Below are 72,089 nucleotides of genomic sequence, written 5' to 3'. Positions count from 1 at the left end.
TCTTTGGTGATTAATCTTCAATTCCTGGAGGACCCGGGGAGAGGAGGTTAGTAACTCTGCACCCTCAAACCCCCAACTTCCTGACCTTCGTCTCTCCTTTCGCCATGATGGACCAGATTTTTACCCACTCTGCCAGGGCTGTAATCCATTTGTGGAAATACTCGCCCATTGCAAGACCTGCCCGATCTCCATCCCACTGATTTCAACCAGCTCCAATGATCATGTTTGCATCATTTCAGATAGCCTATTCTTTGATCGTTCTTATGCAAACTCTGCGGATTTAACGCAATTGATTGAGAGTGTATCAGATTTCAGTTAAAAACAAATTCTTGTTGATTTGATATGTGAACACCATGGCCTGGAAATAAATGCTATCGTATGATCACTTAGCGAACTTGGATCCAATTTCATTCTTCTCTACTCCCGGAGATCTGTTAACCCATTTACTTTAAATGGGTCAATGTGTCCATTGAAATAATAGGGAGGAATTTAAGGTGTGTGTAATGAGCAGTTGCACAATAACATCAATCACTGTTATCTCTGAATTAACATGGTTTTTTCCAGTTGGCTATAAGATTTCCATCACGCCAGGATGCCCCTAGTTATAGAATCATAGAATTATAGAATCAGAAGGAGGACATTTTGCCCATTGAATCTGCATTAAGAATAATCCCACCCAGGCCTTATCCCCATAACCGCATGCATTTACCCTAGCTAGTCCCCCTGGCACTGTGGTCAATTTGTCATGGCCAATCCACCTAACCCACACATCTTTGGATTGTGGGAGGAAACCGGAGCACCCTGAGGAAACACACGCAGATACGAGGAGAACACGCAGACTCTGCACTGACAGTGATCTAAGCTGGGAATTGAACCCAGGTCCCTGGCACTGTGAAGCAGCAGTGCTAACCACTCTAGTCTCTAGGAATGAGTGTTTAATCTCTGGAACACTGCCGCAAACAGTGCCCAGAGAAATTTCATCAGGTCATTAAAGATGGTTGGGTTTGTATAGATCTCTTTGAACACTTTTGTTTATTGGCTCCATTGGAATTGGGGACAAAATACCAACTGACTGTCCCGAATTATTCAATCGGATAACGTCTGAGGAATATTGTATGTCCTGGAGATATCTGTAATCCTGGGTGGATCTGAAACACGAGGGATGGAATTAATTTGGAATGCACATGGGGAAGAAACGACTCGCTATCCAATTGGCTGAGGAAGGTAGTAGACCACGTGATTGGCTGTGTTGGCTGACCAATGGCAGGACTATGGGGTGGGATGATTGGAGACAGGAGATCATGTGATGAGACGACCAGGAATGTGACCAAACGCAGTTGGCAATCTGAATAGAATACCACTCCAACAGTCAATGTCATAACCTTTTCACAGAACATAACTTCTGATCACTTGATACTTTATGATTTTGGCGTTGGCTTTAACCTTACCCAATCTGCAAAGCTTGGCAGCGGGTAGCAGTGCAAGGCGATCAAGTTTATCTAGACACAGAAATCCTGAGCCTTTCACAGCATCTTAACCTACAGGATGTGGTGTTGACCCAAACTAGGCCGAACTTCAGAGACCCTTACAGAATCACAATTAGATTTTAGCTGGGAACTTGAATGGGGGCAGCCATCAGGTTAGGGCAGGACTGCAGCTGCTCTGGAAGTGGAAGTGGTCCATCCACCTTAAGTGTAAAACTTCCCACGTGGGCCAGGAGAAGAAGTAGCCAACCTTGCCTCAGTGCTGTCCTCCAGCCACCGAAACATTCCTGTCCTGTAACAGCTGACCAGCTGCCACTTGCCCTCATCTTTTGGGGGGAGTTGTCCAGCAACAGATACAGGAGGCCCAGGAATTCAAAGGCCTCGGGTCTCAGCCAGCCAGTGAGTTTTGTTTTTAATTAATCTTGCTGCCCACCCTGCCTGAAAGCTGTTCAGGGGTTTGAGAAAAATTAAATCTTAGATTAATATAGTGCCTGCTACGACAGCCACAGGGGATCATCAGTAGATCTCCCTGTCAACCTCGTGGAGCGTGAGTTCCCCTACTGAGTGAACAGAGGCTGGTCTTATTGGAAAAGAGTAGCAGGAATTTAACATTAGCTGTCTCTGCTTGGCCCGGCAGCTAAAGGATTTCTGAGTTTGACTTGTGCGCTGCAGCCACAGAAGTGGTGCTTTATTCACTATGGAAATAAAAGGTGGTGGTGATGGAAGAAAGGGTAGCAGAACTAGAGGGCACAGCCTCAAAATAAGGGGGGGTGCTGTTTAGAATGGAGTTGAAGAGGAACTTCTTCTCTCAGAGGGTGGTGAGTCTCTGGAATTCTCTGCCCATTGTAGTGGTGGAGGCTACCTCATTGAATATATTTAGATAGATTTCTGATAGACAAGGGAATTAAGGGTTATGGGGAGAAGGCGGGAAAGTGGAACTGATCCACTTCAGATCAGCCATGATCTTACTGAATGGCAGGGAAGACTCGAAAGGCTAGATGGCCTGCTCCTGCCCCTATTTCTTATGTTCTTATGTCCTTAAGACTGCCTCTGGCAGGATTATTACAAGCATGGCGGCACAGTGGCATGGTGGGACAGTGGTTAGCACTGCTGCCTCACAGCGCCAGGAACGCAGGTTCGATTCCTGGCTCGGGTCACAGTCTGTGTGGAGTATGCACATTCTCCCTGTGTCTGAGTGAGTTTCTTCCCAGAGTCTGAAAGATGAGCAGGTTAGGTTGATTGGCCATGCTAAATTGCCCCTTAGTGTCAGGGGGATTAGCTAGGGTAAATACATAGGGTTATGGGGATTGTTGGCGGCTCAGGCCTCCTCCTGTGCTGTAGGGATTCTATGATACATCTTTCACCACCACTGAATATCTTAAAGTGTATCAATGGTGTATGATTGAAGCAAGAGCCAATTTGTGCACAGCAAGGTCCCACAAACAGCGATGTGATAATGACCATAAAATCTGCTTTTCAGTCACCTTGGTTGTAGGGTTAATATTGCCTGAGATGCCAAGGGATCTTTCTGGAAAATAGTATAATAAGATCTTTCACATCCACCTGAGAGAATAGGCAGAACTCATCTTAATATCCTATTCATAAGGCAGAAGCTTTGATGGTGCACCACTCCCTCAGCACTGCACTGGAACATCACCTTAGATCTTTTGTGTTCAAATCCTGAGACTTAAAGCCACAGCCATCTGACTCAGAGGGGAAAGTGCTATCAGCTGAGAGGCAGCTTTTGTTCAGGTGGGTGATGTGGCCAAAACTCTGGCCCAGATTTTCATGGAGTTGGAAGGACTCCAAAACCATTTATAAATAAGCCAATTACAGGATTCCTGCCCCTGTTCCCGGCCAGTGTGGGATAAGGGCTTGAAAAATGAGGCTTGGCTGATTGCCCAGACTCATAACAAGATTGACTCTGTGGGTGTTCTGTTCGCACGGCCAAAGGGAACAGTTGATTTTGCTTTAACTTACATCTTTATGTGGTAACAAATTATATTTCCTGTGATCTCTTTTGTCAATGTCTCAATGCTTATTTGCACAAGATTAAAAGATGCAAAGTACTTAAAGATTCTGTTATTGATACTTTAGTGTTTGTTTGATGCATTTGTACATTTGTTTTTTCCAAGAATTATGATGGGTGCCTTTTTTTCTAAGTAGTTCCACGCGTCATTTTTACTGTAGGATTCCTTGGTTCTATACAGAGTTTATACTGGGTGATGTGTTTTCTTTATTCCTACATGGGCTGTGAGTGTCACTGGCAAGAACAGCATTTGTTATCCATCCCTAACCACCCTTGAAATGAATGGCTTGCTTGACCATTTCAAAGAGCTGTGGGTCTGGAGTCACATATAAACCAGAGCAGATAAGAACGGCAAATTTCCATCCCTAAAGGACATGAGTGAACCAGATGGGGTTTTGTGACAATCAATGATAGTATCATAGAAAAGTAGAAACATAGAATGATAAGTCGATAAATTGCCTTATGAGGATTAAACTTCCTGATGGGTCTTGATGGGGTAGATGTAGAGAGAATGATTCCTCTGGTTGGAGAATATAGAACTGGGGGTCACTGTTTAAAAATAAGGGTCATGATGTGGAGATGCCGGCGTTGGACTGGGGTAAACACAGGAAGAAGTCTCACAACAGCAGGTTAAAGCTCACAGCAGGTTAAAGCTCACTTTAACCTGGTGTTGTGAGACTTCTTACTAAAAATAAGGGGTCATTCATTTAAGACAAAGGTGAGGGGAAAATTTTCTCTTGTGTGTCGTGAGTCTCAGGAACTCTGTTCCTCAAAATGCAGTGGGTGAAAAGTCTTTGAATATTTTTAAGGTCAACCTCCTTGATTAACAAGGGGAGGGGGGGGTGAAAGGTTATTGGGAGTTGGCAGGAATGTGGGGTTGAGGTTACCATTAGATCAGCCAGGACCTTATCGAATGGCGAAGCAAGCTCGAGGGGCTGAGTGGCCTACTCCTGCTCCTAATTCATAAGTTCGTATGATGATTGTGATTTTCCTCCAGACGGCTGAGACCTGAGGAGCACCAGCCTGCTTTTGGGATCCTGATATGTGGCAGCAGCAGGTGGAGCTGTAGGTGTCACAGGAAAAGGGAATTCGGGTGGGCCAGACATCGCTGGAATCACCCGGGTGGACGCAGCTGCAGATCTGGCTCACTATGGGTGTTCTGGGGCTCTCGGCTGCATCCTAGAGAGGGAGGGGAAACTGGGAGTGAGCTTGCCTAGCCATGCCCCCCTCCCCCGCCACTCCCCCCACACCCCCTTTTGGCATTGGCACTAATGGAAGCTTACAAAGCTTGCAACGGTCTGAGCCATGGAATGCAGTTCCCACGGCCTTGCAGGACCAGAGTCCTGGGCCAGAGTCTCCATGGTGGTCACCAGTGTTGACCTCGGTGCATTGGTATGTTGGTGCTATCACTTCAGCCTGAAGGCAGATGGACTCCTCCATCGTGCCTTGCTATCTGAGGACTGCTGCAGACATCCCCTCCTGACATCCCCTCCCTCACCTTTGGAGCTCCAGCAACTGAGGCAGGGCTGAGTCCAGACGATCCTCATCTAACTCGGACTTGGCGATGCTCTGAGTGCCGGCACTCTGGGGCATCCCTGCCTCCACCGGCTTTGGATCAGATAGTGTGATGTACTCACCAGATTGTCACCCCCGAGGCTACTCCAGAACTCAGTCCCGCCGGGACGTGTGTCTCCGCGCTGATGGACGGTGGGGGCTCTGATCAGTCTTCAATGTCTGTGGATTCTGTTTCTTGGGGCTGGAGTTGAGGGCCTGGCTCTCGGCTGCTTCCCTGGTGTGCCGACAGAAGGAAAGAGAGATGATTAGTGCGGCTGGGGCCTGGGAAACAGGAGTCACTCACAGCTGGGTGGCATGATGGATGTTGTGGTGCTTACTTTTTTTTCATTCATGGGACATGGGCATCGCTGGCTGGCCATCCATTTATTTATTGCCCACCCCTAGTTGCCCTGAGGGTAGTTGAGAGTCAACCACGTTGCTTTGGCTTTGGAGTCACATGTAGGGCAGACCAGATAAGGACGGCAGATTTCTTTCCGTAAAAGACATTAATGAAACATATTTTCCAACAATCGACAATGGTTTCACGGTCATCAGTATATTCTCAATTCCAGATTTTGTTTTACTGAATTCAGACTCCACTACCTGCCGTGCTGGGATTCGAACCCAGGTCGCCAGAACAATAGCTGAGTTTCTGGATTGATAATCGAGCAATAATATCACGAGATCGTAACCTCCCCAATTTGGTTGAGCGCCGACCTCACTGAACACACACAAGCAGTCCCCGTACTTCCCAACCAGTTGAAAGCTCTACCATTAATGTCTGTGAGGACCTTGATGCTGGGCATCCCTCCACCAGCCTGGGATCTCTCCCGCACGCTGTGTGCCAACTTGTCCTGCATGAAGACAGATGGCGAGAGTATAAGCAGGACCCTGCCAGTCCAGATGATAAGCATGCCCAGGTGGTGAGTGAAGGCATGGACAGGATGGGGAGACGGCCCACAGGGGTGCTGAAGGTTTGTGTGGGAGAGTGAGTGGTGATGTCCTTTGAGTTGTCAGTGAGTGAGATCCCTGTGGGTGCATGTGCTGTGTGTGTGAGTGGAGAGTGATTAAAACAGTAACATACCCTGGTGGACTGGAGGAGATCTTTCATCCTCTCTCTGCACTGGATGACTGACCTCTTTTGAAGGGTGTTGGATCTGACCTCCGCTGGCACCGCTGGATTAGGGTCCTTGCTTGGTAGTATTTGCCAGAGTGAGAGAGACAGGGACATTGAGGTAGGCCTCCATTGTGGCTAGTACACACTCAGGGAGGTGCATTGACTTTAATCATGAGGTGGGCCTGTTAGAATATGAACTCCCTGAATAAGGGCCAAATTGATGGGCCAGTCAGGGAACCTCTTGTTTTGTACTTAACTAGGCATGTCAGTTCCTCTGGGACTCCTAGTGTCGGCTGTTAACTGAAAGCCCTCTGTATGCTGCTGTCAGATTTGCAAATAAAGGGATTTTGGTGAAGGGACTTCTGCCTCTGAGGACTTATAACAGGAGGGGTTGCTAAATTTGGGGTCAAAACGTTTCCTAGCTTTGGCAGCCATCAGCCTTCTTTTCCTTGGGGATTGCTCGCTCTGTACAGGAACATCCTATAAATATGGTGCCCAGATTAATGAATTTCTTAAGGTCACGGCGGGTGAATCAGAGGCCTCCCTGCCAGTGTTAGGACACGAAACCTGTGCCTGTTCATTTGTGTCACACAATGCGGCGGAAAAATCCGTCATTGGTGCCGACAGATCCAACATCACTTTCTCCGCCCGGCATCGGGTGTTGCCCATTGCTGGGACAACTCTGTCCGATACCTTCTGGAAAATAATGGAGCCGGATTCTCCGAGGGCTGGGATTTTCCAGTCCCGCTGCAGGGAATGGGGATTAGGCCAAATTCTTCACTCTTGTAGGCAACAGCGGCGGGATGTGAACGGCTGGAGAATTCCAGCCAGTGTTTGGGAGTGTGGCTCAGACTATCTCAGCCACTCGGACTTTGCTGCCGCTGTTTGTGCTTTAATGCAAACCCTCCCCCACACTGCATTACTCCACAATCACTCATCTTGCAAGCGTGCGACACAGTAGTAACACTTCAAAAGGATCGGATGATAGAATAAAGTGCAGAGTGGAAGCTCCACTGGCTTCTTAGGCGAGCGAAGGCTCCTCTCTGTGTGTGTGTGCCTGCTTCAAAACATTCGCTTTTATTCAGAGTTTCCCCGCCTCCCCCACCCCCTCAACCCCAGCTCCTCTCCTGAGATCAGTGACGCCTGCCGTGAGACACTACCACAAGTTCCAGCTGGCCCCTCTACCCTTGCCCAACTGGTGAGTCTAGACAACTGTTGGCAGGCTGACATGTGTTACAAAACAGGAATGAGAGAGCTTACTGTTCGGCACTCTGCCTGCAGACTTAAAAATTTCAGGCAGACGACGGGCTTGAGGAGCTGCGTCTACCAAGACCAACTCCACAGGGACCTTGCAGCAGTTAAGCAACACCAGCAGAGCAAGTGTCGAGCTGCAGATGTTGTAGGGTGAACATTCCCCCCCAAACTGACGCCGTGTAGCTTTCAGCGGATTGGAATGGTACTCAGCTCAGGAATTCACTCAGAGCTGCTCACACCACAGTTTTGCTGGAGATTTTCTGGGACATGCTGTGGACATTCCATCTGACACGTGGCAGCCAGTGGAGTGGAGGAGGGAATGGGTGTTCCTTAACTTGGATCTTCCTGTTCCTAAGCCTGGGATAGCAGCCCAGTGCATCAAAGAAGCTGCGGTGACTGTCCCTTTAAGGATCAAGCACACCCGGCCCAGGGTTAGGAGACATACTTCCCTTCCCTTCTGGCACAGTGGTTAACACTACTGCTTCACAGCGCCAGGGTTCGATTCCCGACTCGGGTCACTGTCTGTGTGGAATCTGCACATTCTTCCCGTGTCTGTGTGGGTTTCCTTCGGGTGCTCCGATTTCCTCCCACAGTCCAAAGACGTGCGGGTTAGGTTCAATGGCCATGCTAAATTGACCCTAGTTTCAGGGGGACTAGCAAGGTAACTATGTAGGTTAATGGGGCTAGGGTGGGATTGTTGTCGGTGCAGACTCGATGGGCTCAATGGCCTCCTTCTGTACTGTAGGGATTCTATGATTCAGAAGGGTCTTCACTGGATGGCTGGCGATGGGTCCACACCAGGACTGAGGCCTGTGAGCATGAAGAGTTTAAGTATGAAAAAAAAATTGTTTCCCATATGAGGCCGCCTGCTGAGGCTGAGGAGAGCACAGACGGGGTCGAGGGGTTGACTGGACACTGAATACTTGGCAGCCTTGAGCAGAAGCTGCCCAAAGTGGCACTTGTGCTGGACCATCCCATCCCATGGGGTGCCCACAAACTCTGACTCATTACAACCCAAGGATTCGTCAAGTCTTACTGGCTGGGTGTTTGGGTGGGATACCAACAGAACCAGAAATACGTTGCCAGTTGGGTGGATCTTGAATAACAGACTTTCCTTCTATCCCCAATATTTTTATTACTAATGAACAGAAGCATTCAAAGAAATGAAAAGGAACACACCCTTATTGATGGTGTGATGAATGTTTTTCTGGGTTGTTTGCCCAAACGATGGTTCTTTAACTCCTGGAGAAGGTAGGCTGGCCCGGGATGGTTAGCAATCATCGGTGATCCCAGCAGGGAACGGGATTGGGATGGTCAGGTTTACCTTTTTAATATTCATTCATGGGACGTGGGCAGCACTTGGCTGGACTGGCATTTATTGCCCATCCCTAACTGCCCTCCATTTCAGAGAGCATTGGAGAGTCAACCACATTGCTGTGGCTCTGGAGTCACATGTAGGCCAGACTGGGTAAGGACAGCAGATTTCCTTCCCTTTAGGTTATTAGTGAACCAGATGGGTTTTTCCGACAATCGACAATTGTCATCAGTAGATTTTTAATTCCAGATTTTTAATAATTTAATTCAAATTTCATAGAATCATAGGAGCAGAAGGAGGCCATTTGGCCCTTCGAGCCTGCTCCACCGTTCATCACAATCATGGTTTATCGTCCAACTCAATAGAGACATGTTTGGCACCACTTTGTGGGTCGAAGGGCCTATATTGTGCTGTAGTTTTTCTATGTTAATAGCCTAATCCTGCTTTCTCCCCATAATCCTAATCCCATTTGCCCCAAGTGCTACATCAAGCCATGACTTGAATATATTCAATGTTTTGGCGTCAACCACCTCCTGTGGTAATGAATTCCACAGGTTCACCACTCTTTGGGTGATGAAATTTCATCATCTGCCATGGTGGGATTTGGATCTGAATCCCCAGAACATTACCCTGGTCTCTGGATTACTAGTCTAGTGACAACACCACTCAGCCACTGCTCCCCCTCCTGATGTTGTCTCCCTCACAGCTAATTTAGTTTGCAATGAGAGTCCAGACATATGAATTAAATTTGTTCATTCTCCTTGGCAAGTTTTAGTTTTTGTTGCAGCATCCATTTAAGGGGCTGTAAAATTGTTCATTTGTTTAATTGTTTACTTGGTTCACTCAAAAGGGGGCAAGGCTGGGGTGGAGCGGGGTGGGGTGGGGTGAGATGGACTTTGGGGCAGGGAGTGGGTCTGGGGCAGATGTGGGGATGCACAGAGTGGGCAGCTGGGGTGGAATGGGGGAAACGGAGTGGGAGGATGGGGCAGTGTGGGGGCCACGGAGTGGGGAGGGTGTATTGGGGGATGGGGAGGAGTCGGTGGAGGGGGTGGCACATGCCAATTTTTTTTTATCAGATTGTGAGCTTGCAGGCCACTAGAATGGAAGTAGTCAAACTTCCCAAGGTCAGTTTTGGCCCAGCTCAAAGCAATCCCAGAGTTTCCTGTCCTCTCCCTGTTCTCCGCCGAGCTGCGGAACAGACAGGGGAAGGTTTTTTTATTGCGAAACAGAGAGTAGATTTAATGAAATGCAGACTAAATGGCAGGGAGAGATATTTGAGTGGGGTTGAAATTGTAGCGTTTTAAAAAGGTCTCTTCTAGTTAATATTTTAACAGATTCTTACACTTAGTTGGAAATACCCGGAACAAATACCAAGCTGTATAAAGGTCTGTGTGCTCCCTGGGGAAAACCACAGGTAATGGAGCTGATTACATTAGATTAGAAACTCCATCCACACTTCTGCAGAATGACAAACACAGTCTAGCCCAGTGTGCTGTTAGGCAGAGGCAATCAGCCTGATCACATTAGATCTCCAAAAGAACAGTGTGGCCCCGATAGATTTCCAACCCACTGTCTCACATCAGCAACACAGCCACTTATAACTGTTATTAAACCTGCTTTATGGCAATAAGCAGTTTGCCTTTTTAAACTGAAGCACAAATTACCTTATGCTAATTGCCAGTGGATGAATTATTAACGATTTGTGTGAATGAGGTAGAGGTTGAGCTTTTTTTTAACTGAGAGTATATTCTGCCAGGGAAACAAAACAAAATCAATGAGACTTTTTAATGAACATTTTTCCATCTGGATAGACTCAAAATAAATTGATCAGCAGATTGTTGGCGCAAACCAGTTTCTGGAACTTTCTCCCCTGTGTCCTGACGTTGCTTAAAACCTTTGGCCAAACTGCAGTCCGAAGCTCATAGCATCATAGAATCCCTACAGTACAGAAGGAGGCCACGTGGCCCATCAAGCCTGTACCAACAACAATCCCACCCAGACCCCATCCTCGTAGCCCCATGTATCTACCCTGCTAATCCCCTGTCACTAAGGGGCAACTGAGCATGGCCAATCAACTTAACCTGATTTTGATTTATTATTGTCACATGTATTAGTATACATTGTTTCCTGCGTGCTATGCAGACAAAACATACCATTTATAGAGAAGGAAAGGAGAGGGCACAGAATGTAGTGTTACAGTCATAGCTAGGGTGTAGAGAAAGATCAGCTTAATGCAAGGTTAGTCCATTCAAAAGTCTGACAGCAGCAGGGAAGAAGCTGCTCTTGAGTCAGTTGGTACGTGACCTCAGACTTTTGTATTTCTTTCCCGAGAAAGAGATACAATGGTATAGAAGAAGGTGGAAGAGAGAATGTCCAGGTGTGTGGGGTCCTTAACTATGCTGGCTGCTTTACTGAGGGAAGTGTAGACAGAGTCAATGGATGGGAGGCTGGTTTGCGTGATGGATTGGGCTACATTCACGGCCTTTTGTATTTTCCTATGGTCTTGAGCAGAACAGGAGCCCATACCAAGCTGTGATACAACCAGAAAGAATGCTTGTAGGGATTATATGATTCCATGATCTTTGGACTACAGTCTGCACGTTCTCCCCATGTCTGAGTGGGTTTCTTTCGGGTGCTCCGGTTTCCTCCCACAGTCTAAACATGTGCAGGTTAGGTGGATTGGCCATGCTAAATTGCCCCTTAATGTCAGGGAGACTAGCTAGTTAAACGCATGGGGTTATGGGGATAGGGCCTGGGTGGGATTGTGGTCAGTGCAGACTCGATGGGCCGAATGGCCTCTTTCTGCATTGTAGGATTCTATGAAAATTGCTGGAAAATATGAATTAAATTGTGGTTGTGTTTCCTGCAGTTTGCTTCTACCTCAGGATTGTGGTACATCACGGGTGAAACCTTTCGAAGTGTGCTCTCTGTACAGAATGTATTGGATTTGTATCTATGTCTGGATTGTACAGCTTGTGAATCCAGTCTCCAAATTGGCCAGAACCCACACCAGTCTGACATCTGGGCCAGTTGTGAAGCATGCAGAGTCACCGGCCAGAACACCACCCCTCAACGCCCACTCCTTTTTAGACACCCCTCTCCTAATCTCCCCTTGCTGCCTGCCCTGTCGCACAGTGCATTCGCCTCACTCAACCCATCTGCTGGCATCGCTCTCACGGAGAGAAGCGGCTCGCAAAATCATTAAAGAGAAGCACAATAAAATCTGAAGAGGTTGTGAATGTGGTGTGGCTGTACCTGGGGGGCTCTTATCCTGCCTGTTTTTTTTCCTTTGCTGAATGTTATTTCGGTTACTCCGGTTGTCTGAGTGCTTTCTCTCCTTGCCCCTCCTCACCCACTCTGGCAATTCAAGTTGGCGGGGCAGGCCGCTGTGAGCCCGTCCCTGCCTCACCCAAGTGGCCGCTGGTTTGGAATCAGATTCCACAGATAAGCCGTCAGCAGTTGAAAGGCTGGAGGAAGTCATTTTCCATTCACTAGAAGAGGAAGCGCCTTAGATGGAAGCTGCGGACATCAACATGTTTGCTCAGTGATTACTTCAGCTAGAGTTCAAACACACTGACTGTTGACTTTGCTATTAGCAGAGAATACAGTGATGTACGGGCTGCTGACGTTTTGTTAAAGTCTCACAGAGCTGCAGTCAGTATTAACACAGGGACATCACTGGCTGTGGAAAGCATTCCAAGCACTCAAAGACAGAACTTGCATTTGTGTAGCACCTTCACGGCCTCAGAATATCCCAACGTGCTCGGCGGCCAATTGAGTGCTGGTGGGATGGAGTCCCCTGTTGTAATATCAGAGGAATGGCAGCTAATTTATGCACAGCAAGATCCCGACGGTACAGTGGGTAGTACTGCTGCTTCACAGCACCAGGGACCTGTGTTCGATTCCCGGCTTGTTGTGTGGAATCATGGAACCCTACAGTGCAGAAAGAGGCCCTTCGGCCCATCGAGTCTGCACCGAACACAATCCCACCCAGGCCTATCCCCGTATCCCTACATATTTTGCCCACTAATCCCTCTAACCTACGCATCCCTGGACACTAAGGGGCAATTTCTTAGCACGGCCAATCAACCTAACCCGCACATCTTTGGACTGTGGGAGGAAATCGGAGCACCCGGAGGAAACCCACACAGACACGAGGAGATCATGCAAACTCCACACAGGCAGTGACCTGAGCCGGGAATCAAACCCAGGACCCTGGAGCTGTGAAACAGCAGTACTAACCACTGTGCTACCGTGCCACCCACGATGGAGTTTGCACTTTCTCCCTATGTCTGCGTGGGTTTCCTTCAGATGCTCTGGTTTCCTCCCACACTCCAGAGACGTGTGGGTGAGGTGGATTGGCCATGCTAAATTGCTCCTTAGTGTCAGGGCGACTAGCTAGGGCAAATGTATGGAGTTATGGGGATAGGGCTTGGGTGGGATTGTGGTTGGTGCAGACTCGATGGGCTGAATGGCCTCCTTTTGCACTGTAGGTATTCTATGATCTCAATAATAGCATTGTTACTTAGCCAGATAATGCTGGTATTTGATACCCTTCTCCATGATGAGTTTGGTGGCGGAGTAGGCAATTAATTGGACAAGATTGGGGCAGGTGGGGATCCCACCAGCATCCTGCATTCACTACGATGTTTATGATGGGAAAGTACATGGATGGGCAACCTGCCCCACTGCCAACTGAGCTCAGGGGTGACGTGTTTACTGGACTTGCTGAGAGTTAGAGCGTTTTGTGACTTCAAGTTTCCAGAGGGTAGGATATGGGAGACCAGCTAGGGTGCATTGGGACAAATCTAAATGTAACAAAGACATGGATGAGTGTTTCAGCAGATCTGCTGACGTAAAAACGCGGTTGCCTGATGTTCCAGAGGTGGACGTGGGCGGGCTTACCGATGGTGCGGCCAGACGCTCTCTTCAGAGTCAAATATGGCGCCAGGATTGCAAAGAGATCGGTCCAGCCCAAGCCAGTTGCCAGGCAGAGGGATGGCACTGGTGGCTAATGAATTACGGCCAAAGGTGGTTTTTGGTCTTCCTGATATTTAGTTGGAGGAAATTTCTGTTTGTTTCGTAGAGGAGATCAAAGAATTTAGAGGAGTGGTGAAAGGTGTTCATGAGACAGATCCAAGTCTCAGCGATGCCCAGAATTATGTTTGCAGCTGAAATCTGCGAGGGAGGAAGGAACCCCGTACATACTAAACATCGCATGGAGGATTACCTCAGCTTCAATAGGACTGCCAATGTGGTGCTAATAATTGTGAAAATAATAATGTAATAAAGATATAGAAATAATGTGCAGCTTGTTTAAATGTCAAAAAATAGCCGGTGGAATGGTAGTCCTTCCAGGAGTGAATTAGTGCAGTGAGCTCACATCTCATGGATCCAACTTGGTGTTCCTGGGATGTAATAAAGCCACTACTCTACCTCTTGTTGCAGACCCTGGGGAGAGCAGATACTATCCCAATTCTCTTTCAGGTTTCACTGTAAGCCTTACTGTAAATAAACATATATAACTAAAATGCTAATCATAATAAGTTGGGTTTGATGGAATAGACTGAGAGAAAATGAACATGTTCACAAACTAGAAACCAAAGGATGATCACTAATAAATCCAATAGGGAAATCAGAAGAAATGTGTTTACCCAGAGTATGGAGTACTTCACTCCCACAAGGTGGAGTTAAGGCGACTAGCACAGGTACGTTTAAGGAGAGGCTAGATAAACTCAGTGGGGAGAAAGGAACGAAAGGGTGTGCCATTAGAGTTAGTTGTAAAGGTCTGGGAGGAGGCTGCAATGATTCTCAAACACCAGCCGGATGGTTTGTCCAAATGGCCCATTCCTCAGTGCAGTGGATTCAATGTAATTTGATGTGAGTCAATGAGTCACAGCTCATTGTTTAGTACAGGACCCAGATTCAATTCTGACCTCAGGTCACTGCCTGTGAGGAGTTTGCATGTTCTCTCCATGTCAGCCTGGGTTTCCTCCAGGTACTCCGGTTTCCTCCCACTGTTCAAAGATGTGCGGGTTGGGTTGTTTGGCCATGCTAAATTGCTTCTTAGTGTCAGGGCGACTAGCAGGATAAATACATGGGGTTACGGAGATAAGACTAGATGAGACTCTTGTCGGAGCAGTCTTGATGGGCCAAATGGCCTCCTTTTGCACTGTAGATATTCTATGATTCTATGATTCTATTCTAGTGAACCTCGAGTTCACCAATCTGCAGATAACCTGTGAACCCAAACACCCTTGTTGTTCAGGCAGCTCCTATACCATTCTTTACCTCAATGGTACAGGTTTAATTTGAGGAGAATGGGAACAGGAGACAGGCAATCAGCAGCTGGAGTTTGTTCCACCACTCAAAGCTGATGGCTAATCTCTAGCTCACCTGTATCTCTTCTTACATCTGGTTGACAAAATCTAACAATCTGGATTTTGACAATTGCAATTGTTGCTGAAAGGGCAGCCTTTTGTTCGAGGGAATTCTAAATTTCCATTACCCGCAACCTCTTAAAAGATCTCACTTTAATTTCAAGATAGTGTAACATTGTTCTGAAATCACCAACAAGGAAACCATTTTTTTTTGTAACCTTTATAATCCTTTCATTTTAAATTACTCATTTAAGACCAGCACTCAACTTTCAAAACTCAAGGAGACATAAACCTAGTTTAAGCTATTTAAGCCAGTATCATTCTACTAAATCCCTCCTCCAACTGCCCCCCCAACTCTACCCCCTCCAACTGTCCCCCCTCCAACTGTTCCCCCTCCAACTGTACCCCCTCTACCTGTACCCCACTCCAACTGTATCCCACTCCAACTGTACCCCCTCCAACTGTATCACACTCCATCTGTCCCCCCTCCAACTGCCCCCTTCTAAATGACCCCCTCCAACTTATCCCTTTCAGCTGCTCCCCCTCCTACTGTCCCAACTTACCCCTTCCAATTATTTCCCTCCATCTGTCCCCCCTCCATTTGTCTTCCCTCCAATTGTCCCCACTCCAGCAGTCCCCCTTTCCAATGTTTTTCCCTCCAACTGTTCCTCCCTCCACCTGTTTCCCCTCCAGCGGTCGCCCCTCCAACTGTCCCTCCTCCAACTTTCCCCCCTCCAACTTTCCCCCTCCAACTCTTCCCCTCTCCAAAACAAATGAATCCTTCCTGGAGTGCGGTGCCCAAAGCTACACATCAGATAGAGTCTAACTCAGGCTTTTTGAGAAAAGGCAAAAGCTCTATTGCTTTTTTATTTACTTTTTGTATCTGTGTGCTAGACTTCAGTGATATGTCACATTACCACTAAATCTCTTTGTTCTTGCACAGTTCCTTATTTCTCACTATTAAACAACATTCCCATTTGTCTTGGATCCAAACTACATAGAATCAGAGAGTCATAAAGGTTTACAGCATGAAAATAGGCCTTTCAGCCCAACTTGTCTATGCCGCCCCTTTTTTTAACCCTAAGCTAGTCCCAGTTGCCTGCATTTAGCCCATGTTCCTCTATATCCATCTTACAATGTAACTGTCCAAACACTTTTTAAAAGACAAAATTGTACCCGCCTCTAATACTACCTCTGGCAGCTTGTTCCAGACACTTATCACCCTCTGTGTGAAAAAATTGTCCCTCTGAATCCTTTTGTATCTCTCCCCTCTCACCTTAAATCTATGCCCCCTAGCTTTACACTCTCCAACTTTTGGGAAAAGATATTGACTACCTAGCTGATCTATGCCCCTCATTATTTTATATACCTCAAGAAGATCACCCTGGAGCCTACTACACTCCAGAGAAAAAAGTCCCAGTCTATCCAGCCTCTCCTTATAACTCAAACTATCATGTCCCAGTAGCATCTTTTCTGCACTCTTTCTAGTTTAATAATATCCTTTGTATAATAGGGTGACCAGAACTGTACACAGTATTCCAAGTGTGGCCTTACCAATGTCTTGTACAACTTCAACAAGACGCCCCAACTCCTGTATTCAATGTTCTGACCGATGAAACCAAGAATGCCTTCTTCACCATTTTGTCCACCCGTGACTCCACTTTCAAGGAACTATGAACCTGCGTCCTTAGGTCTCTTTGTTCTGTAACTCTCCCCAATGCCCTACCATTAATTGAATAAGTCCTGCCCTAGTTCGATTGACCAAAATGCATCACCTCGCATTTATCTAAATTAAACTCCATCTGCCATTCATCAGCCCACTGGCCCCATTGATCAGGACCCCATTGCAATCCGAGATAACCTTCTTCACTGTCCACTGTGCCACCAGTCTTGGTGTCACCTATAAAATTACTAAACTACATGATCTCAAACTCTCCCGCTTTTCCACAGTTTATCCCACTTTTGGCTTTGTAATTTTTTTGCTTCCATCTACAACAGCTGTAAATGTATAGCAACCTAAGTTAGTTTGTGTAAGGGCTTTTGTTATTCATTCATGGTATGTTAGCATTGTTGGTTGGCCAGTATTTATTACCCATCCCTAATTGCCTTTGAGAAGGTGGTGGTGAGCTGCCTTCTTGAATGGCTGCAGTCCATGTGGTGTAGGTACACTCACAGTGCTGCCAGAGACAGGGCTACAGTATTTAGACCCAGTAACAGTGAAGGAACTCCGATATATTCCCAAATGCTGCACCCAGTCCCAGGCGAGGTTCCCCAAAATTTGCTGATCCAGGCGATTCCCCTGGATTACTCCCATCCAGCTGGGATGCTCCCTCCCATGTGTCACAGACTTGGGTGAGTAGTGATGACATGGTCCATTGCCACAATTCTACAACCTCGCCCACCACAGGAATCGGAGTGAGTGAGGGTAAGACAATGGGAAGGTCCGTAGACCTCAGGCAGGATTTCCCAATTTCGGTTCGAGCGAGGCTGTAAAATCCCACCCTTTTATTAAACTCACCTTCTGCTGGTAGTGACAAAGGGTTTAATCTAACAAGGTTCCCTTTCCCTTGGATACTTTTTCCAACCACAATGGTAATGTTTAATAAGTAGCCAACTTAACCAGGCTTTTTGAGTTAAGGTGGGGTTAGTTTATTAACTGGTCAAAAGCTAAGGAGAAATTGTTAAATATATGCATCTACATTCACACCGATCAGAGACAAGAATTGAGTTCAACGGTAAATAAGTATAAGGAACAGTCCTTCAGTTGTGAGGGGTAGATGATGAGTATTGTGGTCATTATGGATTGATTCCAATGTAGTTAGAATTCTCACAACACCAGGTTAAAGTCCAACAGGTTTATTTGGTATCTTACCTGTTGAAGGAGCAGTGCTCTGAAAGTTCGTGATACCAAATAAACCTGTTGGACTTTAATCTGATGTTCAATGCCAGCATCTCCACATGTCCAATATAATTGACTTCTGCAGGCTAGTAGTTGATTCTTCGATTCAGGTGTTGTGTGGTTTGGTGAGACATTTCAGTTCATTTTCCAGCTGCGGACCCTTTTTGCCGGCTGATTGACTTCCACAGTCAGAGAGAGAGAGTTTTTGATATTCCTACAAAAGATGGTTACTGGCACTGCTGCCAGTATTGTATCACACACCTTGAGCGCGGGAAACCTCTAGTTACTTTTCCTCATAGCAAACACACACAAACAGAGCAGCGGGACAGGCAGACAAGCCCTGAGCTTTTTTAGCTAGCTTTTAACATCCTTCATTATGTATTCCAAGAGGAAACCAGTCAGTCTGGGCAATTACACCCGGGTTCTTCGAGATGGGACGATAGTGATGTTCCTTTGTCTATACTGGAGATGGTGATCAGTCTATGGATACTTTTAGAATTACCTTTGCCTGGAAACACAGGGAGAGGTTCCATTGTCCCTTGGTGAAATCCCTTGCAGCCATTCCTGTTAATGGCTCACATTCTCGACCATCCTCAGAACTTATGTCCGCTTTAAAATATAAAACTCAGGTCTTTTTAAAAGTCCAATATTTCTGTGTATAATTCCATAGCTCATTTCCCCATCATCACGACTCAAAATAGCATGGTGTGACTTGGAGGGAACCTCCAGGTGGTGGTGTTTCCATGTATCTGCTACCCTTGTGCTTCTAGGTGATAGAGGTCATGGGTTTGGAAGATGTTGACAAAGGAGACTTGATGAGTGCATCTTGTAGTTGGTAGACACTGCTGCCACCGTGCTTCAGCGGTGGAAGGAGTTTTAAGTTTAATTTTTATTTATTTTGTTTATTATTGTCACAAGTAGGCTTACATTAACACTGCAATGAAGTGACAGTGAAAATCACCTAGTCGCCATACTCCACCACTCGTGCAGATACACTAAGGAGAATTTAGCTTGGCCAATGTACCTAACCTGCACTTCCTTTGGAGTGTGAGAAGAAACCAAAGCACCTGGAGGAAACCCACATAGATATAGGGAGAACGTGCAGACTCCGCACATAGAGTGACCCAAGTGGGGAATTGAACCCACTCCCCTGGAGCTGTGATGTAGCAGTGCTAATCACTGTGCCACTGTGAAGGGATTATTGATGGTGATGAATGGGATACTAATCAAGTAACTGTTTAGATGCCTTTTTGTTGGAAATGGTCATTGCCTGGCACTTGTACGGCACAAATTCTACTCACTACTTATTAGCCCAAGCCTGAATATCATTCAGGTCTTGCTTCATAATGACAGATTGCTTCAGTATGTAAAGACTTGCAAATGGTACTAAACATTGTACAATCTATCCCGAACATCTCCACTTCAGAACTTACGATGAAGGACAGTCACTGAAACATAAGAACATAAGAAATAGGAGCAGGAGTAGGCCATCTAGCCCTTCAAGCCTTCCCCGCCATTCAATAAGATCATGGCTGATCTGAAGTGGCTCAGTTCCACTTTCCCGCTTTCTCCCCATAACCCTTAATCCCCTTGCCTACCAAAAACCTATCTACCCGCGTCTTAAATATATTTAGCGAGGTAACCTCCACCACTTCAACGGGCAGAGAATTCCAGAGATTCACCGCCCTTTGAGTGTAGAAGTTCCTCCTCAACTCTGTTCTAAACTGCCCCCCCCCCGCTTATCTTGAGGCTGTGTCCTCTAGTCCTGCTGTCCTTTCTGAGCGGGAAAAACCTCTCCACCTCTACCCTATCCATCCCTTTCATTATCTTATACGTCTCAATGAGATCCCCCCTCATCCTTCTAAACTCTAACGAGTACAAGCCCAGTCTATTCAGCCTCTCCTCATAGCTCAACCCCCTCAACTCTGGTATCAGCCTAGTGAATCTCCTCTGCACTCCCTCCAAGGCCAAAATATCCTTGTGCAAGTGCGGCGAACAAAACTGCACACAGTACTCCAGCTGCGGCCTCACCAGTGCCCTGTACAGTTGCAGCAAGACCTCCCTACTTTTATATTCAATCCCCCTCGCTATGAAGGTCAGCATCCCATTTGCCTTCCTGACCACCTGCTGCACCTGTAGGCTGGGTTTTTGCGACTCATGCACAAGGACCCCCAGGTCCCTCTGCACCGTAGCCTGCTGCAGCTTTTCGCCCTGTAAGTAGTAGTCCTTCCTACTATTATTGCTACCAAAGTGGATAACTTCACACTTGCCAACATTGTATTCCATCTGCCAGGTTCTTGCCCACTCACTCAGCCTATCTAGATCCCTCTGCAGACTTTCCACACCCTCCGCACAATTTGCTGTACCACTTATCTTTGTGTCATCGGCAAATTTCGACACCTTACTCTCAGCTCCCTCCTCTAGATCATCTATATAAATGGTAAATAGCTGAGGCCCCAGCACCGATCCCTGGGGCACTCCACTAGTCACCAACCACCAATCCGAATAGCACCCATTGACCCCCACTCTCTGCCTCCTATTTGACAGCCAATCCTCTATCCACGCTAACACCCTACCCCCAACTCCATGCCCCCTAACCTTCTGTAACAACCTTTTGTGCGGCACTTTATCAAACGCCTTCTGAAAATCAAGAAACACCACATCCACCGGTTCCCCTCTATCCACCGCAATAGACACATCCTCATAGAATTCCAATAAATTCGTCAGACACGACTTCCCCTTAATGAATCTGTGCTGCGTCTGCTCTATTAAACAATTCTTCTCAAGATGCCTCGCTATTTTCTCTTTGATTACGGATTCAAGCATTTTTCCTACAACAGACATTAAACTAACCGGCCTATAATTCCCTGCCTTTTGCCTGCTACCCTTTTTAAACAGCGGCGTAACATTAGCCGTTTTCCAATCTTCCGGCACTTCCCCGGAATCCAGCGAGGTTTGGAAAATAATCACCAAGGCATCCACTATCACCTCTGCCATTTCCTTCAAAACCCTTGGATGCATTCCATCCGATCCTGGGGACTTGTCCACCATCAGTTCCTCCAGTCTGTCGCGCACTGCCTCTCTAGCAACAATGATCTCATTCAGGCCCTCCACTCCTACCATCTTTCCATCGTTAACACCCAGCAAACTATTCACGTCCTCCTCCATAAAGACCGAAGCAAAAAAGTTATTCAACCAGTTATTCAACCAGTCCTGTCACATCTGAAGAAAGTTGGGTTGAGGACACTATCCTGAGGCATTCCTGCAGTGATGTCCTGGAGCTGAGATGCTTGACCTCCAACAACCACACCAACTTTTATTTCAACGTTTATTTATTAGTCACAAGTAGAGCTTACATTAACACTACAATGAAGTTACTGTGAAATTCCCCTAGTCGCGCCTATTTGGGTCAATGCACCTACTCAGCACACCTTTCAGATTGTTGGAGGAAACCAGAGCACCTGGAGAAAACCCACGCAGTCACAGAGATAATATGTAGGCTCCACACAGACAGTGATCCAAACCGGGAATCGAATCTGTGTCCTTGGCACTGTGAGGCAGCAATGCTAACCACTGTGCTACTGTGTACTGTGACTCTATCCAGTGCTGAGTTTTCCCCCTGATTCCCATTGACTCCAGTTTGCTCAGGGTCCTTGGTGCCACACTTGGTAAAATGCTGCCTTGACGTCAAGGGCAGTCACTCCCACCCCATGTTTGGAGTTCAGTTCTTTAGTCCATGTTTGGACCAATGGTGTAATGAGGTCAGGAACTGAGTGGGCCTGGAGGAACGCAAAATGAGCATCAGTGAGCAGATTATGGCTAAATAAGTGCTGTGTGATAGCACTATCAAGAATACATCATATTACAAAATGACAGAGTGCGTCACTATACAGATACAGTACAGGCAGTGTGTTTGTGAATTGATACATCGTGTTTAGCAGTGTGTTTGTTTGTTGATGCACTGTGTTACACGGTCCATTTGTATATTGATACACTTTGCTATCAGGTAGATTGTACTGACACACTGCACTAAAGCAGGCTTGGGATTGCAAAGCACAATTGGCTAGTTTCCATTTATTGAGATGGAAGCTGCTTGCAAACAGTGTGCTTCCTGTTCATTTAAATGACTGCAGTGTGCAGCGTAAGTAAGAGAAATGTTCCTTGAAGACCCTAGCTAAATCGAGTCTCCAACTAACAGCTCTTCTCCCCCTTCTCCTCGGTGTGCGGTTGTTATTATCTCCGCCACTGAAGAAGGGTAGCGGTAATGTTTCCAATCCTGTTTGTTAGTCTGTCTGTTTGATTTGATTTAATTTAATTTGATTTGTTATTGCCTCATGTTTTGGGATACAGTGGAAAGTATTGTTTCTTGCATTCTATACAGACGAAGAGTAACATTTATTCATTGGTGTCACAAGTAGGCTTACATTAACACTGCAATGAATTTACTGTGAAAATCTCCGAGTTGCCACACTCCAGCACCTGTTCGGGTACACTGAGGGAGCATGTAGCACCTAACCGGCATGTCTTTTAGACTGTGGGAGGAAACCGGAGCACCCAGAGGAAACCCATGTAGACACGGGGAGAACACACAGACTCCACACAGACAGTGACCCAAGCTGGGAATCAAACCCATGTCCCTGACACTGTGAGGCAGCAGTGCTAACCACAGTGCCACTGTGCTGCCCCAAAACATATCATCCGTAGAATGCATAGGAGAGTAGGAAAGGAGATGGTGCAGAATGTAGTGTTACAGTATAGGTAGGGTATAGAGAAAGATCACCTTAACATAAGGTCCATTCAAGAGTCTGATGGCAGCATCTATAAACAATATGGCCGAAATTTTACTGCCCCGCCCACCATGGGAATCAGAGCGGGGGAGGGGTGGAGAATGGGAAGGTCTGATGACCTCGGGTGAGATTTTATGGTTTCGGGATGAGCGAGGCAGTAAAATCCCACCCTATGTCTAAAAACCGAATGGGTGGAATTTAATGAAACTTGGCACATTTAAAGGATATTAACCAAAGACATCATGTTTTGGCAAAGAGGCAGATTCATGTCAGAATCCTAGACTTTTTTAAAGGATGCATTAATGTTGAGAGATGAGGCAAACTGGTTTCCTTTTAGATCTTTAGGGGTGTTTAGTTTAGAATGTTGTTGATTGATTCAGAATATTATGTATTATCTCAACTCCGGAATTTGTCAAAGCTGTGAAAATGTGAGCAGAGTTTTCAGAGCAGGTTTGACCTGAAGCCTCTTCAGTGAGATAAAAGCTGTAAATAAAAAGTTTTTGTTTAGATTTGTCGTTATGGAGCATTAATCAAGTGGGGAAAAGCTTCAAGGAAGAGCTGTGTAATTGTGAAAACATTGAATTAACACAGGGTGGCGGAGGCACGCGCTCCACTCAGTGCCTCCTTCTCTCATTCTCTTCTGTTTAAAACCATAGAATCCTACAGTGCAGAAGGAGGCCATTCGGCCCATCGAGTTTGTACCAACCGCAATCCCACCCAGACCCTATCTTCATAACCGCATGCATTTACCCCAGCTAGTCCCTCTGACACTAAGGGGCAATTTAGCATGGCCAGTTCATCTAACCTGCATGTCCTAGAGCCTCTGCTTAATCTCCCTGCCTGTTCTGCAGGCCAAGGGGAATGGAAACCACAGCATCAGTGACTGAGAGAAGGTGGTCTGGTGTTCTATAAAGATCAGCGCTGGAATCAAGTTGTTCGCAATTTGCATTCACAATTTGAATCATAACTTCTAAATTCATGGACAACACCAAGTTGGTGGGGAGAGTCAATATTGAGGAGGACTGCAGGAAGACATTAATAAATGTTCAGAACAGGCAAATAATTAACAAATTAAGTTCAACGGTTGTCCACTGGAGCCCATGACAACTTTTTTTGATGTGGGTGTCGCTGGCTAGGCTGGGTCATTTGAACCAAATGGATGGTGGCCGTACCCGCAGAGACATGCTATCATCATCATAGAATCATAGAACCCTCAGTGCAGAAACAGGCCCTTCGAGTCTGCACCGAACACAATCTCACCCAGGCCCTACCCCCAAATACTCTACATATCATACCCACTAATCCCTTTAACCTACATATCCCTGGACACTAAGGGACAATTTCGTAGCATGGCCAATCAACCTAACCCGCACATCTTTGGACTGTGGGAGGAAACCGGACTACCCGGAGGAAACCCACGCAGACACAAGGAGAACATGCAAACTCCACACAGACAGTGACCCGAGCCAGGAATGGAACCCAGGACCCTGGAGCTGTGAAGCAGCAGTGCTAACCACTGTGCTACCGTGCCGCTGTATGACAAGCTTCCTCCAGCACAAGATCAATAGGTCACCCCCGCTTCCGATACAAGGAGGTCTGCAAGCGAAACCTCAAGCTGTTTGGGCTTGGAGTTGATGCAATGGGAAGGCCTCGCTGCTGATTGGAGTGCTCAGGGACAAGCAGTCAGGAAGGGTGCGGATAAAGCAGAGGGCAAAAGAAATACCAGATAATGGAAATGAGAGACAGAAGGATGAAACATCAGTCAACCTCAGGTCAGTGCTATCCATCTGTGAGAACTGCGTAAGGAGCTGCCACCCACGAATCAGCCAGTATAGGCACAACAGGAAACGTTTAGTACAGAATGACATACACCCTGGGTGCGGTTAACTGACCTGAATAGATGCCATCACCAAGTTAAATGCAGATCAATGTGAAATCGTGCATTTTGGTAGGAACGGCAAAGCGATCATTTATTACTTGGAACATGCTAAGAAATCTCAGAGTACAAATCCATCAATCACTAAAAGTTGCATCATAAGTTAGCAAGGCCATAAGAAAATAAACCATGCACTGAGCATTATTTTTAGCGGGATGGAATTGAAAAGTGGAGAAGTTATTCTATATCTACAATCTAACCTTGGTGAAATCACAGTGTAGTTCTGGTCAGTACTTTGTTAAGGCCCAGGCCAGGAACTCCAAGGTGTTGTAAGAAGTTAGACGAGACCCTAAGTTTTATATTTGATTTTGGCATTAGGGTGAGCATAAGATGTTTCACTCCAGGTTTGATTCAAGTGACCCACTAGGAAGCTTTTATCGAACAAAGTTTATTTAAGAACACAGTTAGAATATAAGAAAAATAATTAGCACAACTTTTACCAGTTATAAAACCTAAACATGACTCCTAACAGCTATCTATCTTTGTTGTTCCAAGTTACAGCAACATCCCATAGACATGTATCCTTCTTCACCCTTGGCACAGAAACAAGTTGCTGGATTTGCAGTTTTTTAACACCTGCTGTGAATTAGAGTTGAATATTGGATCAATTTTCCAACGTTCATCAGTCCTAGAACTTTCAAAAAGCCTCTGGGGAGAGAGAGAGGGAGAGAGAGAGAGAGAGAGATAGGGAAAGATGCTGCTTTCTTCCATCAACTTCTAAATGCAACTGAGAAACAAAACTAAAAACTTGGAATGGTCTGGAAAAAAAAGCTGCCCCAGGCATATCACCTGACCTGTCAATCATCCTCAATCAAACTCCACTTAGCAATTCCAAGGAATACTAAAAACCACAGGACGCTGCATTCATTCAGATTAAAAATAAACATGATGTCCAAGATATTGCCTTAACAGCAATAAAGTATACTTGTTACAAACAACATGGCACCAATAAAATGCAGGGCCTGCTTGAAACATCCTGCAGAGAAACATGATTACGATACATTTCTTAAAGGCACCGTATGGTCGCAACTTCATAAAAGGATATAGAGGCACGAGAGAGGATTCAGAGAAGATTTGCAAGGACACTATCAGAAGTGCTTGGGGAAACATATCAGGAAATGATTGGCAGACCAGATCTCTTTTCTCTTGAAAAAAGAAGGCTGAGGACTGGGTGACCAAATACAGGTTTTAAAAATTACAGAATTTTTTATTGACAGGGTGGATACAGAAAGAATGTTTCCTCTTGTGGGGAAGAGCATTTCTAGATGTCATCAATACAAGATAGTCACCAAAAAACCCAATAAGGAATTCAGAAAAAACTTCTTCACTTTGAGAGTGGTGAGAATGTAGAACTCACTACCGCAGGGAATAGTTGTGTGACGATACTATGCCTTTAAGAAATGTATTTTAATCATATTTCTGTGCAGGATGTTTCAGGAGTCCCTGGGATTTTGTTGGCACTCTGTTGTCTTCAGCTGGTGTCCTTTATTGTTACAGAAGCAGTATAATTGACATCATGGTTGTTTTAATCTGAACTAATGCAGTGTTCTGTGGTTTTAGTGTTCCTCTGGGATTGCAGAGTAGAGCTACATTGGACATAATTGACAGGTCAGGTGATATGACTGGGCATAGCTATTTTTCACAGAGCATTCCAGTTTTAGTTTTGTTTTTCGGAGGCAGATGAAGCTGTGGGAAACAGTAGTGTTTTTCCCCCTCTTTGGAGCTGGAGTTTTGCTGTGAGAGCAGGCTCTCTCTTTTCCCTTCCCTGGTGTCTGAAGAGTGGAAGCTGCCAGAAGCTGGATTTCCTTCTGAAGTTTGGCTGTTTTGAGGATATATCCTTCTCTGAAAACTGCTGGCTTGGATTTCTGTCCATAGGTATTACAGAGCTGGAAATTCAGCATCATGTGAGCATACGTGTGTGTGTGTGTGTGTGTGTGTGTGTGTGTGTGTGTGTGCGCGCGGACCAATCTGAAGAAGAGTGTACATCTGTGGGATGTTGCTTTAACTTGGAACAACAGAGATAGCTAGCTGTTAAGAGTTATACAGTATCATATTTAAGTCTTGTAATTGGTAAACGTTATTTTAATTCTTTTTGTTATATTTTAATTGTGTCTTAAATTAATTTTATTTGATAAAAACTTCCTAGTGGGTCACTTGAATCATACCTGGAGTGAATCATCTTATGCTCACTCACCCTCCAGTCAAAATCAAATGTAAAACTTAGAACTTCATAAAATACCTTGGAGTTTCTGGCCCGGGTCATAACAGTTGAAATAAATATTATGGATGCATTTAAGGGGAAGCCAGGCACTATGAGGGAGAAAGAGAATAGATGATGGGGAAAGATAGGAGGAGGGTCAGGTACAGCATAAACACTGGGATATGCTGGTTGTGCTGAATGGCCTGTTGCTATGAAGCATATGCTATGTAATCCTATGATCAGGACTCCTGCAGTCAGAATCAGGTGCCACCCGTTGACTTCACCAACCTTAAATAATACCAGGAATGTCACTGCCCTTCTGCACACTCAGGGTCATCCGAGCAAATGGATATCAATCAGAGATCAGGCTGCAAAGATCCTGATCAAAGATGATGCGGAGTGAAGTGAGGTTCCTGCGAACACTGGAAGTGGAGGCAGTCTCACCTCACTCCCACCACCCACCACCTCTCCCTCTTTGCGTATGCATTGGGCATAAAGTGGATTGAAATGGGGATGGTTAAATTTGAGTGTTGTGTCTTTGCCGCTGTAGCTTCCCGCTGCGTCACTTTATTTATTGCGCCAGTCCGTTGGCTGTATTTTAACACTAATTCACCGGGTATCGTGCTATAGTTATGCTGCTGAGTGTGAGTTGATTCTTGGCTGAACTGTCAGAGCTGAAGTCCTGTACAGACACAGGATATATTACAGTTGACACCAGAGTTGGAACTTGCTGCCAAGCTGTTCTTTGCCTGATTGCAATAAATGCTATTAAGCTTCAGAGATAAATAAATTTATGAAATCAAAAAATAAAGTAGTTGCTGATTCTTTGAAAAGCGCTCAAGGTGTGGGGGGTGGGGGGAGGTACTGAGAGGTGGCGTTTTCATAGAATCCATACAGCACAGCAGGAGGCCATTCGCTCTATATAAGGTGCTGGTGAGGCCACATCTGGAGTACTGTGTATAGTTTTGGTCTCCGTACTTGGGAAAGGATATACTGGCACTGGAGGGGGTGCAGAGGAGATTCACTAGGTTGATTCCAGAGTTGAGAGGTATGGCTTATGAGGGGAGACTGAGTAGACTGGGGGCTATACTCATTGGAATTCAGAAGAATGAGGGGAGATCTCACAGAAACATATAAAATCATGAAGGGAATAGATAAGATAGAAGCAGGGAGATTGTTTCCACTGAAACCAGAACTAAGGGGCATGGCCTCAAAATAAAGGGGAGCAGAATTAGGGTGGAGTTGAGGAGGAAATTCTTCATCCAATGGGTTGTGAATCTGTGGAATTCACTGCCCAGTAAAGCAATTGAAACTACCTCGTTGAATGTTTTTAAGGCAGAGGTAGATAGATTTTTGAACAATAAATTAATGAGCGGGAGGTAAGTGGAGCTGAGTCCACGAAAAGACCAAATCTTATTGGAAGGGGGAGCAGGCTCGAGGGGCCGAATGGCCTACTTCTGTTTTTAGTTCTTATGTTCCATCGAGTCTGTACTAACAATAATCCTATCCCCGTGAACTCGCTGATAATCTCCCTGACGCTAAGGGGCGATATATCACGGCCAATCCACCGAACCCGCAGATCTTTGGACTGTGGGAGGAAACTGGAGCGCTCAGAGGAAGCCCACAGAGACAGGGGGAGAATGTGCAAACTCCACACAGACAGTGACCCAAGACCGGATGCATGTGAGTGTTGAAGATACCTGGACTGGTGAGCAGCCCTGATATAAAATCAACATTATAAACTTCACAACCTGCCTGCTCTACATATTGTAGCACACACTCCTAATGCCATCTCCAAACTGACATCCAGCTCAAAGCCACACCAACAAGGTGCACATCCAGCACTGATTCTACCTTGATGCCAAAATGACATTAGCAACACTTAAACTGCATCCAGTAAGGAACCAATTTTGGTAGCCTGCGTTTGCATATTGATATAGTGAGCTACAGAGTGTTAAACAATCCTACAGTATTGGTACACTGTATTAAGCAGGGCATTTTGTATTGATTCACAGTGGTACAGAGTGCCTTCGTGAATTAACACACTTTGATAAACAGTCAGTTTGTGCTCAGTCAGTTTGAAGCTCAACGCAAACTGGAGGAACAGCATCTCGTCTTCCGCCTAGGCGCATTACAGCTTCTCGATCTCAACATCGAATTCAACAACTTTAGATGATTAGCTGTATCCCATCTCAATCCCTTTGTTTTCATTTTGTTTAATTTTTTACTGTTCTCTACCTTTTATTTCTTCATTGTCTTTCTTTATTTTCCTTGCCCCCACTCTTTCCCCCAATTTTATCCCCCCTTTCATAGAACATAGAACATTACAGCGCAGTACAGGCCCTTCGGCCCTCAATGTTGCGCTGAGCTATGTCCAAACCCAAGATCAAGCTATCCCCTCCATGTGCCTTTCCTTTCCCTAACTCTTCCTTTGCTTCCCCTCCCACCTTTTTCTAAATTTTACCTTTCTTCCACTCATTCCCCCTTCCCCTCACACCTTCATCTGTCACAGTTTACCCTCTGATTTCAGCTTCTCTGCCGTTTGCCCATTCACACTTTCTATTCCCTCTATGGAGCGCCAGGAACAGTCTTTTCCTCTGATTTCTGCGGCTATGGCTCATCTTTCAGTCCCTCACCCTGCAGTATAAATATCTCCCACCTTCTGTGCCTTTCAGCTTTGACAAAGGGTCACCTGGACGCGATAAGAGCTTATTTCTCTCCTTACAGAGGCTGCCAGACCTGCTGAGATTTCCCAGCACTTTCTCTCTTGGTTTCAGACTCCAGCATCCGCAGTAATTTGCTTTTATTTTAGTCAGTTGGTGCGTTGCCACTCAATAAAAAAATTAACGCAGCAGAAGATTATGAAGCAGCACTGGGGGAGGCCTGAGCGGAGAATATCACCTCGCTATCTTGCTTGGGGAGTGATGCAAAGCAGCGTGGAGACATGACGTAACCTAAACATGGAATATCAGCATTGGAAACGTCAGCCAGGAGACAAATGATTCTCTAGTTTAGAAATAGTAGATAGCTGAAACAATTGTGCCTCGGAGGGGCATTTTAAAATTAAAATGGGCAGCGTATATTATTTTATGACGCTCGTTCCTGTGCATTACAAAACTGACATTACACTCAGCCTGTACAAAAGGCCACAGAGCCGCTGGTGTCTGTACAAGGGACAGGACTTTACTCCAGAGACTTCATCATTCTGACAAAGAGACGATGCAGAAGCCCAGGCAGTTTGATGCAGGAGATTAACCCAGATATATCCAGATTCATCCACTAAAAACAAAAGTCAGAGAAGAAGTGAACGGCTTCTATTTATAACGAGGTGCTGATTGTTTCCTGCCTTGGAATTTGAGCATGACAAAGCGAGCATGTTGTGGTGTCTGAGTAGAGGATTAGACTGACACATCAGTGTTCATTTACAGCAACTCCCAGCCACAGCACCGACATATTTAGCAGCCCTTCCTGTTAATGTTATTATTTTAGCATCACTCGAAAAACCCTGTTGGGTCCAGTTAATGTAGAGGCTTAATTCCACTCATATGCAAGGATCCTAAACGCTCCATTTGTTTCTCACCCTGCCGTGTTGCTACATCTACCCCCTGTATAAAATATTAATGAGGATGAACATAAGAACATAAGAAATAGGAGCAGGAGTAGGCCATCTAGCCCTTCGAGCCTGCCCCGCCATTCAATAAGATCATGGCTGATCTGTCGTGGCTCAGTTCCACTTTCCCGCCCTCTCCCCATAACCCTTAATCCCCTCTCTTATCAAAAACCCATCAACCCGCGTCTTAAAAATATTTAGCGAGGCAGCCTCCACCACTTCAACGGGCAGAGAATTCCAGAGATACACCACCCTTTGAGTGAAGAAGTTCCTCCTCAACTCCATTCTAAACCGCTCCCCCTTTATCTTGAGGCTGTGCCCCCTAGTCCTACTATCCTTTCTGAGCGGGAAGAGTCTCTCCACCTCTATCCTATCCATCCCATTCATCATCTTATACGTCTCAATGAGATCTCCCCTCATTCTTCTAAACTCTAACGAGTACAAGCCCAGTTTATTCAGCCTCTCCTCATAGCTCAACCCCCTCAACTCCAGTATCAGCCTAGTAAACCTCCTCTGCACTCCCTCCAAGGCCAAAATATCTTTGCGCAGGTGCGGCGCCCAAAACTGCACACAGTACTCCAGCTGCGGCCTCACCAATGCCCTATACAGCTGCAGCAAGACCTCCCTACTTTTATATTCAATCCCCCTCGCTATGAAGGCCAGCATCCCATTTGCCTTCCTGACCACCTGCTGCACCTGCAAGCTGGGTTTTTGTGACTCATGCACAAGGACCCCGAGGTCCCTCTGCACCGTCGCCTCTCACCAGCTCCCATTTATCCAAGACGTACTACAAAAAGCTGACAGGTCACTGTGTCCACTTTTCCTATATTCTTTTCCCGCCCATCAGAAATAAAAGAAGGAAAGACCTGCATCTACATAGCACACAAACCAGCCTTCCATCCATTGACTCTGTCTACACTTCCCGCTGTCTTGGAAAAGCAGCCAGCATAACTAAGGACCCCACACATCCCAGACATTCTCTCTTCAACCTTCTTCCGTTGGGAAAACAATACAAAAGTCTGAGATCACGTACCAACTGACTCAAGAACAGCTTCTTCCCTGCTGCCATCAGACATTTGAATGGACCTATCTCATATTAAGTTGATCTTTCTCAACACCTGAGCTATGACTGGAACATTAAATTTTGCACCTCCTTTCCTTCTCTATGAAGTATGTATAGCGTGCAAGAAACAATACTTTTCACTGTGTACTAATACATATGAAAATAATAAATCAAATCAAATCACCTCTTGGTGACCATATAGTGCGGATGGAGGCCATTCGGCCCATCATGTCTGCACTGACAACAATCCCACCTAGGCCTTGTCCCCATAACCCCAAAAATTTACCCCACTAATCCCTCTAACCTACGCATCCCAGGACACTAAGGGGCAATTTAGCATGGCCAATCCACCTAACCCACACATCTTTGGACCGTGGGAGGAAACCGGAGCACCCAGAGGCAACCCGCAGACATGGGGGGACTGTGCAAACTCCTCACAGACAGTGAGCCAAGCGGAAATTGAACCTGGGTCCCTGGAGCTGTGAGACAGCAGTGCCAACCACTGTGCCAGTGTGTCACTCTTTGCCACCAGTTGACATCCAAAAGCACTCTGTGGCACTTTTGAAGTTTACCCCCTGTTGTAATGTAGGGAAATGTGACAGTCAAATTGTAAACAGCAATCTCCCACAAGCAGCAATGTGATAAGTCCTTTGAGTGATGTTAATTGAAGGATAAACATTAACCAGGATTCTATGGACATTGTGCTGGGAATCATGCTGCGAATCTGTTGGAAACCCCCAGGGATTTGACACACACAGTAATTCCAGCCATTTCCTGGGAGCAAGGGTGGCTGGTGGTTTCCATCAGTCTCCCATCGGAGGTCCAGGAGGATATTGGTTCGAGCCTCAGTGCTGCTCCTGTCTCATGTATCTGTGCAGATCTCCTGGTTACCATATTTAGATTACAACAACTCTGCCACTGTAACTCACAATCTCACTCAAATGAAAGCAGTAGTTCGTACTTTTTATTCTTCCATGGGGTGTGGATGTCCATTTGCTACCCATCCCTAATTATCCTTTAACTAAGTGGCTTGCTAGGCCATTTCAGAGGGTAGTTGAGAGTCAACCACATTGCTGTGGCACTGGAGTCACATGTAGGCCAGACCAGGACTAGAGGGCACAGCCTCAAAATAAGGGGAGGGCAGTTTAGAACAGAGTTGAGGAGGAACTTCTTCACTCAAAGGGTGGTGAATCTCTGGAATTATCTGCCCATTGAAGTGGTGGAGGCTACCTTGTCGAATATACTTAAGTCACAGGTAGATAGATTTCTGATAGACAGGGGAATTAAGGGTTATGGGGAGAAAGCAAGAAAGTGGAACTGATTCACTTCAGATCAGCCATGACCTTATTGAATGGCGGGGCAGGCTCGAAGGGCTAGGTGACCTACTCCTGCTCCTATTTCTTACGTTCTTATGTTCTTATTACCAGGTAAGGATAGCAGATTTACTTCCCTAAAGGACATTAGTGATCCAGATGGATTTTCACAACAATCAATGGTAGTTTCATGGTCACTATTACTGAGACTTTATTTTCCAAATGTATTATTCAAATTTAAATTCCACCAAATGCTGTGATGAGATTTGAACCTGTGCCCCCAGAGCATTAAAGTTTAGTTAAATTTCTTTACTTGTGAGACAAGTAGGCTTGCATTAACACTACAATGAAGTTGCTGTGAAAATTCCCTAAGCGCCACACTCAGGCGCCTGTTCGGGTACACTGAGGGAGAATTTAGCACGGTCAATGCACATAACCAGCACGTCATTCGGACTGTGGGAGGAAACCGGAGCACCCGGAAAAAAAACCATGTAGGCAAGGGGAGAATGTGCAAACTTACACAGAGAATGATCCAAGCTGGAAATCAAACCCCGGTCCCTGGCGCTGTGAGGCAGCAGTTCTAACCACTGTGCCACCCCTAGTATTAGCCGGAACCTCTGATTCTTAGTCCAGTGACACATTACACATTATGCAGTAAATGGCAGAACCCTTAAGAGTATTGATAGGCAAAGGGATCTGGGTGTACAGGTACACAGGTCACTGAACATGGCAATGCAGGTGGAGAAGGTAGTCAAGAAGGCATATGGCATGCTTGCCTTCATCGGCCAGGGCATTGAGTTTAAAAATTGGCAAGTCATGTTGCAGCTTTATAGAACCTTAGATAGGCTGCACTTCAAATATAATGTTCAATTCTGGCTGCCACACTACCAGAAGGATGTGGAGGCTTTGGACAGAGTACAGAAAAGATTTACCAGGATGTTGCCTAGTATGGAGGGCATCAGCTATGAGGGGAGGTTGGAGAAACTTGGTTTGTTCTCACTGGAACAACGGAGGCTGAGGGGCGACCTGATAGAAGTCTACAAGGTTATGAGAGGCATGGACAGAGTGGGTAGACAGAAGCTTTATCCTAGGGTGGAAGAGTCTATTACTCGGGGGCGCAGGTTTAAGGTGCAAGGGGTAAGGTTTAAAGGAGATGTATGAGGCAGATTTTTACACAGGGAGTAGTGGGTGCCTGGAACTTGTTGCTGGGGAGATTGTGAAAGCAGATGCAGTAGTGAGTTTTAAGGGGCGTCTTGACAAATATATGGGAATAGAGGGATATGGTCCCCAGAAGGGTAGGGGGTTTTAGTTCAGTCAGGCAGCATGGTCAGTGCAGGCTTGGAGGGCCGAAGGGCCTGCTTCAGTGCTGTAATTTTCTTTGTTCTTTGTTGATCACCTTCCCCAGACACTCATTTGGCATTAAGGAAAGAGCAAATCAAAAGCAAGAAAGGAGAGCACAGAGCGACCAATGAGAAGCTGCTAAATAGATGTGAAAATACCCAGTGGTGTCAGGGAGACGTGCCAATGAAGGGAAAGAGCAATTGAATCACTCAAAAATACCCTTCGCCAGAACAGCCATCACATTCCTCTTCTCAGTAACTAGAATTGTTAATGGGAAAAAAATAAGGTTCCAAACCCAATTCAAAGGATCGAGAAAAATTAAATCGTCACAATAACCTGATTAAATTTACCCAATGCATTCTCTTTTGTGGTTTCATTTGGTTTCAGGTTTGAATAGACAGGCTGTGAAATGGGATTCTGTCGTGACGCTGGTGATGCTAACGCTGGCATGTGTCTGAAATATGCAGTGTGCAGCCGGGTTCAGCTGTTCTGACCTACGTTCTGCCAACTTGGACCAGTTAATGGCCTCTCTTCCCCACTCCCAGCTAATCATGTGTTCAGTTGCCTGAGGAACCCCTCGTCCTCATCTGCCACAACTGGTGCTGCTTACTGAGTCATCCATCCAGCCTGCACCTGAGCCGCTAATGCCTTGACTTTTTCTCTGTTGAGTCTGTGGAAGCACTCTGGCATGTTTCTGGAGAGGTTTTGGTGACATGTTGCATTGTGAAGGGAGGAACTCTCCAGTGTGACAGGGAGGTCAGAAGAGTTTAGTGCCCCCAAGCTCAAACCTGGTGGAGTTATGGGGAGGAGACGATCAGTGCAGTCCCTCCCTCTTATAGTGCCAGGTATCAGGGAGATGGAGAGCAGACTTCAATGAGGGAAGGTTGTTCACAGACGGAGGAGGAAGAGGAGGTCCCTTAACGCAGGATCTCACCCACCATGAGTATTTAGGGAGCAATTCCGCTGCCCCCACATCACTCAGGAGCAATGGCTGTCATTCACCAGGGAAATGGTTGCAGATTATGCAGCTTCCTTCAACAGGGGCTCCAGCTGGACAGCCGAGCAAAGATGGTGCTGCCAGGAGCCATCAAGGTCATTACCAACATTCCCTGGTTTGCCATCCATTGCTGCATCAGGAGACCCTGTATGCCAGGAATGACACTTCATAGACTTCTCCCTTACCAGTGAGACGTCGGAGTGGGAAATGGTTTTGCCAGGCGCCAGGAATTTCCAATGTGCTGGTAGCCAGCAAGTGGAGGTACATCGCTCCATAGGCCTCAGGTATAAATGGGGAGATATACCAGAAGGGCTACTGCTCCACTAATGTGCAACAATGCCTTGGCCATCATCACCTCGCTATCATCCGCCTGCTATAGTTGGAGAGCTAGCGGTATGTATGAAGTAGTGAGGTGTGTGTGTGTGCGCTGGCAGCATTGTGTAAATGGAATGTTTGATTGTCCTGGTTGCTGATGGGTGACGAATGTGGGTGTGGTGCATTGAACAACGCAAAGGGTTGGTGGAGCAGTAGACAAACAATCTTCTAACAAAATGCATTCACTGACCTTGGGCACTTGCTGTGAGATCACTAGATTTCTTGCTGCACTGTACTTGGGGCCAGACTTTGAGAATCCTCTTCCATGATCAAATGTTCCTGTTTTTTAATTTATTAGTGTCACAAGTAGGCTTACATTAACGCTGCAATGAAGTTACTGTCAAAATCCCCTCGTTGCCACATTCTGGCTCCTGTTCAAGTACACTGAGGGAGAATTTAGCACGGCCAATGCAACGAACCAGTACGTCTTTCGGAGTGTGGGAGGAAGTCGGAGCACCCGGAGGGAACCCACTCAGACATGCCAAAGGGAAACACCAAGAAGAGAACAAGAAGTACAGGCGGTACAGTGGAACAGTGGTTAGCATTGCTACCTCACTGTGCCAGAGACCCAGGGTCAATTCCAACTTTGGGTGACTGTCTGTGTGGAGTTTGCACATCCTTCTCATGTTTGCGTGGGTTTCCTCCGGGTGCTCCAGTTTCCTCCCACACTCCAAAGATGTGTGTGGATTGGGTTGATTGGCCATGCTAAATTGACCTGTTACGTATTTATGCTACTAAATTAGTAGCATAAATACGTAAGTTTACGGGGATAGGGCCTGGGTGGGATTGTTGTCGATGCAGGCTCAATGGGCGGAATGGCATCCTTCTGCACTGTAGGGATTCTATGATTCTATGGGGAGAATGTGCAGACCCTGCACAGTGACCCAAGACAGAATTGAACCTGGTTCACTGCGCTATGAGGCAACAGTGCTAACCACCGTGCCACCATGTTGCCCAGACTTCCTATTCCTTTTTTGGCATTCTCCTCAAGTGACCTTGTTCTCCTGTGGGAAAACTAGCCATGATTTTCCAGTCCTGGCCCCTTCTGTGTACCTGAAGCACTCTGAGGAGTGGAATTGAGTTGTAAATAAGGTGAAGGAACACTAGTTTCGAAGGAGTTATTTCAGGTGTGGGATAATCACACATCACCTCTATGCCTAAAAACCTTGAGTAATCAAAGATTTTCCCCATGGTTTTTGAATGGAGTTATCACCACCTGTGTGCAGTTGGAACATGTGCAGAATTTCTCAGCGGGTAGTTGGCATAGAGAGTGTTTTTCTTTGCAAGGAGTTGTTAAGTTTCTTTCCTCATTTTCTTTTTTAAGTTTAAGTTTTTTATTAGGCACAAGTAGGTTTACATTAACACGACAATGAAGATACTGTGAAAATCCCTTAGTCTTCACACGCCGGCACCTGTTTGGTTAGACCGAGGGAGAATTTAGCATGGCCAATGCACCTAACCAGCTGCTCTGTGACCCTTTATAGCCCCAACCACAGATTGCCAACCCACCCGGTCCATTCCCTTTCTGTTTTGACTGAAACTCCATTTCAGGGAGAAGTAGGCATTATGGTGGCACAGTGGTTAGTTTTGCTGTCACACAGCGCCAGGGACCCCTGGTTCAATTCTGTTTTGAGTCACTGCCTGTGTGGAGTTTGCACGTTCTCCCCATGTCTGCATGGGTTTCTTCCAGGTGCTCCGGTTTCCTCCCACAGTACAAAGATGTGCAGGTTAGCTGGATTGGCCAGGCTAAATTGCTCCTTGTGCCAGGAGTACCAGCAGGGTAAATATTTATTTAGTTATTTATTTATCAGTGTCACAAGTAGGCTTGCATTAATGCTGCAATGAAGTTACTGTGAAAATCCCCCAGTCGCCACATTCCAGCGCCTGTTCAGGAACATTGAGGGAGAATCTGGCATAGCCAATGCATCTAACCAGCACGTCTGTGCTCCTTAGTGTCGGGGGATTAGCAGGGTAAATAGATGGGATTACGAGGATAGGGCTTGGGTGACTGTGCAGAGTCTGCATGTTCTCCCTGTGTCTGTGTGGGTTTCGTCAGGGTGCTCCAGTTTCCCTCCACAGCCCAAAGATGTGCAGGTCATGTTGATTGGTCGTGCTAAATTGCCCCTTAGTGTCAGGGCACTAGCAGGGTAACTATGTGGGGTTATGGGGATAGGGCCTGAGTTGGATTGTTGTCGGCTTCATGGCCAAATGGCCTCCTTCTGCACCGTAGGGATTCTGTGATTCTAAGTAAGAACTAGCACATATCACTTACCCTCACCACTTCCCATCCCGTTCCTCTCTCCCCTCGTCACCTCTTGCCCAGCCCAAGAGTCTGCCCCTCACTCCTCCTATCGCACCGCCTGTTCATGTCTCTGCTTCACCCCTTGCTGCATCCCTTGTTTTGATCATGTCTTTACTGTGTGCCCCACCCTTTGCTCATTCATCGCTTCACCTATTGCCTCACCCCATTGTTCAAATAACACCTCTGCCCATCCCCCGTCCATTGCCCTGCCTTTTCCTCCACTGAGTCTTTGCCCACTGAACACCCAGCTCCCACCCATTGTGTGCTGTCTCAGAAAAGCAGCAGCGACAAGAGTCTGAAGTGAATCCTGATACGCGGTGAGGAGATTGTTGTCAGTATATTGCTATCTCCAGATGATGCTTGTTATTCGATGATTTTTCTGAAATTCTGACAGAATTCAGCCACTCAGAAAGGATTCTTCGATTCAAGAATGTCAAGGTGCCATCTAACAGCAAAGAGTCATGAGCAAATGAAAAATCTTAGTACAATGGCTAATCATTAAAAAGGATCAATATCTGGTATCCAACACCAGCCCTGGAAACACTGATCAGCACAAACATGCACTAGTCTTCCTGTATAGACCGGTCTTTGTGAGCATGGGCTATACAGAAAGCTTTCTGAAGGGATAGTGCATGGTTTCCCTGTCACAGAGAAAGCTGTAAGCACTATAAGGCATGTCAGAGATCATGAGACTGTACTGTACTATGTTGAGGAGTCAGTACTTTATTTATTTTTTCTTTACTCATTTTAATTGAAGGGTAAAGTCTTGTGGATAATTTTAATTCAGGCCAGCTATGTGTGTCTGTGACACATGCCGAAATCCATCAACACACTTGACTCCAGAATAAGCAACTGAGATACCAACACCACTGTTTACACACACACACACACACACACACACACACACACACACACACACACACACACACACACACACACACACACACACACACATCTGCATGGGACAAACCCATTCTACTTATGGGCAGCACGGTGGCACAGTGGTTAGCACTGCTGCTTCACAGCGCCATGGACCTAGGTTCAATTCTGGCCTCGGGTGACTGTCTGTGTGGAGTTTGCACATTCTCCCCATGCCTGCGTGGGTTTCTTCCACGTGCTCCAGTTTCCTCCCACAGTCCAAAGATGTGTGGGTTAGATGGATTGGCCACAGTAAATTCCCCATTAGTGTGAGGACAACTAGCAGAGTAAATGTTTATTTATTAGTGTCACATGTAGACTGAAATTAACAATGCAATGAAGTTACTGTGAAAATCCCCAAGCCGCCACACTCTGGCACCTGTTTGGGTATATTGAGGGGGACTTTAGCATGGCAAATGCAACTAACCAGCGTGTCTTTCGGACTGTGGGAGGAAACCAGAGCACCCAGAGGAAACCCACGCAGACTGCTGGGGCAGAGAGGCAGTAGGCATGGCATCACTGCCATGGCACCAATTTTACACCCTCCCCCCTCCCTCACTTGCCATCCCAGTCCAGGGGGGGTTGAGGGGAATGGGGGGGCTATACTCTCTGGCCCTTTATGATTTTTGCATTCACTTGAGAAGGCAATCCAGCTCTTGATCTAATGTATCAGCCACACACTTTGCTCTGTAGTACCTTCCCCCCTGTACCTCCTCACCCCCTGAACTCTCGCAGTGCTGACTTTCAGGGCAGTAATAAATGGTACAGAGAAATACTGCAAATCACAAGTGTAAGTGCATTGAGATCTGCTTCATTTTGTTCAGGATAACTTCCTGTTACTGATCCCAAAGATAACAGGAACATTGTGCCATGTAACCAGAACATTTGCTTTTAATCCTTTCTCACCCAGGGTTGTTCTGTGCAGATTTCTGTCTGTACATCCCCCAGAAACTAAAAACAAGTTCACTCATCAAAGCAGTTTGAGCTTTTAATCAGGAGATTACAGCTATGAAAATGAGGTTGCAACATGTTGCTAAAAATAACAGGAATTACCCATTGGCCAAGCAAGCATCCACCCAGGAAAACAGAACTCTAGTTTGGCAACGTGTAGCAGAAGTGTTTTTTGTTTGTCTGCATGTGACAAATTAAGGAGGAGATTACTGCCCTGGGGAACTGCTCCTTTCACTCACTAATGCGCAGAGTTCAAAGGTTGTGAGGCCACTCTCTCATCCTATTTACTAACAACTCATTAGCTAACAGGGGGCCATCCTCTCTCCATCTCCCTTCAGGTCCAGTCCAGCCCTTCTTGCTGTGTGCCCTCTTAACCTCTGCCTCGCGGTGGAGGGATAGATATTGGAAGGAGAAAATAAAGTCCATCGTGGAAGTCGACACGTACCAGTCTGTGGCATGTCTTGGGGCGGCACGGTGGCACCAACGATCTGAGTTCAATTCTCGGCTGTGTGGAGCTTGCACGTTCTCCCCATGTCTGTGTGGGTTTCCTCCGGGCGCTCTGGTTTCCTCCCACAGTCCGAAAGATGTGGATGAGCCGTGCTTAAAATGCCCCTTATTGTCAGGGGAACTAGCTCAGATAAATGCCTGGAGTTATGGGGATAGAGCCTGGGTGGGATTGTAGTCAGTGCACACTCGATGGGCTAAACAGCCTCCTTCTGCATTGTAGGATTCTATGATTCTATGTCTTGGCAGATACGGTAGCACAGTGTGGAGGGTGACAAGGAGGCGGGGGAGGCAGAGAAACACCCTTTACCAGCCAATCACTACAACAGTCAGACATCTTGAATCCATTAGATTCATACACAAACAACAAAGAGGACAGCTTCCTCCACCATTATCAAACTCTTTGGGGTGGATTTAGCACTATAGTGTGTAAAGGTGCTATATATAAAAACTTTTTAGTTTTCGTGGCATGTTGTCATTCTTCCCTGCTGCCATCAGACTTTTGAATGGACCTACCGTATATTAAGCTGATCTTTCTCTATACCCTAACTATGACTGTGACACTACACTCTGCACCCTCTCCTTTCCTTTTTCCCATGCTCTATGAACGGTATGTTTTGTCTCTATAATGCACAACAATACTTTTCAGTTTTAAAAGTTTTATTTATCAGTGTCACAAGTGGGCTTACATTAACACTGCCATGAAGTTATTGAGAAAATCACGTAGGTGTCACACTCTGGTGCCTGTTTGGGTACACTGAAGGAGAATTTAGCATGGCCAGTGCACCTTTTTGATTTGTTTTGATTTATTATTGTCACATGTATTAACATACAGTGAAAAGTATTGTTTCTTGTGCGCTATACAAAGCATACCATTCATAGAGAAGGAAAGGAGAGAGTGCAGAGTGTAGTATTACAGTCATAACTAGGGTACAGAGAAAGATCAACTTAATACAAGGTAAGGCCATTCAAAAGTCTGACAGCAGCAGCAGGGAAGAAGCTATTCTTGAGTCGGTTGAAACGTGACCTCAGATCTTTGTATCTTTTTCCAAACGGAAGAAGGTGGAAGAGAGAATGTCCAGGGTGCGTGGAGTCCTTAATTATGCTGGCTGCTTTGCTAAGGCAGCAAGAAGTGTAGACAGAGTCAATGGATGGGAGGCTGATATGTGTGATGAATTGGGCTACATTCATGACCTTTTGTAGTTCCTTGCTGTCTTGAGCAGAGCAGGAGCCCATACCAAGCTGTGATACAACCAGAAAGAATGCTTTCTATGGTGCGTCTGTAAATGTTGGTGAGAGTCGTAGCTGACATGCCAAATTTCCTTAGTCTTTGAGAAATAGAGACGTTGGTGGGCTTTCTTAACTATAGCGTCGGCGTGGGGAGAGCAGGACAGATTGTTGGGAATCAAGTAGATAAGGTTGTTAAGAAGGCGTACGGTGTCTTGGCGTTTATTGGTAGGGGGATTGAATTTAGGAGTCGCAGCGTCATGTTGCAACTGTACACAACTCTGGTGCGGCCGCACTTGGAGTACTGTGTGCAGTTCTGGTCCCCACATTACAGGAAGGATGTGGAGGCTTTGGAGAGGGTGCAGAGGAGGTTTACCAGGATGTTGCCTGGTATGCAGGGGAGGTCCTATGAGGAGAGACTGAGGGATTTGGGGTTGTTTTCACTGGAAAGAAGGCGGCTAAGAGGGGATCTTATAGAAACATATAAGATGATTAGAGGTTTAGATAGGGTGGATGGTGATAGCCTGTTTCCTCGGATGGAGAAATCTAGCACGAGGGGGCATGGCTTTAAATTAAGGGGGGGTAGTTATAGGACGGATGTCAGGGGCAGGTTCTTTACCCAGAGGGTGGTGAGGGACTGGAATGCCCTGCCTGCTGCAGTTGTAAATGCGCCTAGTTTGGGGGCGTTTAAGAGATTGGTGGATAGGTTTATGGACGAAAAGGGATTGGTTTAGATTAGTGGGTCAATGTTTTTTTTTAAAAATAAGACTGGTCGGCGCAACATTGTGGGCCGAAGGGCCTGTTCCGCGCTGTAATGTTCTATGTTCTATGTTCTATGTTCTATGTTGGTGATCTGGACATCTCAAACTTGAAGCTCTCAAACCTTTCTACTTTGTCCCCATTATGTAGACAGAGGCATATTCTTCATTACGCTTCCTGAAGTTTGATGACAATCTCCTTCCTTTTGTTGACATTGAGAGAGAGATTATTGTTGTCGCACCAGTTCATCAGATTCTCTATCTCATTCCTGTACCCTGTCTCGTCATTGTTTGAGACCTGGCCCACTATGGTAGCGTCGTCAGCAAACTTGAAAATCGAAGTGGAGGGGAATTTGGCCAGACTGATATGGGTGTATAAGAAGTATAGTAGGACCATGGAGTTTGGAGATGAGTTTCGGGGGAATAGTGGTGTTGAAGGTTGAGCTGTAGATAATAAATAGGAGTCTGACATAGATGTCCTTATTATCTAGGTGTTCATAGAATCATAGGCCCCTACAGTGCAGAAAAAGGCCCTTCAGCCCATCAAGTCTGCACTGACCACAATCCCACCCAGGCCCTACCCCCATATCCCTACATATTTTACCCGCTAACCCCTCTAACCTAAGCATCTTAGGACGCTAAGGGGCAATTTTAGCATGGCCAATCAACCTAACTCGCACATCTTTCTAGGGTTCTGGATTAAGTGCCGGGCCAGGGAGATGGTGTCTGCTGTGGACCTGTTGTGGCGGTTGGCAAACTGTAGTGGATCCAGGTAGCCTGGGAGACTGGAATTGATTCATGCCATAACTAGCCTTTCGAAGAACTTCACAGTGATGGATGTCAGAGTCACTGGCCGATAGTCACTAAGGCACGCTGCTTGGTTTTTCTTAGGTACCCGGATGATGGTCATCTTCTTGAAGCAGATAGGGACCTCAGACTGTTGTAAAGAGAGATTGTAGATGTCTGTGAATACCCCCACTGATATTGTGTCTGAGGAAGACCTTGCCAGACAATTTCCATCCCTTCCACAAGCTGATCATATGGAGCATGAATTCGGGAGCTCCATATTTGCTTATATTCAGGAGTTCTGATTTCAGTCATCACCGATTTATTCAGTGGTTGACCCTAACCCTACCTTCACAGAAGAAACACAATGTGAAGTGTCAGGATCTAACTGCACGTCCGGTATCCCATCCAGTTTCCGTGGATTGACCTTTGAGAAAGCTTCTCTGACATCTGCAATGGGTGACCCCAGTTTATTCAGGGCTTCCAGGGTAGAGGGCATGCTCTCGCTGACCTCTTGCCCAAAAATGGGAAAAGAATGCATTGAGCTCTTCGAGGAGGGGTGTGTTGGAGCCAGCGATTTTACATGCCTTCATACCTAAGGGACCTCATGACTCATACATACCTAACCAGCGCGTCTTTTGGGCTGTGAGAGGAAATCGTAGCACCTGTAGGAAACCCATTCAGACATGGGGAGAACGTGCAGACTCCGCACAGACAGTGACTCCAGCCGAGAATCAAACCTGGGTCCCTAGCGCGGTGAAGCAGCAGTGCTAACTACTGTGCCACCCTATCCCAATACATGTGACAATAGTAGGGGTGGCACGGTGACACAGTGGTTAGCGCTGCTATCTCACAGCGCCAGGCTCCTGGGTTTGATTCCCGGCTTGGGTTACTGTCTGTGTGGAATCCATGTGTTCTTTTCGTGTCTGCTTGGCTTTCCTCCAGGTGCTCTGGTTTCCTCCCACGGTCCAAAAAACATGCTGATTAGGTGCATTGGCCGTGCTAAATTCTCCCTCAGTGTATCCAAGCAGATGCCGGAGTGTGGTGACTAGGGAATTTTCACAGTAAGTTCATTGCAGTGTTGGTGTAAGCCTACTTGTGACAGTAATAAATAAACTTAAACTTAATAACGCAAAGAAAATAATTGCTGTTGTTACAACAACATACATTTAGAAGATCCCTTTACATTGCAGGAGTATGGGGTGGCACGGTAGCACACTGGTTAGCACTGCTGCTTCACAGCTCCAGGGACCTGGGTTTGATTCCCAGCTTGGGTCACTGTCTGTGTGATGTTTACATGTTCTCTCTGTGTCTGCGTAGATTTCCCCTGGGTACTCTGGTTTCCTCCCACATTCTGAAAGACGTGCTGGTTAGGTGCATTGACCCGAACAGGCACCAGAATGTGGCGACTGGGGGAATTTCACAGTAACTTTATTGCAGTGTTAATGTAAGCCTTACTTGCGACAAATAGATGAACTTTAAACTATGATTTGACCCCATACCCTGTAAAAAGGTGTTAGATAAGGAAACCTGATCAAAGCTTTTCAGGAGAGTGGTAAAGCAGAAGAGAATTCCCAAGCTTGGTGCTGAGGCAGGTGAAGGTAGAGCTCTCAATAGTGGGTTAAAGGAAATAGGTGATGCACAAGAAACCAGAGCCTTATTGTGTCCCTTAGTTTTGGTTTGTGCTAGATTGAGTTTAAATTATTCGTTGAAAGTCACGCATGATATCCTGCTGTTTTATGTTAGAATCTCAAGTGTCACTGGGTAAAGTGCGGCGACAATTGGACTTTAAACCCATCAACTTTACGACAAAAGTAAACAAAGGCAGCCCAGAACTGAGTGGATTCAAAAATATTTATTCAAAATAAATTTTTATTGTCATTGAACTCCATTTTAAAATTGCAAATGTGATAACCGAGAAAGCATTTTATTTTGCCTTCAATTTTATTACATTTACCTTCAGCTTTACTGAGTGTTGAGCAGAAAATTGACTATCAGTCATTGCAGTGACAGGACTATTACCCTCCGCAGCCTGATAGATAGTGACCAGTCTTCAGGCAGGTAAGTGCTTTGTCCTTGAAATACCCGAGTAACCTCCAATTCAAGATGTGTCTTCAGGATGGCCCCTGACTTCCGATTCAGGATCCCAGTGTTCAGAGCAGTTCACTGTAGAAGTGGGGCGGAGGGGAGGGAACCCACACAGATCCAAAGACTTTTCTTGAACGTCAGTCATTCGACACATAGGACCTGCATCTGCAGGTGGAGTGCACTAACCCAAGACCTGAACCATTTTTTTTACAGGCAGGGCCCTCACAACTCACTAATTAATTGATGGGACTACGAGATGCAGGGCTCCTCACTGAAACTGAGCATAGAGTTCAAGGTTAAAAAGATGGGGAAGACTTGGGAGAATTGGGCGATTTTGGACCGAGTGAGCTTTTCCAGCCACACTCGCTGCAAAACCGGAATATCCCGTCTGAGGTCAATGGACCTTTCCATGGTCTGCTCCCTCACCCGGTCCGATTCACGTGCTGGCGGAACGGAAAAATTTGCCCACGGTTCTTAAAACTTACCACCAGTGGGAACATTGCTCACCTCATGTCCGGGACTCATTGATGGAGAACAAAAGGCAAAGAAAATTACAGCAGAGGAACTGGCCCTTTGGCCCTCCAAGCCTGCACCGACCATGCTGCCCATCTGAACTAAAGCCCCTTACCCTTCCGGGGACCATATCCTTCGATTCCCATCCTATTCATGTATTGTCAAGACACCTCTTAAAAGTCACTATTGTATCTGCTTCCACTACCATTCCCGGCAGCGGGTTCCAGACACCCATTGTTGCCAATGATCAGGATGCTAGCAGGTGAACTAGGAAGACCCAGATCCCTCCCAGTCCAGTCATTTCTGTCTTTCTACGCGAGGGAATCTCCTCAGGATAACACTGACAGACCAATGATTTCTTGCCTCCCCCCTGGCCCCACATTAAAAAAGATATCTGTATTTTAGGACCAGCCTCCTTGTGGTTGGTTGCTTTATGATCTGCTGGTTGGATTGCTCAGCTTACAACATCACTGGGGCAAACAATCCTCCAAGGAGTGAGCTGTAAAAACCACACTGAGCCTTACACTGCCACAGAACCCCAACTCCAATATTGGAATTAGGGCAGAATTTTCCTGTCTCGCCCACCACGGGAATCATAGCGGGCGGGGCAGGACCATTCAAAGGTCCTTGACCTTGGGTGGGTTCTTGGGGCGAGTGTGGCCGGAAAATCCCACACCTGATTTCTTTCAGACACTGCTTGTGAATTAACTCGCAGCAAGCCCTGTTCCCCGATCACCCCTCGCTGATCCAGATTGACTCCCAATCCAGAAACACCTCAATTTAAAGATTCTTATCCTTATTTTCAAATCCCTTCCCATCTCTGTCATCTCCTCCGGCCTCATAACCCTTCCAGGCAGCTGCACTCTGACCTCCTGTGTGTCCCTGATGTTATTATTGCACCACGGGAAGCATTGCCTTTAGCTGCCTCGACCCCAGGCTCCGGAACAAATCAGTTCTCGCTTGTTGCTGTGTTCCTGAAAAGTGTAGCTTTAAATCGAGTGAGTACAATTTTCCCAATGTAACAGCTGAAATGAGGTTCTATTGGACCTTTCTCATCAGAAAAAATTCAAATATTTACCCTGCAAATTGAAATACATTACAGTGCTAAATTCCTTTAAGTTAAAATGTGTTAAAATAAATTTTAAAATATAAAAAATACGTTGACTTTTCAGACTTACTCCAGCTTGCCAACTCTCTGCTCTCTGACTCTGGTTCACTCTCTCAACAGCTTGTCACCTCTTCTGCTCCCCAATCCTCCCTCTCGCTGACCCTCCCTCTCGCTGACCCTCCCTCTCGCTGACCCTCCCTCTCGCTGACCCTCCCTCTCGCTGACCCTCCCTCTCGCTGACTCTCCCTCTCGCAGACCCTCCCTCTTACTGACTCTCCCTCTCGCTGACCCTCCCTCTCGCTGACTCTCCCTCTCGCAGACCCTCCCTCTCACTGATCCTCCCTCTTGTTGACCCTCCCTCTCGTTGACCCTCTCTCTCGTTGACCCTCTCTCTCACCAACTCTCCCTCTTGTTGTCCCTCTCTCTCACTGACCCTCTCTCTCGTTGATGCTCCCTCTCACTGACCCTCCCTCTCACTGACCCTCCCTCTCACTGACCCTCTATCTCACTGACCCTCCCTCTCACTGACCCTCCCTCTCACTGATCCTCCCTCTCGCTGACGCTCCTTCTCTCTGACCCTCCCTCTCGTTGACCCTCCCTCTCGTTGACCCTCCCTCTTACTGACCCTCTATCTCACTGACCCTCTATCTCGCTGACCCTCCCTCTCGCTGATCCTCCCTCTCGCTGACCCTCCCTCTCGCTGACCCTCCCTCTCGCTGACTGTGTCTCTCACAAATCTCCCACTTCTGGCTTGTTGTTTCCCCGTCTCATAGCCTCACTGTGTGTGAGAGCTCATGGGATGAGCATGAGAGACAGAATGAGCAGCTTTGGAGAGAGAGGGAGAGAGCTGCTTCGAGTTGTAGAGGTTTCTTTTTCTTTATTATTTCATGAGATATGGGCTACTCTGGCAAGGCCACCGTGTCTAATTGCCCTTGAACTGAGTGGCTTGCTAAGACACTTCAGAAGACAGTTAAGAGTCAACCACATGTCTGTGCATCAGGAGTCACATGTGGGCCAGACCTGATAAGGATGGGGTCAGTGAGATGGAGGGTCAGCACTGACTGGGAGGGCATGTAAGAGTGATGACTAGCAGTAACCAGGAAGGCCAAGGAGAATGAGAGGAGCTATTTCCTCATAACAATTATGAGGATTAGGACAATTGATCCACTTCAGACCTGATATGAAATTATGTTGAAATGAAACTCCCAAGAAGCGAGAAGCGACCCGACTAACTGACGGATGTTAAAATGCGTCAATTTTAAACAGATACATCCTGAACCCTCCCTACATTTCTCTGCCTCTCTACCTCACTTTCCTCCAAAACACACATCTCTTTGAACAGGCTTTTAGTCTTCTAACGAGTTGTCCAACACTGTTCAGTAGGTCAATGAAGTCTTTGTAGTCCTAAGTATGTTTACTGTATGAATTTATTAACTACTGGAACTGTGTACATATCTACAGTAAAGGGTTCAAGCTGGGAACTGTTTCTCTGCTTGCTTGTATGTATGGCTCTGCCCAACACTGGGCTAACTTTAGGTGCAGGTCATGTGCTCACTCTGTGGGTGGTATTGTACTCAGGCCCACATTAACCCTGTATGTGCCAGATCCTTACTCTACACAACCTAACATCTCCTCACGCAGCTTGGAGTCAGAGTTTGTTTGATCATACTACTGTAAGCAGCTTGGGATGTTTTCCATGTTAAAGGTGCTATATCATTGCAAATTCTCCTTGAAGTACTTGTTGTTCATTTTGAGACTTGGTCAATAATCATGTCCAACAGGTTACCAATGACTGGATGGTTTCAAAAACTGTATACCAACCACCTGAACAGGGTATTCAATAATCTCCCCCAGACTTTTCAGTGTGATTCCAGATGGCGCCGGAGTGAGGTGACTTCTTGCAATCTGTGCCCAGCATACCATCTAATTTACTTTTTACTCTTGTTCTGTGCTTCTGAAACTCTAACTCTTTTAAACTCTCTAACAATGCTCTCTTCCCCACTGCCATCATACTTTTGAATGGGTCTACCTCTCACTAAGTTGATCTTTCTCTACGCCCTAGCTATGACTGTAACACTACATTCTGCACCCTCTCCTTTCCTCCCCTATGTACAGTATGTTTCGTCTGTTTAGCGCACAAGAAACAATACTTTTCACTGTATATTAATACTTGTGGCAATAATAAATCAAATCGAATCAAATCAATGGTTAGCTGGAGAGACAGAATGTACACAAACCCACAGGACACTCAAGTTATTGGGGAAATCAAAAGGGAGATTGCTACCTCGCCGGATAATGAGGGAGTTTGGACAAACACCCTAACTTCCCCTATCACAAAATCTATTGGACCATCTCGAAGATAGGTGTATGATAAAAACAAAAACAGATTCAAACTGGCAGATCATAGAAAACCCACATCAGGACATAAAGGGAATCGTAGAATCCTTGCAGTACAGAAGGAGGCCATTCAGCCCACCAAGTCTGTGCCAACTTTTGTACAGAACATTTTATCCAGACCCTATCCCCGTGACCCCATGTATTTACTCTGCTAATCCCCCTAACCTACGCATCTTGGGACACTAAGGGACAATTTAGCATGGCCAATGCACCTAACCTGCACATCTTTGGAGTGTGGGAGGAAACTGGAGTCCCTGGAGGAAACCCATGCAGACATGGAGAGAATGTGCAAGCTCCACAGTGACCCAAGGCTGGAATCGAACCCGGGTTCCCGGCGCTGAGAGGCAGCGGTGCTAACAGCTGCGCCACCATGCCAAAGGAAAAAGTAGGTATGATCACCGGCATTAAAACACTGAGCAGATGAGACAGGGGACGGGATTTTCTAGCTGCATTCAACCCAAGACCAGAAAATTCCACCCAAGGTCAAGGTACCTTTACACGGTCCGTGTCCTGTCTGCTACGATCCCCGTGGTGGGCTGGAGGGGAAAATTCCAACAAGACCTTAAATGTACAAACCAACAAAATCAAAATGCAGTCTGAACCTGGTCAAAACATAGAACATCCTAAATAAATCTGAATGGACTCTGTGATCTAAGAGGAGTATTGATACACCGATTATTGGCCAGACACGACAGTAACAAAGACACTTAGCTTCCCAGCGAAGATAACACCACACTGACTGCCTATAGACAATTAGGGCAAATGTCACATATCTTATGGACAAAGCAGTTGAACGCATGATACATAAACGGCACTGTCAAATTCACTTGAGAAAAATAGGAAAGAAAATTGCGCCGATTTATATTTAATGGAGTGGTGACAATCCTGAACAGTTCCTGAAGAGTTCTGCTCCATCTGTCATAACTGCCCATTTCTTCTCTGATCGGGAGGGAGGATTTAATGGAGTTAAGTTGCTAAGAGAGTGGAGGGCAAGAAAATTATGAGGAAATCTTCTTTAAATGGGAACAAAATATCTGCCGTATTTTATAAGCCATCAAAATGAATTGACTTTGGAGCAATTTCAATCCAGCTCTCCTGGGACACAAATCTACCACACAAAACTGCCCATAAATTAACGCAAGCGATATGCATGGCTGCAGTGAGAGATGAGAAAATGACACTGATGCAATAGGGCTTGAACCTCTCCGTCTGAGTTCAGTACTACATTGGCATCATTGCCACAGGAGGAAAAAAGGAACAATATTCACACTCCCAGTCAGATAGTCAGGGGCTTTTTCCCATGGTGGAAGTATCAATTACAAGGAGACACAGGTTCAAGGTGATATGGGGAAAGTTTAAGGGAGATGTGCGGGGTAAGTTTTTCACGCAGAGGGCAGTGAAAATTTAGGTAAAGTTCATTTATTACTCACAAGTAAGGCTTACATTAACAACACAATGAAGTTACTGTGAAATTCCCCTAGTCGCCACAGCCTGTTTGAGTCAGTGCACCTAACTAGCACATCTTTCAGATTGTGGGAGGAAACCGGAGCACCCGGAAGAAACCCACGCAGACACGGGGAGAACGTGCAAACTCCACACAGACAATGACCCAAGCCGGGAATCGAACCCAGGTCCCTGGTGCTGTGAGGCAGCTGTGCTGACCACTGTGCCACCATGCTGCAAACAGGTGCCTGGAAAGCGTTGCCAGAGGAGGTGGTGGAAGCAGGTGCATTAGCAACATTTAAGATGGGTACGTGAATAGAGGGGGAATAGGCGGATACGTGCTGAATAAGGGCAGAAGGTTTTTTCCTAGTTTAATTAGGGCATCATGATCGGCATGGGCCTGGAGACCCAAAGGGCCTGTTCCTAGAATCATAGAATCATAGAAACCCTACAGTGCAGAAAGAGGCCTTTCGGCCCATCAAGTCTGCACCGACCACAATCCCACCCAGGCCCTACCCCCATATCCCTACATACTTTACCTGCTAATCCCTCTAGCCTACATGTCTCAGTAAGGGGAAATTTTAGCACGGCCAATCAATGTAACCCGCACATTTTTGGACTGTGGGAGGAAACTGGAGCACCCTGAGGAAACCCACGCAGATACGAGGGGAATGTGCAAACTCCACACAGACAGTGACCCGAGCCGGGAATCGAACCCAGGTCCCTGGAGCTGTGAAGCAGCAGTGCTACCGTGCCACCCACGTGTGTTATATTTCTCTTTGTTCCTTGTTCTAACACCTCTAATGCCAACCAGTGCCACTTTTAGTGGGGAAAAAGTGTTCACCACAGATCGAAGCGTTCATTAAAAATGTCACAAGAAATTCATCAATATTTCGTCCGGTTTTTGGGTAGAAGATCTGCACTCCAGTTCTGTGGGCTGAATTTTACTAGACCTTCTGGGGGAGGCTAAGAAGCAGAGACGAGGAGGAATTTGTTGTTTTAGAGGGGAGTGAATCTGTGGAATTCTTCACCACAGAGGGCTGTAGAGGCTGGGTCATTAAGCATGTTCAAGGCTGAGATAGACAGATCTTTAGTCATAATTCTTTACCTTCAGCTCAGATGAAGGGTCACCCTGACTCGAAACGTTGGCCCCATTCTCTCTCCACAGATGCTGTCAGGCCTGCTGAGATTCTCCAGCATTTTAGCTTTTTGTTTCAGATTCCTACGTCCGCAGTATTTTGCTTTTATCCCGAACCAGTTACCAGCCTGCGATGTCCTAACATGGCCTTTAGCTATTACAATTTAACTGCATGTTTGGAAATGGAAAAAAATAGTTTAATTGCATAGCAACTGAGAAACACAAGCTAAACTCAATCTGTGTACATGGAAATATTTACATATTTGTAGAAATTGAACCATTTGTAACATTACATGAAGATTATGCTAATGGAGGGCTAATCTGTGTTTTCAGAATTCGTATCAGCTCCTCACGAACTCCTTCCTGCCAGCCTCCAAAGATTTGCCATGGATTGAGTGTCACTTAGAGTCATTTCTGGCCCTTTCTCATTTTAGCATCTTCACTTGAGCGCAATAATCAATAACTGAACACAATCTGATCTGTGTCTTGACTACTTCTCAGAATTGCTCGCAGTCTGTGACTGGCTAACACGTCTGATTCAGCCTGCCTGGTGCTTTGTCATTGCCAAGTTGTCATCAGCGTCCTTGTAAGTGGTGCTGTGTACAAAATGGTGTAATGTGTGTAGCTGCGTTGGGGAGATGTCCGAGTCCGTACTGAGCAGTCGGCTATCAAACTCGACCTCTTTTTGCCAATTTCTCTTACAACTCTTAGACTGTATTAACGTGCCATTTCCTGTTTTTAACCAATAATATAAATCGACTCAATAAACATCAATCAACGCTGTACGTGCAGTGTGCCGATCTCTCAAAGAGCTTTTCCTGTCAAGTTGAAAGGTTGCATTCCACGCAGAATTATATTTATCTGGGAATGTGTTACCATGAAGTGAACTTTCTGTAATAAGTTTTCAGAGGCAGAAGTCCCTTCACCAGAATCCCTTTATTTATAAACTCTAACAGCAGCAGAGAGTACTATCAGTCAGCAGTCTACCTCCAGGAGCGCCAGAGGAGCTGACACTCCCAGTTAAATAAAATGAAAAAGTCTCCCTGATCGACCCATCAATTGGCTCCTTAATCAGCGAACTCTTTTGTGTCCAACCAAATCAATGAAATCAAATTAATTCAGGGACAACTCAAAAAGCTCCCTAAAAGGAGGGGAACCGCCTGAAACAAAAACAAAGAAGAAAGGAAACTTAAAACATCAAATTAAAATGTGATTAAAAGGGGCAGTAATACAGCCCAGTCTCTGCAGTGCCCAGCAGGCACAGGAGGCATCAACTGTGCCCTCGGACACCGCATGCTCTCTTTCCAGGGACACACAGTCGTGAATGTAGCTGTGGTAGGGAGACAGAGAGTCGGGTGTGATGATTCCCTCAATTGCCCGCTGCCTGGTCCTGTAAATGGCACGCTTTGCCAGGTCCAGAAGCAGGTTCACGAGGCGGTCCTCCCTCCTTCCCCCCACCCCCCCCACCCTCCGCACCAGATGCCCACAGATCAGGAGTGTGGGGCTGAAGTGCAAACAAAACTTCAGTAAAAGGTCTTTGAGGAAACTGAAAAGGTTGCACAGCTTATACACGTGATATAGAACATAGAACATTACAGCGCAGTACAGGCCCTTCGGCCCTCGATGTTGCGCTGACCAGTGGAACCAATCTAATGACCCTCTGACCTAAACTATTCCAATGTTATCCATATGCCTATCCACTGACCATTTGAACGCCCTTAAAGTTGGCAAGTCCACAACTGCTGCAGGCAGGGCATTCCACGCCCTTACTACCCTCTGAGTAAAGAACCTACCCCTGACATCCATCCTATAACTACCACCCCTTAATTTAAAGCTATGTCCCCTCGTGTTAGCCATCACCATCTGAGGAAAAAGGTTCTCACTGTCCACCCTATCCAACCCTTTGATCATCTTGTATGCATGGACTTGTATATAGACATGGTCCATGGACTCCACAAGATTGCAAAAAGGACATACTTGGGAGCCTGTGGACTGGTACAACCTACAATTGTGCAGTACTGTTGCCGTAGAGGGAGCTCCACTGGGGACATCCGCTGCCAGGCAGCAATAAGTTCCGCTGAGGTGTATCTGGACAACAGGCCGGATCCATACTGAGCAGTCGACTATCAAACTTGGCCTCTTTTTGCCAATTTCTCTTACAACTCTCGGATTGTAATAATGTGCAGTTTCCTGTCTTGAAACAGTAATACAAATCAACTCAATAAATATCAATCAACGCTGTACGTGCAGTGTGCCAATCTCTCAAAGAGCTTTTCCTGTCAAGTTGTAAGGTTACATTCCACACAGAATTATATTCATCTGGGAATGTGTTATACCATGAAGTGAACTTTCTGTAGTAAGTCTTCAGAGGCAGAAGTCCTTTCACCAGAATCCCTTTATTTACAATTCCAATAGAGTGCTGTCAGTCAGTTGTCTATCTTCAGGAGTCATGATGTGGAGGTGCTGGCGTTGGACTGGGGTAAACACAGTCAGAAGTCCCACAACACCAGGTTAAAGTCCAACAAGTTTATTTGATAGTAAACCCACTAGCTTTCGGAGTTTGCCCCTTCATCAGATAAGCTCTGGTCACAAACCCAGGACTCTCCACTCACCTGACGAAGGGGCAAACCCCGAAAGCTAGTGTATTTACTATCAAATAAACTTGTTGGACTTTAGCCTGGTGTTGTGAGACTTCTTACTATCTTCAGGAGCGCCAGAGGAACTGACACTCCTGGTTCAATAAAAGGAAAAGATTCTCCGATTGGCCATCAATTGATTCCTTAATCAGGGATCTCATATTCCAATAGGCCAACATCAATGGCCTGACTGATGTCATTCCACTTTCTTCTTCCAGGAATGACCTGGCCTCCACGGTCTGTGAATTAACCCTATGTTTACTTCCTGTCCGGTTTCCGCTTTTGAAGCTTTTAACTCATGCTGAGGTACGTACTCACAGGCACTGCAACCCTCCCAGGAAGGACTTGGGGCAGCACGGTGGTTAGCACTGCTGCGTCACAGTGCCAGGGATCCAGGTTCAGTTCCCAGTTGGGTCACTGTCTGTGTGCAGTTTGCACATTCTCCCCATGTCTGCACGGGTTTCCACCGGATGCTCCGGTTTTCTCCCACAGTCCGAAAGACGTGCTGGTTAGGTGCAGTGACCATGTTAAATCCTCCCTTATGAACCAAACAGGCGCTGGTGTGTGGCAACTAGGGGATTTTCACAGTAACTTCATTGCAGTGTTAATGTAAGCTTACTTGTGGTACTTTAAAGCTTTAATAAAAGATGTCCTCAGGACATCTCAAAATCCTTCACAACCAACTGAGTATTTCTCTATTGGTGTAGCCGTCGTTCACAGGAGGAATCTGCTAAACAGTAATGAGCAGAATAACCAGTTCACCAGTTGATCTGGGATGCTTTGAAAAATTGCCCTGGAACCACTTGGACATCTCAGCTGCAGGACAAGTCATCCTGACACTGCTGCACTCTCTCTATATGATACCAGAGCTGAGATGTAAATACTGTGTAATCACATAGAATTCTGACAGTGCAGAAGGAGGGCCATTTGGCCCATCAACTCTGCACTGACCCTCCACCCAGGTCCATTCCCCTGCCCCACCCTATCCCCCTAGCCCCACACAGTCACTATGGCAAATCCACCTAATTTACACAAATTCAGATACTAAGGCACAGTTTATCATGGCCAGTCTACCTAATCTCCACAGCTATTGGAGGAAACAGGAGTAGCCGAAGGAAACCCAATTTGTAAACGCTCAAGGCTGGAATCGAACCTGGGTCCCGGGCACTGTGAAGTAACAGTGCTAACCACTGTGCCGCCATGCCACCCCATTCTATGTAGTATCACAAAGTAATGCACTTGTAATGTCAGGATGGGTTACTTGCCTAAGTCTCTGGAATGCCACCTGAAACCACAATTTTTTGGCTACTACCAGCTGAGCCAAGCTGTCAGTAGCACTAATTCCCATTTCCCATTTACCCTCATGTTTTCCATGCTTCCTAATTTTTATATAGCTGAGCTTTCCCTGCATCAATTTGTGAGAACATTTTCGCCGCTGCTCCAGGCCCGAATCCATCAATCCATTTCCACCATTGATCTTTCTTTTTAACTTTTTTTTACCTCCCCTATACGCTCTTTATTATTTCCTTCCTTTCCTCTCAAGAACTCCACACCAATTCCCTACCTCACTCCTTCAGTACTCAACCTTTCTGAGTTGTTGTTTCAGTCCTAGGCTTAACCTCCTCCAAGCTAGGCCTACAGTTTCTCTCTGAATGCCTTCCTTGGCATCCTCCCAAGGGTTCTGTGAAGCTCTCGGCATTGGGCCTGCTACTCAGAATGAATCCATTTCCCCATGTCACTCTCTGATCAAACCTTCTCGCCCAATCCACCCACTGGGGGCTAAGCTTGCCAATTGTCTTCCTATCCAGCTCACCCCTCTGGCTGCTGCCCTTCTGGACGTTGACAACGGATACTTTCTCACCAGCACTCCACCCATCTCTCTCCAGAACATCCATTCACTTGTCGACAAGTTCCTTGTCATCCATGAACGTAATGTGGATCATTGTGTTAACATTGTGACCCGCGCAGAAACCTGACTGGTGGGTGATGACATCTTCACCTCTAATGAAGTTTCCCTGCCCGGTTATATCTTCCGCCACTTGCCACATAATGGTATGATCTTTATCACCAGATCACCCCTTGGTCTGAGTCCCTATTCCACCAGCACCTCATTGTTCCATTCTTCTCGCCTCTCTGTCAGAATCACTGTTCTCTGCCATTCTGTCCAATATGATAAAAGTTTTATCACCAAGTTACCTTACGACCATATGAATTAGGAACAGGAGCAGGCCATTTGGCCCTTCGAGCCCTGCTCCACTATTCAATAAGATCTTGGCTGATCTGGTTGTAATATCAATCCCACAATTCCACCTACCCTTGATGACTTTTCACCCCCTTGTTAATCAAGAATTTATCTAGCTCTGCCTTACAAATATTCAAAGACGTTTGCCCCCAACATTGGAAAATCCCACCCAATGTCAATAGACTGTTGCATAGTCCAACCCCCACCCCCCACTCCCCCCACCCCACCCACTACGATTCCTGTGGCAGGCGGGATGGTAAAAATCCACTCCCTGCTTCCAGTTCCCTTTGAGAAAGAGAGTTCCAGAGACCCATGGCTCTCATAGAGAAACATTTCTCCTCATCTCTGTCTTAAATGAACAATTCTTTATTTTTTAACAGTGGTCCCTAGTCTAGGTTCTCCCACAAGAGGAAACATTCTCTCTACATCCATCCTGTAAGTACCCCTCAGGATCTGAAAGGTTTCAATTAAGTCACCTTTTACTCTTCTAAACACTAATGAATACAATCCTAACTTCTCCAACCTTTCCTCATAAGACAACCCGCCTCTTCCTGGTATTGGTTTCCAACACATTTACATATTTCCTTAAATAAAGAGTCCAATGCTGTACACATTTCTCCAGATGTGGTCTTACCAGTTCTCTGTACAACTGAATCATAGCCTCCCCACATTAATTCCCCTCAAAATAAGTGATAATATTCTGTTAACTTCCCCAATTACTTGCTGTACCTGTGTACTAGTACTTTGTAATTCATGCACTAGTTCACCCAGATCCCTCTGCACCTCAGAGCTCTGGGATCTCTCACCATTTAGATAATATGCTTCCTTTTGATTCTTCCTACCAAAGTGGACAATTTCATATTTTTCCACACTATCCTCTCTTTGCCAGATCTTTGCCTACTCACTTGAATCTGACTCTTTGTAGCCTCCTTACATGCCCTTCACAACTTACTTTCCTAGCTGTCTTTATGTCATCAGCAAGTTTAGCAAACACCTCGCATCTCTTCAACCAAGTTATTTAAATGAATTGTAAAAAGTTGAGGCCCCAGCACTGATGATTCATCACATTCTGCCAACCAGAAAAAGTCGCATTTATACCACCTCTCTCCTTCCTGTTAGTGATCCAATTCCTATCCATGCCAATATGTTACCCCCTATACTATGAACCTTTATTTTACATAATAACCTTGGATGTGGCACCTTATCAAATGCCTTCTAGAAATCTAAGTACAGTACATCCACCCTTTATTCACAGCACCTGTATCTCCTTCAGCGAACTCCAATAAATTGTTTTAACATGATTTTCCCTTTCACAAAACCACATTGACTCTGCCTTGAATTGTACCAAGTTTCCTGCAACAACATCTTTAATAATGGCTTCTACCATTTTCTCTATGACAAATATTAGGCTAATTGGCCCATATTTTCCTGCTTTTTGTCTCCCTCCCTTTTTGAAAAGTGGAGTTACATTTACTATCTTCCAATCTAAAGGAACCTTTCGTGAATCTAGGGAATTCTAGAAAATTAAAACCAATGCATCAACTCACCACTTCTTTCAAGACTTTCAGGATAACTTCCATTTAGGCCCAACAATTTGTTCAATACAATTCAATCTCTGGTGATTGTAATTGTCCTGAGCTCCTTCCTCCCTTCCATTTCCTGATTTACAGCTACTTCTGAGATGTTACTTGTGTCTTCTATAGTGAAGACAGATGCACAATACCTGATTAATTCATCCACCACAACTCTACTTTCCATTATCAATTCCCCAGATGCAATTTTGATCAAACCAATGTCTTGTATTGAGATTCCTTGCACCACTCACCAACATCTGCCTTTCACCCTCCACCTCTACCTTCCTCTGTATCCTTCTTCAGGCAGCACGGTGGCACAGTGGTTAGCACCGCTGCCTCACAGCACCCAGGACCCGGGTTTGATTCCCGACTCGGGTCACTGTCTGTGTGGAGTCTGCACATTCTCCCTGTGTCTGTGTGGGTTTCCTCCAGGTGCTCCGATTTCCTCCTACAGTCCAAAAGGCGTGCTGGTTAGGTGCATTGGCCATGCTAAATTCTCCCTCAGTGTACCTGAACAGGTGCTGGAGTGTGGTGACTTGGGGATTTTCACAGTAACTTACATAAGAACATAAGAAATAGGAGCAGGAGTGGGCCATCTAGCCCTTCGAGCCTGCCCCGCCATTCAATAAGATCATGGCTGATCTGTCGCTCCTCAGTTGCACATTCCCGCCCTCTCCCCATAACCCTTAATCCCCTCGCTTATCAAAAACCCATCAACCCGCGTCTTAAAAATATTTAGCGAGGCAGCCTCCACCACCTCAACAGGCAGAGAATTCCAGAGATTCACCACCCTTTGAGTAAAGAAGTTCCTCCTCAACTCTGTTCTAAACCGCCCCCCCCCTTTATCTTGAGGCTGTGCCCCCTAGTCCTACTGTCCTTTCTGAGTGGGAAGAGTCTCTCCACCTCTATCCTATCCATCCCATTCATCATCTTATACATCTCAATGAGATCTCCCCTCATTCTTCTAAACTCTAACGAGTACAAGCCTAGTTTCTTCAGCCTCTCCTCATAGCTCAACCCCCTCAACTCCAGTATCAGCCTAGTAAACCTCCTCTGCACTCCCTCCAAGGCCAAAATATCCTTGCGTAAGTACGGCGACCAAAACTGCACACAGTACTCCAGCTGCGGCCTCACCAATGCCCTATACAGCTGCAGCAAGACCTCCCTACTTTTATATTCAATCCCCCTCGCTATGAAGGCCAGCATCCCATTAGCCTTCCTGACCACCTGCTGCACCTGCAAGCTGGGTTTTTGCGACTCATGCACAAGGACCCCGAGGTCCCTCTGCACCGTCGCCTGCAGCAGTTTTTCGCCACGTAAGTAATAGTCCTTCCTACTATTATTCCTACCAAATTGGACCACCTCGCACTTGCCAACATTAAATTCCATTTGCCATTTCGTGGCCCATTCGCCCTGCCTATCTAGATCCTTCTGCAGACTCTCCACACCCTCCGCACAATTTGCCGTTCCACCAATCTTGGTGTCATCAGCAAATTTCAACACCATACACTCGGTTCCCTCCTCCAGATCATCTATATAAATGGTAAATAGCTGAGGCCCCAGCACCGACCCCTGGGGCACTCCACTAGTCACCAACCGCCAATCCGAATAGCACCCATTGACCCCCACTCTCTGCCTCCTATTTGACAACCAATCCTCTATCCACGCTAACACCCTACCCCCAACTCCATGTCCCCTGACCTTCTGCAATAACCTCTTGTGAGGTACCTTGTCAAACGCCTTCTGAAAATCAAGAAAGACCACATCCACCGGCTCTCCTCTATCCACCACCCTAGACACATCCTCATAGAACTCCAATAAATCCGTCAGGCATGACTTCCCCTTAACAAAACCGTGCTGCGTCTGCTCTATCAAGCAATTCCCCTCTAGATGCCTCACTATTTCCTCCCTGATGACGGATTCTAACATTTTACCTACAACAGACGTTAAACTAACCGGCCTATAATTCCCTGCATTTTGCCTGGCACCCTTCTTAAACAACGGCGTAACATTAGCCGCTTTCCAATCTTCCGGCACTTCCCTGGAATCCAGCGACGTCTGGAAAATAACTACCAAGGCATCCACTATCACCTCCGCCATTTCTTTCAGAACCCTCAGATGCATTCCATCCGGTCCTGGGGACTTGTCCACAATCAGTCCCTCCAGTCTGTTGAGCACCGCCTCTCTAGTAACAATAATGTCATTGAGACCCTCCAGTCCTACCACCTTTCCATCACTAACACCCGGCAAATTATTCACGTCCTCCTCCGTGAAGACCGAAACGAAAAAGTTATTCAAGACCTCAGCCATTTCCCCATCCCCTACCACTAAGTCCCCCCTCTCATCCTCTAAGGGTTCAACGTTCACCCTAGCCAGCCTCTTCCTTTTTATATATTTATAAAAACTTCATTGCAGTATTAACATAAGCCTACTTGTGACACTAATAAATAAACTTCCTCTGGGAAAAACTATCCCCTGATTCACTTACAATGGAATTTCCAAAATCCCTTTGACCCACGACTCACCACAACATTTCTGCAGCTGCTGATTTACTCAACTGCACATTCTCCTGCACCTTATCTCTAATAAATCTGTTCCTCTCTCTCACCCTGTCCTTTCCCTTTGCACAACTTTCATCCCTATTCCCTTAAGTCTAAGGGACACAGAACTGAATGGAAGTGCTGGATAACTGGTTTAGACATCCACCATCAAACCTGCCTAAATCACTCGAACACCCTCAGGTCCATTTTTCATCTGCTAAAACTACTCATTATTCCAGGATCACGCTGGAATGTAAAGGTAAACTCCTGTGCATTTTCTCCTCCGCAAACCATCTACCTATTCCCTCTACCCTCAACTCCAAGTACAAGGACGCATGCACTTTGTTATAATCCAGGTCAGAAATTCTTAAGTGTTTTATGAACTCAAGCTAGATCATAAGTTTTGCACTTTGAATTTGGCTACGATGAGCATGAGGTGCTTCACTTCAAGTATGATTCAAATGAGCCACCAGGGAGCTTTTATCAAACAAAGTTTATTTAAGAATACAGTTAACACGTAGAAAGATAATTAGCAATGGCTTTTATCAATTATAAACAACAAAAAAATACATGATATTATGTAAACCCTAACAATTATACACTGTTCCAACACAACAAATCTCCTTATAAACATACACCTGTCCCAGGTTTAGCCCAAGAAATAAGAATGCTCACATGATGCTGGATTTTTGAGCACTACAACGCTTACTGTGAGTTCACCCTTTGGATGGAGAATTGAAACTCTGACTCCCTGGCCTGTAGCTACCAGCCCATCTCGAGGTAGAGACAGAGCCACTGTTGGCCTCTAGCTAGCAAGCTGCCAACAGCAACATTATCACTCCAGAGAAATAAGAATGACTGCTTGCAAATTAGCCAGCAGAATTTCTAACACCAGGGAGACACACAGAAACATTGTTGTCAGTCTGGATTCCATGCACCTTCTAACTAGCCAGCAACCAAAACTGAAAGTAAGAACTCTAGTGAGAGGGAAAAAACCTGTCCCACCTGACCTGCCAATCATTCTTCCCACAACAATTCAAAAGGTCATAACCTCTCAGGAAGTGCATGAGGCCAGAGTAAAAATAAACAAAACTCCACTTATGCCATTTAAGCAGCAGTAAAAGGACATCTAATCAGCCAGCCAATCCCACAATGGGAAAAAAACAAAGCTGTTTATAACTGCAGAGAACATGATTGAAAAATACATTTCTTAAAGGCACAGTAGTGTCACAACCTATTTGTCACTAAGATTGAGACCATCTAATCAGTTGCCTCTGCTGCATCCCTCCCATCTATTAGTCCACCTGGTCAAACTTCCATTAATGTTTATCCCCGGTGTACCACTGAACTCTCATCTTTCTCTATCTTCTGTCCTCTGTCTTTTCTTGCTACTCACCTGGTCCACAAGACCCATCTTCCATTCCCTCAATTCTAGTCCCATTAAACCAACTTCCCTCCAGTGAGTACATTATTGTCACATGTATTAGCATGCAGCGAAAAGTATTGTTTCTTATGCACTACACAGACAAAACATACCATTCGTAGAGAAGGAAATGAGAGCGGGCAGAATGTAGTGTTACAGTCATAGCTAGGCTGTAGAGAAAGATCAATTCAATGCGCGGTAGGTTAATTCAAAAGTCTGATGGCAGCAGGAAAGAAGCTGCACTTGAGTCGGTCGGACTGTTCTAGCCGATGTGGATCAGCAACAAACTGAAAGCACCATTACCCACTCGATTAGTAATGATACTCTTGATACACATAATTCACCATCTCACATTTTCCCCACAACTACTCCCACCAGTGACAAGTACTCAACCTTTACAATGCTAGGGACTGTTACGGAGCTCAAGATCATCTCCGCAGACAAGCTCAGATGAAAGGACAAAATCTATGCTTGTATTGCCAAATGAGTGTTTTTTCTGTGTAGTTCAAGAGGCCGGATTACAGACATTTCCCAGCCCTGTCATTAAGCTGTGCCGAAATCCTCCAGCGGGAATGTTTATTGAGATGTGCTATTCAGTTATGAAGAGATGAAAGTCAAAATATGAAGTTGCCAGTCAGATTTACTGTTCACCACTGTTGTGGCAGTGGTGTAAAATGGGCACTACCTCACACTGTTTCTATGGTGACAGCCAACCAGAACTGGCTGGAAATTTGGAAACAGAAATTCTCCTTATGTAAGGTGCTTTGAGCATCATAGTCGCACTGGCAGCAATTTATCCAAGGAAACAGCTTGTGTGGGCATGCCCTGAACATTACCAATGACCATGTGGCCAGGAAGAAGCAATACATTGAAGTCTCAACTCTCCAGACTTGTCCGTACCTTTTCAGATCACTAATGAAAAGTTTATTAGTGCCATAAAAAGGCTTACATTTACACTGTAATGAAGTTACTGTAAAAATCCCCTAGTCGCCACACTCCAGCGCCTGTTCAGGTGCACTGAGGGAGAATTTAGCATGACCAATGCAACTAACTACACGTCTTTCAGACTGTGGGAGGAAACCGGAGCACTCGGAAGAAACCCGCACAGACACGGGGAGAACATGCATACTCCGCACAGGCCTGAGGATTGGGAGCAGTTTAAAATTCATCAAAGGAGGACAAGGGATTGATAGGGAAGGGAAAAATAGAGTATGAAAGTAAGCTAGTGGAGAACGTAAAAACTGACCAAAAAACTTTCTCTCGGTATGTAGGGGGGAAAGGATTGGCAAAAACAAGCGTAAGCCCCTTCCAGTCAGGAAGTGAATTTATAATGGGGAATAAAGAAATGACCAAGAAATTAAATTCATACTTTGCTTCAATCTTCACAAAGGAAGACATGAATAAGGTACCAGAATTTCTGAGAGAAGCAAGTTTTCATGAGGAGCTGAAGGAAATCAGCATTAATAGAGAAATGGTTATGGGGAAATTGATGAGATTGAGGATGGATAAATCTCCAGGTCCTGATAATCTTCATCCCAGAGTACTTGAGGAAGTGGCCCTAGAAATAATAGATCCATTGGTGGCTATTTTCCAAAATTATTTGGACTCTGAACTGGTTCCTACAGATTGGAGAGTAGCTAATATAAGCCCACTATTCAAAAGGGAAGTAGAGAGAAAATTGTGGACCAGTGAGCCTAACTGGGCATGTACATGCCCAGTACTGGGCATGTTGCTAGAGTCCATTATCAAGGGTTTCACAACTCAGCATTTGAAAGGCAATGATAGCATGGAAAGGCAAAGTCAGCATGGATTTATAAAAGGAGCTCATGCTTGACTAATCCATTGGGATTTTTTGAGGGTGTAACTAGTTGAGTTGACTGAGAAGAACCAGTGGATGTGGTTTATTTAGACTTTCAGAAGGCTTTCGACAAGTTCTCACGTAACAGATTACTATGCAAAGTTAAAGCACAGGGATTGCAGGTAATGTCTTGAAATGGACAGAAAGCTGGTTAGCAAATAGAAAGCGAAGAGTTGGCATAAATGGGTCTTTTTCTGATTGGTAGTCAGTGAATAGTGGGATTTCACAGGGATCTGTGCTAAGACCGCAACTGTTCAGATTATATCTTAATGATTTGGAAGAAGGAACTGAATGTATTACCTCCAAGAATGAAAGAGGATCTCATTGAAACTTATAAATTCTAACAGGGTTAGACAGGGTAGATTCAGAATGAATGTTCCTGATGGTGGGGGGAGTCCAGAACTAGGGATCATAGTTTGAGGATAGGGGATAAACCTTTTAGAACTGAGGTGAGGAGAAATTTCTTCACTCAGAGTGGTGAATGAGTGGAATTCACCGCTACAGAAAGTAGTTGTGTGAATTTAAGAAGAAATTAGATATCGCTCTAGGGGGCTAAAGGGATCAAGGGATATGGGGGGGAAGGGGGAATCAGGATATTGAATTTGATGATCAGCCATGATCGTAATGAATGGCAGAGCAGGCTCAAAGCGCCAAAAGTAGGCCTACTCCTGCTTCTAGTTTCTATGACAGTGAGCCAAACCAGGACTCAAACCTGGCGACCATGGTGTTCTGAGGCAGCAGTGCTAACCACTGTGCAGCAAGTTGAATTCTCAATTCTCCAGACTTGCCCGTACCTTTTCAGATCACTAATGAATTCAATTCGCTCAATATGATTGAGTTCTAATTCAATCGGTCACCGATAATAAGAACATAAGAACATAAGAAATAGGAGCAGGAGTAGGCCATCTAGCCCTTCGAGCCTGCCCCACCATTCAATAAGATCATGGCTGATCTGTTGTGGCTCAGTTCCACATTCCCGCCCTCTCCCCATAACCCTTAATCCCCTCTCTTATCAAAAACCCATCAACCCGCTTCTTAAAAATATTTAGCGAAGCAGCCTCCACCACTTCAACGGGCAGAGAATTCCAGAGATTCACCACCCTTTGAGTGAAGAAGTTCCTCCTCAACTCCGTTCTAAACCGTTAGTAAATGGAACGGAGTGCCCAGTTTTTCAAACATGCAAGATCCTGAGCATTAAGTACCGTTATATCATTGTCGGAAATGACTCCTAGTCAGACCTGTGAAAAGCGATACACTTTCTTTGGAAACACTCGAGGCAGTGAATTATTCTACAGACTATCATTGTTTACAGTTTGGCAGAGGTCACGTCCAGATTAACTATCTGCATTTTTTCTGGTGATATCACGTCAGCTTGTGCTAAAACAGTACAAGTATTGTTGTGATCTGTGAGAACACTGATTGACCTCCGATTACATGTTGTTTGAGCATTACAACAATACAGTCCTGGACTGTAGCACTGTCTGCGCAGGGCACATCTGACATTGCCTGGGCTGTAGGGATTCGCAGTGCTTAACTGTGATGTATAGCCTGACAAGCCCAAACTCAGCCTTGAATTGGCAGAGACCTGTTTGACAGCCTGTCACTCAGCCATCAGTTAGAAGCAGCCTTTACACTCCATAATAAACTGTCACCGATCAGACTCAGGCTGTCTTTCTGATGCTGGTTGTAAATCAAGTTGTGTGCCAAATGTTGCTGTGAGGGTGTTTAATTGACAATTAGCATTTTACAATACCGTCAAATACTCGCAGTAATTGAACATCTAAACTGTGATATATTTGTCCCTTTTGGCTCACTGCAGAGCCCACTACAGGAATGTAAGAAATTAAGTGTTGTAATGTGGGTGGCACAGTGGCACAGTGGTTAGCACTGCTGCCTCACATAGCCAAGGACCCAGGCTTAATTCCTCACTTGGGTCACCAGCTGTGTGCATTTTGCACATTCTCCACGTGTCCGTGTGGGTTTCCTCTGGGTGCTCTAACAGTTTGAAAGCTGTGCAGGTTCGGTTGATTGGCCACGCTAAATTGCCCCTTAGTGTCAGGGGGATTAGTGGGTAAATACGTGGGGTTATGGGAATAGAGCCTGGGTGGGATTGTTGTTGGTGCAGACTCGATGGGTCAAATAGCCTCCTTCTGCATTGTTCCCTAAGGTTGCTACATCTTGTTGCAATCTCGCCCAGCTACAGTTTAATATCCAACATGTTTTTCCCTCTCTTCTGTTGTGATGAAGAGTCAAAGGGACTCAAAATGTTACCCCTGCTTTCCCCCCTGGGGATGTTGCCCAACCTAATGAGCTTTTCCAGCATTCTCTGTTCTTGTCTAAGTTGGACTATTCCTTCAGCGCAGTTCTGGGGGGGTGCTGCATTGCTACTGGTGCTGTCTGATTGGTGTTTGCATGTTTTCCCCATGTCTGTGTGGGTTTCCTCCCACAGGCCAAAGATGTGCAGGTTAGGTGGATTGGCTATGCTAAATGACCCTTAGTACCCAAAGACTTGTAAATCAGATGGATTAGCCGTGGGAAATGTATGAGATTGCAGGAATAGAACAGGGGAGAGGGTCTGGATAAAATACTCTGTCAGACAGTCGGTGCAGACTTGATGGACCGAATGGCCTCTTCTGCAATGTAGGGATTCAATGAGTGTGATGAATAGTGAGAAACAGATATGAGAGAGAAGATACAACAATAAAATTACTTTTGTTTATCGAATGTTCCTGACTGTCATTCTCGAAATACACAATATATAACCATTCTGTTTTGAGAAAGATCTTCCATTTCTGTCACACCTTTCACACCCTCAGGCCATTCCAAAAATTTTTCATACTGAGGGGTTACTTTTGGACTTGCGCTCACTGTTATATATAGGCAATCAATTAGTACACAGCAAGATCCTGCAACCAGCTGAGATGAGACCAGTTCATCTGTTTTGGTAGCGTTGATTGAGAGATAAGTGGTGTAACAGAACAGGAAGAGAAATCCTCTTTGATCTCTCCTTCTTCCAATGATGCCTTGGGATCTTTGCTGTCCCTCTGAGCAGGCAGTTGGGACCCCAGTTCAATGTCTCAATTGAAAGATGGCACCATACCAACGCAGCATTCCCTCAGAACCAAGCAAAAGGAATAGTCCAGCTTAGTCAATAACAGAGACTGCTGGAAAAGCTCAATAGATCTGGCAGCATCCCGAGGGAGAGAAAACAGGGTTAACATTTTGAGTCACTTTGTTCATCAGAACTGAAGAGAGGGAAAAATGTGATGAATACTAAACTGTAGTTGGGACAGATTGCAACAAGATGTAGCAACCCTAAGAACAAGAGGTAGATGGCCTAGCTTGGGGGGTGGTGTGGTGGAGGAGGTAGATCTTTGCATTACAATAAATGTATGGGATATTAAAACAAAAGGGTTTTCAGAATGAGAAGAAAAGTCGCAGTCTAAAATTGTTGAATTTAATGTTGAGTTCTCTTCCATCTTATCCCCTTTTTAATATCCCATATATTTGTTGTCTCAATGCCAACCCCTCCAGTCCCCCTCCACACCAGGCTATCTACCTCTTCTCCGTAAGGTTGCTACATCTTGTTGCAACCTTTCCCAGCTACAGTTTAATATCCAACATATTTTCTCTCTCTTTAGTTTAGTTCTTTGGTTCATGCTCTCTTCCACCTTCTTCCAATGGGAAAAAGATACAGAAGTCTGAGGTCAGGACCAACTGACTCAAGAAGAGCTTCTTCCCTGCTGCCATCAGACTTTTGAATATACCTACCTTGCATTAAATTGATCTTTCGCTACACCCTAGAAATGACTGTAACACTACATTCTGCACGCTCTCCTTTTCTTCTCTATGAATAGTATGCTTTGTCTGTGTAGAATGCAAGAAACAATACTTCTCACTGTATACTAATACATGTAACAAATAATAAATCAAATCAAATCAACTGATGAAGAGTCAGACGGACTCAAGTGTTAATTCTGTTTCTCTCCTGATAGATGTTGCCAGATCTGCTGAGTTCCTCCAGTGTTCTTAGTTCTTGTTTCAGATTCCGGCATTCACAGTATTTCGCTTATTTTAGTCCAGCTTCTGCCTTTGCCTTAACATTGGTTAAGGAGAACCATCTTTGTGTTTGACAAAGCTCTTTTTACAAAACAATGTTTGCAACCATACAATCTTCAAGTTAATTTGTGCTTGCCCTATAATAAAAAGGATGCAGATTTTGTGAAGTTTTTTTTTCAAAGCAAAAGACACTTCCAAACACTTTGGGAAGACTGTGGTCTTTAAGTCAATCCCTTTAATGCCCAGGGACACATTCAACACACAGTTACCTTTGGACAGACGTTTAATTATTTCAGTAGCATGCCTCATTGCAGCAAGCTTAAAAACATCTTTCAAAGAAAAATTTCAAACCATACAATCCCTACAGTGCAGAAGGAGGTCATTCAGATATTGAGCCTGCACCGAAAGAGCATCTTATGTGAGGCATTGTTTCTATTCAAATAATCATCTAACTCCCCCTTGAATGCCTCAGTTGAACCTGACTCCACCACCATTCCAGGCAGGGCACTACAGACCCCAACCACTCACTGTCAGAAAAAGTGCTTCCTCACATCACATTCGCTTCTTTTGCAAAGCACCTTCAACCTGTGCCCTCTCATTCTTGATCCTTTTACGAGTGGGAACAGTTTCTCCCTCTCTAGTCAGTCCGGCCCCCTCACGATTTTGAACATCCCTATCAAACCTCCTCCTTCTCCTCTCCAAGGAGAACAGTCCCAACCTTTCAGGCAGGGGATTCCAGAGTGTTGGACCTCCACAGCTGAAGGCACGGACACCATGAGATCCTCAGCTGGAGACCAGAGTTGGAGAGGACTGTAGCGATCTCAGGGGCGGGCAGAGGTGGATAGCTGTGGGGCTGGAGAAGGTTACACGAGTAACATACACCAACTACATTTCAAAAGCTTGGGAATGATTCTGCAATGAACTATACACATGCTATTAAAACTATTTGTCAGCTGCCTGATGTTCCAAGCTTAAGAATTCACTTATTTTCCAGGCTGCACTGTGGGCAAGCTGCCCTTGCCCATTTCGTCATTATGTGTGTTTTAACTTGCTGGGACAGTATGTCCTGATAGCTGCTACTCAGTGGAACAGCACTGATTTCAGAGCTGTACATGAAGCTCTGTCTTCATTGCAGCAACATTGCCAGGGTGCAGTGACATGGAGATAGAAACAAGAAGATGCAGTTTAATGGGTTTTCAACAAAAAAGTTTTGATCCCTGTTTTGAAGAGTGCAAAAATAAAATTCAACCAGCATTCCAATTCTTGACTGCTGGACAGTAATTACTGCTGCAAACCTCACCCCCTCACCCCAGGTGGCAGATGAGGGCAGGGGCTGCGATTTGGAAGTGATGCCAGCTGCAGCTGAATAGCCATGAGATAACAGACACTGGAGTGAGATGTACAAATAGGCGGCAGGTGCCACTGGCAGGAGCCAGCCTCTTCTAGACAGAAGTGGGGAATACCGGAATGGGGGGGAGGATACGCTGGCAGAAGTTAATTGGATGAAGCAAAGTCCAGGGAGGTGAGAAACATGGAACGCTGTGATTAAGTTTTGCTGCTGTGCATTCTTCTGCTTTGAATTGCTGCTATTTTTTGCACCTTAAACGCTGCATAGCGTCCCACAAAGTTGGGAGGAAGCTCGCAGACACAAAGCTCTTTAACCCTTTGTCCCACTGCCTGCTGTAGCCAGCGGAGCTTCAAGTCAAAGGCTTCCTCTCTGGGCGAAGAGTTAAGCTGAGCACAATAGAAGCACTTTGTGACATTCGATATGGCTGGTGTCCAGCCGCCTGGCTCACTCACAGTGAAGGCAATGAGCATTTATTCACTGGGGCTGGTGATTACAAACTCCTAACTGGGCTCATGCACTTTTCTCTCTCTCTCTCTCAAACTGTGGGCCTTTTATTGCAGAGAGTTGTCAGTGCTCTGGGCTGCTGCTAATTGCAGATGTTTGCACTGATTATGCTTACTCACAGCAGGTGAGAACATGAGGAGAGGCAGATAATAGTCGGCAGTGAGTGGTGTTGTCTTCACCCTAGGCTGACCTTACCAGTGGCTGTTTGCTACATTTTTGTCCTTGTTTGGCCTTCACATATAAATCATGCATACTTCTGCCTGCATTAAAATGCCACAAGGGAATTCTGTGCTACAGTTGTTTATGCACAGAAAGGGGATACATTACAATTTCCTTTACAGTCTTGTGAAAGCTTTAGAGACTGTATTTCCAAACTCCCTTTTAAAATAACGCTTTGATACACGAGCTGTTCTCTTTATGTAATCGCTCCACAGATACGACCATCCCCACTCTTCCCCCCTGCTTGTTTGTGTCTGTCTGCCAGTCCCATTGTTAGCCAAAGGATAGGATCAAAGGTTAGGCTGCTTTAAAATTTAACTTTCCGACTGGTTTATTTTCTCCCGGCTTTTGATTCTGATCCTGCCACACACACACACACTCACACATAGGATTTCCCAACTGCCGGGAACTGTAAAAACCGCAGGGCCGCAAAGATCTGAGGAGCAGAAGTCCTTTCGGCCCCTCCACTCTGTAATAGCTCCTCAACCAGAGCATAGAATCCCTACAGTGCAGAAGGAGGCCATTCGGCCCATTGTGTCTGCACTGTCAACAATCCTATCCTATCCCCTTAACTCCGTGCATGTACCCTTCTAATCTCCCAGACACTCAGGGGCAATTTAGCATGGCCAATCCACCTAATCAACACATCTTTTGGACTGTGGGAGGAAACCGGAGCAAACCCGCACAGACTCAGACAGAACGTGCAGACTCCACACAGACAGTGACCCAAGCCGGGAATCAAACCCAGGTCTCTGGTGCCATGAGGCAGCAGTGCTAACCACTGTGCTACCGTGCCGTACAAAGCAACTCCTTCTGTCCTCCAGAGTCCAGTTCAGCATGTGTGGAATCACAAGCATGAGAACCCCTTACTCACCTTTCAAATCTGCAGATGGACTGGGAGAGAAAGATTTAGATTTAGATATAAAGGAAAACCTACAACTCAAAGAAAGATTTAAGAATTACATCTGTACACAAGTAATACACACATGCAGACTTGGGGAAGGAGTGGTGTTAGTGGTATTGTAACTGAACTAGTCATCCAGATACCCAGGGTTCGAATTCCACTGTGGCAGATGGCAAAATCTGAATTTAATGAAAATCTGGAATTAAAAGCCCAATGATGATCATGAAACCATTGTTGATTGTTGTTAAAACACATCTGGTTCGTTCTTGTCCTTTAGGGAAGGAAATCTGCCGTCCTTACCCGGTCTGGCCTACATGTGACTCCAGAGCCACAGCAATGTGGTTGACTCACAGCCGCCTTCTGAAGTGGAGAGCAGTTAGGGACGGGCATAAATGCTCACATCCTGCAAAAGAATAAATAAAAAGTATGCCAATAGGTGGTGGTACGGTTGTACTGTTGCTGGACCAGTAATCCAAAGGTCCCAGCCTGATCCTCTGGGGTCACAGGTTCAAATCCCATGATGGTAGTTGGTGGAATTTAAATGTGATTAATATATATAGAAAATAATATTTATCTATCAGCGATTGCTGTAAAGAAAACATTTGGTTTGTTATGGGGCAGCATGATAGCACAGTGGTTAGCATTGCTGCTTCACAGCTCCAGGGACCTGGGTTTGATTCCTGGCTCGGGTCACTGTCTGTGTGGAGTTTGCACATTCTCCTCGTGTCTGCGTGGGTTTCCTCCGGGTGCTCCGGTTTCCCCCCACAGTCCAAAGATGTGCGAGTTAGATTGATTGGCCATGCTAAAAATTGCCCCTTAGTGTCCTGAGATGTGTAGGTTAGAGGGATTAGTGGGTAAATATGTGGGGATATGGGGTTGGGGCCTGGATGGAATTGTGGTCGGTGCAGACTCGAAGGGCCGAATGGCCTCTTTCTGTACTGTAGGGTTTCTACGTTCTGTTATTGTCCTTTAAGGAAGGAAATCTGCCGTCTTTA

This window comes from Carcharhinus amblyrhynchos, chromosome 4 (assembly GCF_965287045.1).
Source record: "Carcharhinus amblyrhynchos chromosome 4, sCarAmb.v2.hapA, whole genome shotgun sequence".
Taxonomy (NCBI): domain Eukaryota; kingdom Metazoa; phylum Chordata; class Chondrichthyes; order Carcharhiniformes; family Carcharhinidae; genus Carcharhinus; species Carcharhinus amblyrhynchos.
This window is presented reverse-complemented; position numbering follows the sequence as displayed.